The following is a 72,089-nucleotide window of genomic DNA, read 5'->3' on the forward strand; positions in this document are numbered from 1 at the left end:
TGGGTAGCGTATAGCGGTCTATTCCGTTGCCTACCAACACAGAGATCGCCGGTCCGAATCCCCATATTACCTCTGGCTTGGTCGGGCGTCCCTACAGACACAATTGGCCGTGTCTGCGGGTGGGAAGCCGGATGTGGGTATGTGTCCTGGTCGCTGCACTAGCGCCTCCTCTGGTCGGTCGGGGCGCCTGTTCGGGGCGGAGGGGGAACTAGGGGGAATAGCGTGATCCTCCCACGCACTACGTCCCCCTGGCGAAACTCCTCACTGTCAGGTGAAAAGACGCAGCTGGCGACTCTACATGTATCGGAGGAGGCATGTGGGAGTCTGCAGCCCTCCCCGGATTGGCAGAGGCGGGGGAGCAGCGACCGGGACGGCTCGGAAGAGTGGGGTCAGAAGAGTGGTGATGGCCGGATACAACTGAAAAGGATGTTAATTAGGGAATCAGATCTCGGGTCAGTGCTCTCAAATAGTGGTTTTCAAAGCCAGTCCTTGGGCACCACCAGTCCTGCTGGTTTTCTGGTCTGCCAGGTAGTTCATTACAGTCACCTGTTGTGTCAGGTCTGAAAACTCCCTGATCTAGAAGGCTGGAATACATGACAGAGTAAAAAACCTGCACAGTACCTCTAGTCTCCGAGGCCCGGGACTTTAGCACCATTGCTCTAACTTTGCGAAAGTATGGACTGGTGGTCTCAGCTCTCCGGGGCGTCTGTCTCCAACCTTGCCGAAGCAAAATATTCTCGTTTTAACAATGAATTGATTCGACTATAGGTGGCTAAACTATTTAATGTGCAGCAAGTGGGCTTAGCGCTAATCGCAACCTCCCCAGGTTGGAATTTGTCATGTGTTGCATGGCACCCCCTGTTTTGCCACTCTATCTTTCCTATGTAAGAAAAGAGGGGAAGTAAAATGCCTATGAAAAATTACACCCTCCACTGCTTTCATTCCTTTCCGGTGAAATGTAGGTGTACATTTGTCTCACTGGGATTTTCAAAGAAATCCTCATCGTACGATGTGTAATACGACAATACGACATGTAACGTGGGGTTTTGCATCGCTGCATGTGATTGGCTCACCGCTGACCTCCGCTCACAGCATCGGCATTTTGATTGGCAGGATTGCTTCCGCATCACCATTGGCTGCATGGTAGCACATTGCTGCCAGTAGTAACCCTCCCGTAAAAGCATGGTGTGCCGTGTGCATTGTTCCATTTGTTATTTTTTTTTACAAGTGAACTCTTGACCTTTCGAACCCCTCAAACTGAGCGTTGACCCCCTTACAGGTCATTTTGGATCTCCGAGTGTCACGGTGCAGCCCACATCAGCAGCCAAAACCTGCACAGAACTGAGGACATGTGAGTGTGACACGTAAGACAGGTTGACAGACGGATAAGGTGGGCAGGTGGGAAGACGGACAAGCAGGGTGGCAGACAAACAAGTCGGACAGCTAGCTAGATACCGGCTGTCTCGGGAGGATTTCGAGTGTGGGTACTAGCGTGCATGCATGTGTGTGTGTGTGTGTGTGCGATCTTTGCTTGGGCTCGCCAATAGGGTTTACCCAGGCTCCATTCTCTGTGACAGAACAACAGCCTCCCCCGTGCATCACTTCTCCCTGCTCAGTGCTGTCCTGCGCAGTCATGTAAGGTTCAGAGAGGCGAGCTTTCCTTTGTACCCACTGGGAGGCTTGCCATGTATGTTGTCCATTATTCATACAGGGCAAAACATGACTCAGGATACAGCTGTCCTCCTCGTGCTGCTTTTCCTCTTTCTGCCCGTGTCAAACTGTCCAGTGCGCTCATGATGTCTTTGTCTTTCAGGTCCAATGTCAACTACATCCCTCCTCCCCAAGAAGTGAGTGTGTTTTCTCATCCTCTGATTCTTACTCTACCCCCCCCCCCCACCGCCCTCTCTGGGTCTCTTCCTTGATGGACACCGAGCGGTGACACAATGAAAGCGCTGACATAAGCACGAGCGGCTCGCACATTACCAAATGAATATCGCCGCGTGCCTGATTGATATTGTAACATTTGTATTCATCTGCAAGATGTGGAATGAAAAATTCAATGCCACAAGTAAAATTTTCTCTCTCTCTCTCTCTCTCTGTCTCTCTGTCTCTGTCTCTCTCTCTCTCTCTCTCTCTCTCTCTCTGTCTCTCTCTCTGTCTCTGTCTCTCTCTCTCTCTCTCTCTGCCTCCCCTTTAGCACCAAGATTTCAAACACACTCAGTCATTTATGCTCTGAGAAGCTGGCCTTCTGTTGAAAACAGGCTACCACCCTTGTGTTAAAGGTGCCAACCCTGGATACTTTATTTTTTTTGGGGGGGGGGGGTTGAGGTAAGACTCATAGGAAGAGAGCTCTTCGTTTCCCAGCTCAGATACAGCACTGTTTTAAATGTTTTACTACTCTTTGGATGGGTCGTCACAAGGGACAAACAACTTCCCAAGGCTTCCTGTCTTCTTGCTTTGCTGTGTGGGGTGGCTCGTGCCACCGAAGTGGTCCAGTCATACAGGATTAAGTACATTATATGGCACTATGCTTCCCCCTGGTGGTGTAATATTGAACATCCATTTTATAGTTACGCGCTTTGACCCTCCCGTTTGCAGGCCAAAATTACTATCTGTGTTTTTTTTTTTTTTTTTTTTTTATCAGAGACTGACTGTTTTATTTAGGGAATTTTGAACATACAGTTTGATTAGATCAACCTATGAGTTTCATAACTTTAAAGCCATATGGAAAAGCATCTCAACTGTGCAATGGTTTTCCTAACGACTATAGTGAGCAAATGCTGTTTTACCTCAGTATGAGCCACCTGCTAATGTATTGTCTCATCCTTACGGGGGGGGGGGGTCATCCTCCGCCTCATCCACATTGCCACTAAGGTCCCGTGGCCACAACAGAGCAAAGGTGGTCTTGATACCAACATGCAAATTAAAGCCACTTTAGCCAAGTGAGACCAACCCCATTCCGCCCTAACGTGCCTGCATGGTCTTCTTATATACCTTGTGCCTTTTTAATTTCATATTATGTCATATTTATCTATGGATCACTGTTTTTGTAAAGAATTTGCCTTACTTTTTTCTGTCTTTATATTTTTGTGCCACAGTGTTTTATCAAATGGAGTGTCTGTTTTTAGACTGCGTGTGAATGCTGAAATTTTATTTGGATGACGTATCAGTAATAAAAGGTTGGGGTTTTTTTTGTATCGAAAATGTCTCCGTACATTGTAGAGCATTGCATGTGTGGAGCCATACTAATCCTTGACGGTCGACGTTTCTTCCGTATCCTTTATTCTCATTTTACAGTATAGGATAGCGGTTTAGCGCGGGCGAATCCGTCAAGGGCGGCGAATTATCGAACTGGATCACCGACAGCCGTGTCACAAGTGATTTGGCTGTTTTCAAGCGCAGTCAGCTTAACACTCAGTCCTGCTGAAGAGCCGTCCCAGATGTTTTGCAAGAGTCCGCGTATAGACTTTATGTTTCATGTGCACATCACTTAGATTTACAGCTGCGGAATACCCTCAAGCACCGCCACGTGGTGAGGACCCCCCTCTGATCCTCTGCTGTTTAATGAAGGCAACGGGGGGAAGCACTGTTCGTGTTAGAAAGTGTCCACGAGATTTGCAAACGTTTGCATGAAAGTAAGCGATGGCCTATCTTGCTGCATTTATTTCTTCATGCCTAAGTTTGCCCTTTTTGCTTTAACTAGGCTGAGCAAGGCTTTACTTGCAGTTAAGTCAATATGCCAGTTTTCCCTAAATTATAACAAACGTTAAAAGAAAAAGGAAAGTAGTAAAATAGCTGCAAAATCGTCCCCCAACGAAAGGCTTCACAAAAAAATTCTGCAGTGTCCTTGTTTCAGGACCACTCACTGTGTTCATCAGGAACAGAATATATAGCCTGTTGGTTCAAAACTATTTACAAAAGTTTCCTGTTGTGTAAGTCAGATTCTGATGAGCACTTTTAACCTTCCTTTGTGGGAAAACACAGCGTGGGGTTGTGTTGTTGTTTTTTCAGAGGCTGTTGTGAGCTGACAAGAAAGGTCTTCATATTCCTCCCAGATCAAGGAGGATCTTCTGCAGTAGGCCACATAGTGACCCAGGGCGTCCCTCGATGGCCCTGATATGAATGCAACAACCCCTCATAGTGTCAATGACTCTTTGCTTAGTTGCAAGTTGACTGGAAATTCAGACGGAGGATTATTAGGGTCCATGTAACAGAGTGGAAAAATACACTTTAATAATTTTTATTTCCACTTAGTTTTTGTGAATTTTATCTTATTGGGTAATTTTTATTTACCGTTATTTTTAATGATTCCTGTGGAAATCGCCTTACTGCACATCGCCTTCCTGTACCTCCTGAGTTTCCGTAGCCCCCCCCCCTCCTCCTCACATTGTCGTTTTGCATTGCTGAGGGAGTGGATGTCCAGAAGGGGACCAGAAGGCAACTCGTGTGTGTTGTGTTTGTCTTCTGCGGAAGCAAATAAATGCTGGGAAACAACCCCTTGCATAGTCACTTTTCATGCCCTACCCACGTCCGCTACATCCGCGCCTGTTTCTGTGCACAATATAGTTGTCCAGTAGTGTAGCTGTGTGTGACTGAGCTGTGGCAGAGCAATCTCAATGATGAAGGGTCACATTTCAAGCTATCTGGGCCCTCGTTGGGTAACTCCAGTGGCCTCAAACATGTGGATGGATTGAGTCGTATCCCATCTTCCAGTGCAGCTTGTAGCTGAGCCATTCCTCCTGCTTGTAAAAGGTTAACGTTGACAGGGAGCAGAGGGATTTCCCTTGAATGCCCTGTGCTTCGGCAACAGTGTGGGGAGGAGCACTGACTCTTACTTGTCACCCTAGCAACTTGCTTCATAGTTGTGGTGATGATGTGAGCTGTGGTACATTCTGCATTCACTTGATCAACAGCCGACTTCAGCTGGATAGACTCAAACGTATCAGACAGTATTTTTGCCCTCTGTGCATAAACCTCACGTTGCACTCCCTTTGTGGCAATGGTTTTCACCAAGTGAAGCATTTCAATCATTTTCTCTTCTTTGCTGGCATCACTGCAAAATGCCTGACTGTCACAGCATGCACAGCAGAGACACCGGCAAAGGGAATCGAACAGGCTGTTTGGCCATGTCGTTGCCATTTCTTAGTAGACAAACTTCGGTTTTGTTTTCTTTTCAAGTTTAGGATCTACATGCGACCACGCAGGGCAAGGATTAAGGTAGGAAGAACTCCTCCTTTTAGGTGGAAGAGCAAGGCCTCTCTAGTTTTCAACAAGTTCGTCCCTTGGTAGATTGCCCTCTGCTGTCATTGGATGTTCATCTTCTGATATTGCAAGGACCTCCTGATGATGCTTGCCATGAACTGATGTGGATTTCTCTCCACCTCTCCTTTTTTTTTTAATTCAAATTTTCTCAAGAAACATACATACAGAACATAATGTTACAGGACTGGTCCATAAAAGAAGAAGAAAAATGAATAAATAAATAAACGAGGCACAGTGCTCACATAGGAGAAACAATATAATGAAATCAAATGATAATTATTGTATACATGGCTCTGATTCATGCCCAGTGTCCCCAATTCAATCATTTGCCCACAGTTGTTACCCACTTAAGTCCAAATCAGATTCAACTCCCAGAGAGTCCAACGGTTTCTTCCATTTCTGCAGAAAAAGATGAGTCCTTCCATCAATATAGTGCCCTATTTTTTCCAGAGTCACAACCTCGGAGATCAGAGATTTCCACATGGAAGTAGAAGGAGGGTCATCCCCGACCCACTTCGCCATGATGGCTTTCCTCGCCAGCACCACAAGCGACTGAACCACGTCCTCGTATTGTTTAAGAGAGTCAGGGACATTTCCAAGCAGACGTAAGAGTGGATTTGCTGACACCCGTTGACCTATTGCTGTACTGATGTGGGCACATATTGCCCTCCTCCAGGCTGAATTTTGTTGCATCCCCACAGGCAATGCAGCCTAGTACCTACACGAGTCTTACATTTGGGACGATTTGGTGAAATTCCTGCTTTATACTTACTTATACGGTGCTATAGGGATATTATGTAGGATGTTATATTGTAATTCTTTATATCTATTGCAGATTGAACTTCTGGAAGGCAACCGCAGGATCTCATCCCACACATCATTATCCATCACACATTTGAGCAATGTACGCCAAGATGTTCTTAAACATGCAAGTTTGTCCAAGTTCAAATTTATAATCTCAGGTTAAAATTGAGATATAAAGTGTTTTTGCTCTTTGTGGTCCAGACAAAAAAAAAACATCTCTAGCAGGCGAGAGTCCTTTGAAAATTCCAGCGCGTTGGCTTTCTTGTACACATGATGTCTGACCTGTAAGTATTTGTAGAAATCCTTGTGTGATACATGGTACTGAGCTTTCAGTGATTCAAAGGTTTCAAATCTCCCATTCTGGACTCCTCCACCTTTAAGATCCTTTTTTTTTCAGTGTGTAATGAAATCTTCACAGGTGCAGAGGACAGCTTCATCCTGCTTCAATATGCCATAGGTGATGGACAATCACCTATGGCATAATGGTGCCGCACTTTTAAAGCGAGGCACCATTATGCCTGTCCAAATAGGCAGGTAGCCAGTTTCCAATGGCATTAACGTGAGTGAACTTTTCCTGTAACTCTCTAAATGACCTACAGAGGGCGCTCCTACGTCGATGCCGAGCCCTCGTTCCTCACGAGACGGTGTAGTTTTGACTCTCGTGCTGCTGAGAGTTAGAGGAGGACCGCTGCACAGAAACGTGTCATACACTTTATTCCCAAGTTCATTAAGGTTTGTTCTGTAGTTTGGATCAGCAGCTTTACTGAGTGGAGATCAGCAGAGTCCCTTTTTTGGTGGATTTTTTGTCCTTTTTTTTGAGTCAGTTATAAATAGAAGCAAAATTCGAGATTAGCTTAGCTAATTGAAAGGGGTATGCTAGTTTAATTGAGGAATTAAAGGGGCCCTGTGGCTGCTGGGATAGGCTCCAGCATCCCCGCCACCCTGCGTAAGGAGAAGCGGTTTGGATAATGGATGGATGGATGGATTGATGGATAATGGATGGATGGATGTATGTATTTTATTAAATAGGTTTGGTAATGCGCAGACTCACTGATACACATGCCGCAGTGTCACGGCGCCGCCGAGCCGATCAGCGACCCTCGAGGTAGCGTAGGACCATTGTGGCCAGCAGAGGGCGCCAAAGACGGGAGAGTCGCAAAAAATAGAATGAAATAAAAAGAATTACAGCTCTCTGTTATTAAGCGTCACAATAAAGATAGCGGTTATTAAATGAGTTGTTTATTGTGGCAAATCAGCTGCCCTGGCGGCTGAAGGTCAGGGGTCAGGCGACCCTGAGCCGACGTGTATGTGTGTCAGTGACAGGGGTGACAGGGGCAGCATCCTTTTTTTTTTGTTTTATTGAAGAGTGCAAATGGTACAAGAACACTGTACATATATGTCATCAGACCAAGCAACTCTAAACAACCTTACACCTTCACATTCGATGGTCATAAGAAAAGTAAATAAAGAAAATAAATAGATAAAAAATAAACAATTTTGTTAGCAATAATAATGATAATAATGAACAAAAATAAAGCACTTTGGCCGGGGGGTAAATTTAGTGCACATTAAGTGAAAATGTGATAATGTAAGCAAGCATTCTCAGGCACTGATTCGTTGGGTGAAACCTGTGTAATAATGTAAAGGAAACCTCGTTTATTTTCTTATTTATCCAAAAAACATTATGTGGTAGTATCCAAACCTCTTCCCAACAGATATTAGTAATACATTTACTGCACTGAAAAATGACATACAGATACTACATCTTGTTGGAGCAAAGGACGAATTAGCTGTATTATTATTATTATGAGATGCAGCAAAACAGATTTTGCCAACTGGAGTGTTTGCTGCGTTCAACAATGGGCAGCCATCTAAATCCACAGAGGAAGAATTTTTAAAGAGCATGCAAACTTCAGCAGAAACAGCATCGCAAACGACAGCGTTTTCTTTAGGTTAAATTTCATGTTGAACTCGTCATATTCCAGTAAAAGACCCCCCTTGTTGAAGAGCTGACCCACCAGCATTATTTTGTTGTACCAGTTCTGCAAAAACAAGAGATTTATTTTCATAAAGTACATATTTGGTGTTCTAAAGGAAATGTGTGTGTGTGTGGGGGGGGTGTGTTTGTAGATTAATGCCCATGAGAGAAGTGTTTGCTGAAAGTTTCACGGGTATTTTATCAACATTATAAGAATAAAATGAAGACCACCAAGTTTTGAAAATCTATAACGAGGAAAGATGTTCCAAATAGAGGTAGGATGTTTTTTAAATAGGACTTGGTCCTGTTTATTTTGAACGTGTGATTTAGGGTTGTAAAATCTAAGAAATGTGAGCCTTCCGTTTCATAAGAATTCATCACTACTGGTTTCCTTAGGTAGTGAGTTCGATTCCTCCAAACAAAGTCAGATAACAGCTGGTGAGCGGATTTGAGTGTCCGGCTATCTAAATACAAAGATAGGGCAGTATATGTTAGTCGACATATTCCTTCTGCCTGATGGCGCAACTCCACCCTTCAAGCCAATGTGACCGGTTATTTTCTTGCCCGGTGCGGGATTCGATACGGGATGTACTGCACCACAAGGCGAGGTCACTAACCGCTCGGCTGAAGGGTTAGACCCGTTAGCTAGGGGCTAACGGGTCTTATTAGTAGTTTACACTAAGGTCCCATCGGAGCCACTGACTGACACGTGTTCTAGTTTTGTCAATTATGGGGTCAAGGTTCAGTGGACATCTTGCTATTTAATCTTTTGCAATAATCACGCCTAAACATGTCACTGTGGCGTTAGAAAACAACGAGACAGGAGACGTGAGAGTAGACGTAGTCGAGGTAGTTTACTAGCTCCAACTTTGCATGTCATACGTTCGACAACGACACTGAACTGTGTACCGGAAGCGGAAGTGCATTATCTGACCCCTCGCCTCTTCCCTTAAAGGTACACTGACCTCTTAGGTGAATGTCTCTAGTTATATAGATGTGGGTCACCACATCACACTGCTTTTGACAGGAAGGTCACAAATAGATACCACTGAACAATGTTTGACAGGTAGGACTTCATATTTCTTAATATTAAGGCAATGGCGGTGTTCTGCCCCTGCAAAGGTAGCTTAATGTGTTTAAATTGTTTATCTTGTGTAGTAGCGCCACCCTGCGGTAGTTCATGTACAAGGTCGTTTCTTGCTTGGTGAATTCCTGCGTGGGACAGACTTTAACACCCAGGCTTCCGGAAGTAAACGCTTGGTTCGCGACACGCGCCGCCGTCGGTCACCAGCTCTTCAGTTTAAACGCCGTTTTTCTATATTCTGCTAGCTAAAGCGGCGTCTGTAAGTACAGTTCATACGACCATATATGTTAATATAACCAGCAGGAGCAAATCAAAATCAAATCAATGTTATTTGTATAGCCCAATATCACAAGTTACACATTTGCCTCAGTGGGCTTAACAGCAACACAACATCCTGTCCTTAGACCCTCGCATCGGATGAGGAACAACTCCCTAAAAACCCCTTTAACAGGGAGAAAACACAGGAAGAAACCTCAGGGGAGCAGCAGAGGAGGGATCTCTCTCCCGAGACGGACAGCGTGCAATGGATGTTGTGTTCACGCAATTTACATAATACACCATTGAAAGAGGACAACAGAATTATAATGGACATAGAATTTATGAAGAACATGATGCACAGGATGTCAAGCAGTGTCCACGTGCCAACGGAGCAGTCCAGGACCCAAGCCACGTGACCAGCATCATCATGTAAAAAAAAGAAAAACTTATGTGAGGAGTGGAAGGGCAGGCAGCATCCAAATGGCGACCACCATCACCACGGAGACCTGGGAGGAGAACCGACTGCACGCGCACGCAAGAAAGACTCACATGACACCATTCAACCACAGAAAAAGAGAAAGGAGAAGACGTCATTCAGAGAGAGAGAGAAAAGGCATGTTAGAGAAGAGAACAGTTTGCAATAGCCATAATCAATTAAGTCATCAATTAGTAATAATCTATACTCTGTAATCTATACTCGATAATCTCGTCGGCAGAACAGTGGTTGGTAAATTCATTGAGACAGAAAACCAACCCTCCACCATGCAGTACAGGTTGTGAAGCACTCAACATAAAGGCAACTAATTGTAAGCGAAGGCAAAGAGATGAGTTTTAAGTTTGGATGTAAAGGACTCAACAGACTCTGATTGTCTGATGGCAGCAGGCAGATTATTCCACAACAATGGAGCCCGATAGGAAAAGGCCCTGCTGCCACCAGCTGACTTCTTTTTAACTTAGGGTACACATAAGAGCCCTGTATTTTGAGAACGAAGAGCTCGAGATGGCATGTAAGGTTTAAGGAGATCAGACAGGTAGGATGGGGCAAGCCCATTTAGGATTTTATAAGTCAGCAGAAGCACCTTGTATTCTGATCTAACTTGGATAGGAAGCCAATGAAGGGAGGCAAGAATTGGTGTAATATGGTCAAATGTCCTAGATTTAGTTAGGATTCTAGCAGCAGCATTCTGAACCATCTGAAGACTTTTAGTACTGGAATGTGGAAGACCTGAGAACAGAACATTATAGTAATCAAGTCTGGATGAAACAAATGCATGTATTAGAGTCTCTGCGTCAGCCATGGAGAGAAAAGACCAAATTTTAGCTATGTTACGTAAGTGAAAAAAGGCAGTCTTGGTGATTTCTTTAATGTGCTTATCAAAGGAAAGGCCGAGATCAAACCTAACACCAAGATGTTTGGCTGCCACACTTTGTGAAACCACAGAGTTGTCGATCGTTATCGTTACTTGATCAAATTGGTGTCTGTGTCTAGCAGGGCCAATGACTAGCATCTCTGTTTTATCTGGATTTAAAAACAGAAAGTTAAGTGACATCCAGTTTTTCACAGTAGCCAAGCAGACCTCTAAGTTAGTGATTTGAGTATGATCATCAGGCCTTATAGGCACATCCAAGCAGTCATTGGGCGGCAGACGGGGAGACCCCTTGGACAGGCTGCCGGGCCATCACAGGGCCAACACATACACATTCACACTTAGGGACAGTTTAGTATGGCTGACCTACATGTCTTTGGACTGTGGGAGGAAATCGGAGCCCCTGGAGGAAACCCACGCAGACATGGGGAGAACATGCAAACTCCACACAGAGGACGATTCAGGACGACCCCCAAGGTTGGACTACCCTGGGGCTCGAACCCAGGACCTTCTTGCTGTGAGGCGACCGTGCTAACCACTGCGCCACTGTGCCACCCTAACTCACAATATCTTCTTGGAAAATATATTCAACCTAACTAAGCCTGATTGAGACCACTCGGTTGAAGTGTGTTATACCAAACAAACCACCAGGGGGCAGAGTGGTTTAACTCTCTTTAAAACAAACGGTTAATTTTTCACAATTCATCGTAGTAAACACCATATATGCTAGTTTCATTTAATTATGGTGTTATTAAATTCTTTATTTATTTGTTTTTTTCCCCTGTAGTTAAATATGACTGCGTGAAAATTATACTCAGTCCATTCAAACAAAGCTGACATGTCATCTTGCTTTCTGACTCAATACAAATAGACGGAAGCCAACTTCCTTAGGGTTCGCAGACATACTGTTTTCTGGCTCTGGTGCCTGAAAAGCTCCATGAGTCCAATGCTGAGGATCCGGGTGATGATGATAAAATGGGGGTTCCTGCTTATAAGCCCGCTAGCAGAACTGAATGAAAACTCTTCTTCTGAGTCTTTGGATGAGACAGATGACGCCCCACCAAGCACATCTTCACCACCTCCTGACAAGGAAAAGAAAGGTGGGGGAACCCCCCCCCCCCGAAAACCATCTCAGTAGAACAGCCAGAGGACATCCCTCTTTCCCAGTCAGGCCAAAAAAAACAAACAAATGAAGGTACAGATTTTGGAGGGGTGAGGATACTGAATCATCCCTTGCTCCAGCTTCAGTGCGTTTGAAGCCCTAGAAGTTGCAAAGATTCCTTCTCAATATTGAAAGGCACTCCTCACAGACCGGATTATTAACCATATCAATCTGTATTCTGCCCAGGAGTCAGGAGATCCAGTCAAAACAAGACTGAAGACTTCTTGGTGATACTCTTGTACATGGTTGTGTTCTACTTCCCAGCCATTGATGACTAATGGAAACCAGGGACACCCTTCAGCTTGATTACAGATACGCCATTGAAGGTGTTTTGACTGTTGTGTTGGTTCATACTTTCTGATGATAATAACCAATATGGTGGCAGCAATGACGGATTTTACAAAGTCCGTCCCCTTTCTGAGATGCTCCATCAGCCGTGTCGTCTGATCGCTCCTATACAAGCAGACGGTGGATGGGTCATGGTAACATATAAAGGAAGGAAGGGCAGGCTCTCTGTGACCGTACATTGCAAACAAACCTTACAAGTTGGGAGTCAGATTGTCTTGCAGGGCCAGTTCCTCTGGCATCATCCCTGACTGACTTCTGTATCAAGGGGCCTTCACATTAGTAAGTGCTACCCTGAGTGCGGAGGAACAGGCAGTAAACCTTGGGGCCAAAGTGGTGATGGGCTTTTGCAAAACCCTTCAAGAGCCAAATCCTACAATTATCTTCTGTGAAAATTACTTCACTGACTTTGATTTGGTCCAGAGACTTGATCCGGGCCTGGGTATAAAGTATATTGGCACTGTGACTTCAGCCCTCACAGGTGGAGCTCCTCAGATGTCTGATGAGGAGCTTGTCCAGAAGGGACATGGAGCTTTCGATCACTGCTCATCTGAAGGAGTCATTGCAGTGAAATGGTTTGACAGACAACAAGTGTGTCACCATTCTTAGCATCGCCTGTTTAGTTGAGCCTCCTTCCTCTCTGACGTGGTGGAGCAAAGAAGCCAGTAGACAGGAACGGCATCTTAGGATCAGTGTTTCCCAACCCAGTCCTCAAGGAACACCTATCCTGCAGATTTTCTTTGCAACCCTGAATAGGTACCTGTTTGTAGTTATTCAACCAATCAGCAATCAGTTATGTCAGCTGTTGCACACCTTGCATAACTAAGTGCTGTGAGATGATTGGTTGAGTAAGTACAAGCAGGGCTACCTATGCAGGGTTACAATGAAAATCTGCAGGATAGGTGTTCCTTGAGGACTGGGTTGGGAAACACTGGTCCTAAGATGCCGTTCCTGTCTACAGTGAGCACATGGGAGGGACTTACCTCTCAATATGCTGCTTAAACCTGTACAAAACACAGACATGTTGCAGGTTCTTGTTCTAAATATAATCTGACTCACATTGTTGGCTGGTGAGGAAGAGAAACCGATGTCTCTAAAGTGTTTTTGCAGTTGCACACAGATTGAAAACAGACAAAACAGCTGCACCCCAAGACCATCCTCCTCCTCCTCCTCCTCACCACCACCAGCAGCAGCAGCACAACACCACCTGATGTAGAAATGTGTTTCTAATGCAACACTGCCACATTAGAAGTTTCGTTTTTCTTTTGTCCATGAAGGCTTCCTATGATTTTATGTTTTCTTATTTATTTTGATGCATTTTAATCATAAATTCGTTTCATTTCATACATTTAGAATTTAATTAGTATTTATGTTGACATTTATTATTCAGTTGCCAGTTATTGTTTTTTTAAGATTTGAGGGTTCACCATTTAATAATGGTCTAGTCTAGTATTAAATAAAGGGTCAGTGCCGCCCTCGTCTCATAACCTGCAGCATCCTGCATCACTTTGTGTCCTGAATTAAAGGAATAGAAAGGATCATATCCAATGCAAAACTTAATTTGCTTTTCTTATTAATCTGTAGGCCTGCTCATGTCTGTAGCAGTGACTACTACTGAACAATATAAAAAAAATATTACCTAATTACCTGGATGATGAACAAGTTATTACCGGAATATTTGTGACACTGATAGCCTGTTGAGCGCAGGATTGATCCTTAGATCGTACTATAAACTATAGCCACACACATGTAACTTGCTTTTAGGCCAGAGACTCTTTTTCATAGGACTAAACTGTTGTATTGAACTATGTACTGTATGTATGTGTGTGTGTATATATATATGTGTGTATTACACAGGCTGAGTTACATTCTAATAAGCTTTCTATTGGCAGATCAGTGGTGATTATGAACATAAGCAACATGTCACATTAAAGTAAGTGTAAAAAACACTACAACTATCTGCTGTTTCCATCAGATGGACTGGGCAGACCAGCATTTTAAACATTGGAAAACGTCAAAGTGTGTGTAAGGTAGTTCAGGTTGTATTTCTGGTTTGGTGTTGTGCCAGCAACAGACTGTTGACAGCACAACGCAAAGCTGTCAAACCAGCTCTGAGAGTTTGGGATCATTTCAAAGTGAAAGTCATGCTTGTCTTTTATTCGGCCTCTGCTCAGTGTGGTGGTAAAGACAGTTGAATGAGTGCTGTAGACGTTGTCTAGTTTTGTTATATATACATATATATATATATGTGTGTGTGTGTGTGTGTGTGTGTGTGTGTGTGTATATATATATATGTGTGTATATATTTATATATATATTTATAGGACAGTTCTCGCCCAACCATAAGACATGTACTAATTAGATAAGTAATTAAATTCAGTAAAACTACAGTGGAAGGAATGAGAAAGATAACCTACATGTATGTCATACTGTGTTGTTGTACTGGGAGGACAAATGGAGAGAAGTCCAAATACAGTCCCTACTGTCCATCCCTCTACCCGACAGACTGAAATATTCCTGTTGAACCTTCATCATCAGCTTAAAGTCAGCCAGGACAGTTGTCAGTCATGGGACAGTGGATTTCTGTGAATGTGAAAGTGTCAAATCACATTTTAAAATGGTCCTTTTCATATACACTATAGTCATAGAGTCTGTGTACCTTTTGGATAACTCCTTGTCTTTTAAGGGTAATTTATTAAAAAACATAAATATAGTTGTTTTTTCTTAAGGTGAAATCACAACATTGGATGGGTAGAAACAAAGTAGACCTGTTGGCTTTTATTTATTAACTGATGTCCTTGTTCTACCAAAGTAATGGAGGATTATTAGAATATTAATCTGGGAGTTTCCTGGTGTAGGTGTGTTTTTCATATTGTGTGTACATGTTGTCAGCACTGGTTCATCTTTGGTCATAACTTCCCACATAGAACGAGGATCCTGTTCTGACACATTCCTGTGTGCAGGTCCTGACTGACTTAAGTTTCATCAGGGTCATCGAGATGGAGCCTGCAGCCCAACATCAGTACATCGTCTGAACGCCCCGTCCTGTATCCCACCGTCAACACAGACCTGTTTCTGGATGTTAATTCACCAGGTAAGGGTTTTACCAGGCAACATTATCCAGACACTACTAGATGACTACCTACTGTCAGTTCCTTTGTATTTTACTACTCAGTGACTATGGTGTACTTGTAAAGGACAACTGTGATGAAGTGTTTTAAAATGTGAATTTGATGCCTTTAAATTTCATGCCAACCCACCGATCCACCATTACATGTCAAATTGTGTCCATGCTGTGAAAATTTGCATACACAACTTTGACTACCATATTATTAATGCAATGGATTTATAGTCCATTGCATTACTTAAATTCTTCAGTATGTGTCACTGTTAAATCCCGCCCACCATTCATGATTCCTCCACAGCAGCAGCGGCGTGCTCAGCGGTTCTGCACAGACTCCATAGACATGTTGACTATGTTCATATATCAGACAAAACAATATATGAAACAGGAAACCATTTATCAAACCCAATCTGTTGATACAGAAACATGAGAGTTTACTATTCCTCTAGTTTCCCCTCAGTAATAGACTTTATTATTATTTATTATTATTATATGTTATTATATTCTATATACTTTATTATTATTTATTATTTATTATTACATATTATTATATTCTTTACTGTAGCTGTGATTTTGTGTCATTTCAGATAGATTTTCATAACCATTGACTTTCTACGTCATCTACTAAATTTTGAATTGATAAAAGTTTCTCCACCTGAATTTCATTTCTGAGTTTTAAGGCTTTTCTTCAGTCCACTGTCCAAGATGTGATTCTTATCCTCTATGTAGTGGACACAGATAAACTAAACCACCTGATATGTGATTTGTTGACACGGACTAGACCTGACCACTGGTTAGACTGATTTGGTGTCATTCTGACATTTCTAGACTTTGACATTGAAGTTATGAGGATGTGATCAAAAGTCCACAGACATCCAGGACCGACCAAAGAGAATAAGAAGCATCTTCTCTTGTGTGTCCAGGAAACATATGAAATGTATGATGACTCGGGTCTCCGGGTTGCATGGCGATCTATTCCGTTTCCTGCCAGCACAAGGATTGCTGGTTCGAATCCCCGTGCTACCTCCGGCTTGGTCGGGTGACCCTGCGGACACAATTGGCCGTGTCTGCAGGTGGGAAGCCGGAGGTGGGTATGTGTTCTGGTCGCTGCACTAGCGCCTCCTCTAGTCGGTCAGGGCGCCTGTTCGGGGGGGAGGGGGAACTGTGGGGAATGGTGTGATCCTCCCACACGCTACGTCCCCCTGGCGAAACTCCTCACTCCACATGTATGGGAGGAGGCATGTGGTAGTCTGCAGCCCCCCCCCTCCCCCGGATCGGCAGAGGGGGTGGAGCAGCAACCGGGACAGCTCAGAAGAGCGGAGTAATTGGACGGGTACAATTGAGGAGGGAAAAAAAGAGGGAAAATCCAACAAAAAATGTTTATCTGTTACTTTCACATCTGAATATTCATTGGAATTCATTGTGTCATGATTTCCAGCATTTCTGTCTAACTTTGGTGTTGAGATGAACATTCCATGAGAATGTTTTATGTGTTTTCCTTTCAGTGGTACCCAGACAGAACCAACAGCAGCCAACAGGTTATAGTGTGTTGTCTCTCCTCATTCTGTTGGTGAGTTAAGCAGAGAGTCTCAGAACTGCTCCGACAGCTTGGAGAAGTTTGACTGAAATACATTTTATCTACTGTTCATCTACTGAGTGTAAAAAATACTACCGCCTTCCAACAGGGAGATCCATTTTCTTTAACACAACCACCTGTTAAAACAGTCCAGGTCTCGATGGTCCACAAGGCTTCAGATCCTTCTTTCTGGATGTTTCTGGTCAGGCTGTTAGATGCAAACAGCAGGTGGTTCTAGTATCTTATACACTCAGTGTGTATGTGACATGTTACTAATATGAATGATAACAAGCCTACAAATAACTGATCCTCTAATGAAAATCGTATGATAATGAATGTGTCCAACTAACACAGCATGTTGTGTGTGTTTGTGTGAAGGTCTACACTCTGCTATGAATGTGTCTGAGGAGAGAGAGGAGGGAGGTCATACCTCTAAAACCACTCTGTCTGGGGAACATGACACCCAGACCAAAGCTGAGAGGTAAGATGAGGATCTCTAACTGTCCATGACTGGTCTCCATCTCAGAGCTCAGCAGTGACGTCATCATGACATCATCAGTCAGAGTCAAAGGTCTGTTTGTGTTGTGTTGAAGCCCAGTCAGTCAGGAGAGACCAGACTCCCCTGTACCCAGCTGTGTGTCCATCAAGAGCGACCAGTCTATGGGAATACCTATTACATTCAAAGATGGTCATCACTCTACTGAACAGAGGTGAGGTCTATGGTCACATCTATAGTGACTATCAGTTAAAACCAAAGTTCTTATTACTCTCCTGCATATAGTCGACTATTCTGACCCATACCTACTTAATGCATCTTCAAAACAAGACTTATTAAATAGTCTTCCTCTGTTTTTAGCAGGATCCATCAGGAGAGACCAGACTCCCCGGTACCCAGCTGTGGGTCCATGAACAGTGACCAGTCTATGGGAATAACTATTACATTCAAAGATGGACACCACTCTACTGAACAGAGGTGAGGTCTATGGTCACATCTATAGTGACTATCAGTTAAAACCAAAGTTCTTATTACTCTCCTGCATATAGTCGACTATTCTGACCCATACCTACTTAATACATCTTCAAAACAAGACTTATTAAATAGTCTTCCTCTGTTTTTAGCAGGATCCATCAGGAGAGACCAGACTCCCCGGTACCCAGCTGTGGGTCCATGAACAGTGACCAGTCTATGGGAATACCTATTACATTCAAAGATGGACACCACTCTACTGAACAGAGGTGAGGTCTATGGTCACATCTATAGTGACTATCAGTTAAAACCAAAGTTCTTATTACTCTCCTGCATATAGTCGACTATTCTGACCCATACCTACTTAATACATCTTCAAAACAAGACTTATTAAATAGTCTTCCTCTGTTTTTAGCAGGATCCATCAGGAGAGACCAGACTCCCCGGTACCCAGCTGTGGGTCCATGAACAGTGACCAGTCTATGGGAATAACTATTACATTCAAAGATGGACACCACTCTACTGAACAGAGGTGAGGTCTATGGTCACATCTATAGTGACTATCAGTTAAAACCAAAGTTCTTATTACTCTCCTGCATATAGTCGACTATTCTGACCCATACCTACTTAATACATCTTCAAAACAAGACTTATTAAATAGTCTTCCTCTGTTTTTAGCAGGATCCATCAGGAGAGACCAGACTCCCCGGTACCCAGCTGTGGGTCCATGAACAGTGACCAGTCTATGGGAATAACTATTACATTCAAAGATGGACACCACTCTACTGAACAGAGGTGAGGTCTATGGTCACATCTATAGTGACTATCAGTTAAAACCAAAGTTCTTATTACTCTCCTGCATATAGTCGACTATTCTGACCCATACCTACTTAATACATCTTCAAAACAAGACTTATTAAATAGTCTTCCTCTGTTTTTAGCAGGATCCATCAGGAGAGACCAGACTCCCCGGTACCCAGCTGTGGGTCCATGAACAGTGACCAGTCTATGGGAATAACTATTACATTCAAAGATGGACACCACTCTACTGAACAGAGGTGAGGTCTATGGTCACATCTATAGTGACTATCAGTTAAAACCAAAGTTCTTATTACTCTCCTGCATATAGTCGACTATTCTGACCCATACCTACTTAATACATCTTCAAAACAAGACTTATTAAATAGTCTTCCTCTGTTTTTAGCAGGATCCATCAGGAGAGACCAGACTCCCCTGTACCCAGCTGTGGGTCCATCAAGAGTGACCAGTCTATGGAACCACCTATTTATTTCCAAGATGGACACCACTCTACTGAACAGAGGTCAGAATTAAACTGCTGATATTAACAGATGGTTTGGTTGTCATCCGACTCTACTGAACAGACAGAGGTAACAAGTCATGACTAGGGCCGGGAACCGAAACTCGGTTCCAAATTAGAACCGAGTAAAAATGCCGGGTACCGGGTACCCATTAAAAAAAAGTTGAATTTCGGTTCTGCTTATCGGTTCCTGAAGGAGATATAAATCTGTACTTACTACAAGATGGCGTCTCGGTGGGGAGTGGGCAGGGAAATTTTGACTGCTTACGATATGGATTTTTTTTCACCACAGACACATTAGACGAGGTAATTAACAACTTGTAACCAGTCGTATTGTTAAGATTAATACGCAGCTTTTGTTCCTAGAAAATCAGGCAGTTGTGAATGATATAGTTGTAAAGTCACAGGATGTTAAATATTGTAACGTTCACGGAAAAATAGACTGGCTAGCCCTTGGCTAACGGGTCGGACCCTTTAGTCGACTGGTTAACTTAGTCGCCCGTGGTGTGGGAGACCCGGGTTCGCGTCCTGGCTGCGGCGGTTCCCAGCTGCACCCCCCCCCCCCCCGAATTCGCTACAATATCAGGTTAGGCCAAAAGTAACGTTGATGGACGCAAGAGCTGGTTGACAAAACTGCTGCAATAACGGCTCACTAGTCAGCAACGTCATCCATTCGTCAGTCTGTTTGACTTGTTGAGTGACAACCGATGTTTATGCACGTTGTTAGCCTGGCATGCGCTGAAATGAAATCTTTCGGAACAGTTACGATGGAGACCCCTTCGGCTGTGTTGATATGCAAAGCCCGTGTGCTGTTCAGAGGCTCTGGTTCATTCCCGCGTGGTAATAATGGAAATGGTCATGTTAGGTGCAGGAAATAACTGTTGTTCCTGGTGACCATTCCACTACTGTTGACAATCTATCATCTGCATACCGACTAAGGTCTGTCACTGGTCTGCTTAATGTCAATAGTCTCCAACGGCCCAGGCCCACGTCAAATCTTTTCTTAATACACGTGTGAATAAGTTAATTGTTGTAAACCACATTTCAGTGGCCTTACGCATACGAAATAGGTGGCGGTTGTACAGAAAACGGCTTGTGTTCTATTATAACAGGGGTCTGAAATTCAGATTTGACCAGAAATGCAAAGTGTTTTGAGTGGCTGTTGCAGCTAGAGAAGCGCTATATAAAATGCAACTTGATTGATTGATTGTTGCAAACGAGAGCTACATATGTCTGCAAGGACATGGCGGCTTCTTTTTTTAAAATATGTATCTGCCAGGACTTCTCTACCTTGGACACCTCGGGAGAGGCTACGGGAGTAAACCCCTACAGAAAATCCACGTCTACAGTGCTGTTGTTTTTTGTTTTTCCTGCCCTTCTGTGTGTGTTTATCCACCTTCCCATCCATTGTGCTGTGTTTATCTGTTGTCTTGTTTCACCCCGTTTATTGTAAAGCGACTTTGAGTGTTAGAAAACATTGATATGTATATAAGATTGATTTATTATTATTATTATTATTATTATTATTATTATTATTATTACCTTATGCACCTGCGCATCCGTTGTCCATTTGTTATGATGCGAGCTTGCGGTTAGCATGTTTACTAGCATCACAGCAGCAGTTTGAAAGATGGGCCGCGGTGAACGGTCCAAAGTGTGGGTGTACTTCGCCAAAGAAAGTGACAGTAAAGCTAAGTGCAGTAAATGTGGGAAGTTTATTAGCTGCAAGGCAGGTTGCACCTCAAATCTGACCAAATACTGAAGGCAGCACGGCATCGATCTGAAAAAAAAATGTAGATACTGTAACGTGCATGGGTAAGTAGACACGTTGGTCCTTGACTAACGGGCCGGACCCTTTAGTCGACTGGTTAACGTTGTCGCTTGCGGAGCGGGCGACACGGGTTCGCGTCCTGGCTGTGGTGACGGTCTCTCAGACGACCCCCCGAATTCGCTACAATACAGTGTTTGACGTCCTGCGGTCCCCGACTGCGAGTGTGTCAGACTCAGACAGCGCCAGCATGTCGCAGGCACCTCCAGTAGAGCCCCGGAAGACAGCAAGCCACGAAACACCGTTCTCTTTGGCAATAAAAGGAAGTATGACCAAAGAGAAAACTGAGGAGTGCCGCAGAGCGGTAACGGCTTTTGTGGTGAAAGGGCTACTACACCTGTTCTCAGTTGTCGAATCCCCTTCATCTAGGTGGGAAAGGTTAAAAAAAAAAGTTTGATGACAGTAGGTTACTTGTGAAGTAACCGTTACTGCCATGCTGAATTTTTATTTGCAGGGAGATGACCAGGGGCCTCATGTATCAATCGTTACTATGGGCAAATGTGTTCTTACACACCCATGGAATTTTCTAGCCCTCAAGATTGTCTGATAGACAGTAGCAAAGCATGATGGTTATCTGTAATTCCTTCCTCCTAACATCTATTGTCTACCTCTAGCAACGAGCAATCACCCAGGCCTGCAAAGACATCAGTGTTAGCCAATCGGTGTCTAAATTCAGGGGTTACCCAGGTTCTACACTGGCCTCTGAGACAAATGTCAGGGCTAAAAAAAATCCCATGGGTGTGTACGAACAAATTTGCCCATAGTAACGATTGATACATGAGGCCCCAAGGCCCTAAATTCAAAATACACTCCTTCCTCCAGAGATAGTGTGAGCAATCAACTGATTCCTGCATGGCACAAGGTGGAGAAGTCTAACATTATATCTGAGCTCGGTGATGTTAAAGTTGTCTTAACCAGCGACGGCTGGACAAGCATTTCCCAAGATCATTATCTTACAGTGACAGCACACTATTTCACTGAGGGAAAGATGAGACAAAAAGTGCTCAAAACAAAGGCAGTCTATACATCACAAACAGAACCAGTGGTGGCTGAAGAAATTAGTGACATCTTGTAAGAATTTGGCATATTGGATAAAATAGTCGGCCCTGTGTGATGGACTGGCGGTCTGTCCACGGTGTCTCCCCCCCTGCCGCCCAATGACTGCTGGGATAGGCTCCAGCATCCCTGCGACCCTGAGAGCAGGATAAGCGTTTCGGATAATGGATGGATAGATAAGATAGTGGCTGTCACTGTTGGCAATGCCAAAAACATGGATGTGGCAACAGAAAGGCTACAACTCATAAAGCTAGACTGTTTTGCCCACAAACTAAATCTCGCGGCATGAAGTGCTTACTCTCAAGGCATCAGTGGCAAAATGGACCACCAAGATCAGGGATGTTGTCGTCTGGATGAAGCGGACATCCATGGCAAAGCCTGTGCTCCGGGAGAAGCAACAAGTCCTAAGTAAGGGTACCTCAGTTCACTTCATTTGACCTTTTTACATGACAGCTCATTTAAACTGAACTGTTGTGTACATTTTACAGGAAAAAAATACATTTGTTAACACAACGCAAGTAACATAACATACATCTCATGTCTTGCTATATAACTAACTACACCAAATAAAAACTGGATCTCATATTGATAAGACAACTTTATCGTCTGTCACAAAGCAAAGGCAATTCACTTAATTCATCTTAATTCGTTTAAAACACATTTAAACACACACATAAAACTGGATCTCATATTGATAAGATAACTATTGTCTGTCACTAAGCACCAAAGTTTATTTTATTTAAAACACACTTAAATACACACACAGAGAATAGGACAACAACTGTTAAAATAAAAATAAAAATCTAATTTCCTATGCATTATCAATTTTTAGTCCATGTGGGATTTTCTTTGTTTCATAGATCTGCCTCAGCACTCCCTAATCCTGGATGTTCAAACTCGTTGGAATTCCCTCTACATGATGCTGGAATGATTCCTTGAGCAGTATCCTGCAGTCCAAGCAGCCAGCTTAGACCAGCGTCTGAGAAAGCCCATGGAGAGGGACCGACTTGCTCGACTCGCAGATGAAGATTTCTGAAACGCAGAGGAGTTCATCCAGCTGATGAGAGTGTTATTCACATCCACACTCTGTTTCATCCGAAAAGAGCCCCACATGCAGCCAGGTCCTTCCAGTTCTTCAGAAGCTGGAGAAGCACTTCACTGTAGAAGAGAGAGACACAGTGTTTGTGTCCAGCTTGAAGCAGGCTGTCTGGCAAAACCTCTCCAAGTGGTACCAGGGTGATGACATCGGGCACTTCCTTGAAGAGGCCACTGCACTAGACCCACGTTTCAAGCACAAAGTAGAGGACAGCACTGTCTGGGACCCAGTCAAGGAAAAGTTGATGACAGGAAAGCTGACTGAGTCTGAGCAGCCAACAGAGCATGCCCATGGAGAAGATGGTGTAACAGTGCAGTCAGGGGAGAAAAGACAACAAAGACAAATTGAGGAGAGTGAGGAAGAGGAGTCGCACCCACCTCCCTGCAAGAGGGCTATAATGTCTCCGTTGGAGGAGCTTTTTGCTGCTGAAGACGATCTGAAGATGAAAATATCATTATCAAACAGCACCACGTCCATCCAGCACCAGACTGTCAGAGAGCTGCAGATGCCACCAACAGTGACATCTCATGACGCTGCTGCCCAGTGGTGGAACAACAGAACCACATATCCATTACTATCAGAGGTGGTATTTTCGTATTTGTGCGTACAGGCCTCCACAGCCCCAAGTGAGAGGGTTTTCTCCACTGCTGGAGACACTATTTGTCCAGAAAGATTCTACGTACTACCCAAAAAGGCTGATATGCTGATCTTTCTGAAGAAAAACTGTTGAGTTATTTGTTGCATAGTCATACATATACGTATATCTTACAAGCAACAAGAAGCTCAAAATGTTATTATCCACAAATGGTTCAACCATTACTGCTTTCCACTGTGTTGTTGTCAGGTGAAATATATGAGAGATTAGAGCATTTTCCACTACCAATTATCTACAAATATGACTGTGTTGTTTGGACACCAGTATTTTCCTTGGATGATGTGTTTATTTATGTGTATTTACATTGTTAATGTTCAGTTAATGCTTTAAAAAAAGATATTTTTGTTATCTCAACATGTGACCTCTTTTTTTTTTACCATATTGGAATTGAAACTCAGAATTGATAAGAACCAAATCATTAAGCAGAATCGGAATTGATAAAATTCCTGACACATAGAATTGGTCTGAACCTTCTGTTGATTTAGTTTCTTCTCTCAAAACATCCCATCTAATAATCAGATCAGTATTTACAGTGGTATTCACCTTGTGTTTCTACCTGAATCCATCAGGACACAACGCCTTCAACTTCGTGTGTGTGTGTGTGGGGGGGGGGGGGTATCTAGAGACCTAACATGTCATATGTTCTCCACAGAGGCCACCAGGAGAGTTCAGATGTTCTCAGTAGTCAGTCTTTGCAGGAGCATCAAACAGACCTGGACTATATATTTATGGTGTGTAAATGTACATCAACACCTTTTACTTCACCTACAACTGAAATGAGAAACAACCATTCTGGTCATAATGGTCTCCATGTTCCACTTTTTACACCAGTGGTTTTTAACCAATCACAGATGGGTTTGATGTTTTGTTCCATGACTTCAACATGAAAGTTTAATTCATTTCCAGCTGCTTGAGGAGAAGGTTGTCACTTTTGTAAAGAAGGAGCTGAAGAGGTTCCAGAAGGTTCTCAGTCAAGATTACCCAGAGTGCATAGAGAGACAGAGGGAGGAGGAGGAGGAGCAGAGGAGGCGTGCCAGAGAGGCACTTCTGAAGATCACACTGCACTTCCTGAGGAGTATGAAGCAGGAGGAGCTGGCTGACACTCTGGAGAGCAGTAAGAGGCTCTTTATTCAAAACCCTGCTGAAAATGTAGATTTATCACAGGAGATTCAGACAGTTTCCATTTGGATGGTAAATGAAAAGAAATCTAATGGATAATCTGATCAAACTATTGATTGGTTAATGTGGGTGTAAAATGCGGATTACATTGGGTCGCATCAGAACAATAATACCAGAGAGAACCTCTTTAAGACATCATCACCGTCCCCATAATCCCAGTAAAGATCTCCTAACTAATACAAGAGGGGGAATAGCAACCATCAAAATATTATTAGAGTAGGGCTGAATTATTATTAATGAACATGTTGTTTGTGGAAATGTACTTGGATAAATCTATCCTTTATATAAATTATGTACATGTCTTCATTGTCTTAAATCAGACGTGTTTTTCCATCCACCAGCGATGAGTTGAATTTACACTATGGTGTTTGGTAAAGTTTCTGTTTCTCAGATTTACAGTAACATCCACTCAGTGATTCCCTTATTTATTTGTTTATTCAGAAACCCTTGTTCCCTTGTGCCAGAGTAAACTCAAAGCAGCTCTGAAGAAGAAGTTTCAGTGTTTGTTTGAGGGTGTTGCTAAACCAGGAGAGTCAACACTTCTGAATCAGGTCTACACAGAGCTCTACATCACAGAGGGAGGGAGTGGAGAGATCAATAATGAACATGAGCTCAGACAGATTGAAGCAGCATCCAGGAAACCAGCGAGACCAGAAACACAAATCAAATGTGAAGACATCTTTAAACCCTTACCTGGACAAGATAAACCAATCAGAACATTGATGACAAGGGGAGTGGCTGGCATCGGGAAAACAGTCTTAACACAGAAGTTCACTCTGGACTGGGCTGAAGACAAAACCAACCACAATATGCACTTCATGTTTCCATTCACATTCAGAGAGCTGAATGTGCTGAAAGATAAAAAGTTCAGCTTGGTGGGACTTCTTCATCACTTCTTTATTGAAACCAAAGAAGCAGGAATCTGCAGCTTTGATGAGTTCCAAGTTGTGTTCATCTTTGATGGTCTGGATGAGTGTCGACTTCCTCTGGACTTCCAGAACAATGAGATCTCGACTGATGTCACAAAATCCACCTCAGTGGATGTGCTGCTGACAAACCTCATCAAAGGGAATCTGCTTCCCTCCGCTCACCTCTGGATAACCACACGGTCCGCAGCAGCCAACCAGATCCCTCCTAAGTGGGTTGACTTGGTGACGGAGGTGAGAGGGTTCACTGATCCACAGAAGGAGGAGTACTTCAAGAAGAGATTCAGAGATAAGAAGCAGGCCAGAAGAATCATCTCACACATCAAGACATCACGAAGCCTCCACATCATGTGTCACATCCCAGTCTTCTGTTGGATCACTACTACAGTTCTGGATCACGTGTTGAGAACAGATGAGAGAGGAGAGATGCCCAAGACCCTGACTGAGATGTACATCCACTTCCTGGTGGTTCAGTCCATCCAGGAGAATGTGAAGTATCATGGGAGAGCTGAGACAGAGCCACACTGGAATACAAAGAGCAGGGAGATGATTATGTCTCTGGGAAAACTGGCATTTGAACAGCTGGAGAAAGGCAACCTGATCTTCTATGAAGCAGACCTGACAGAGTGTGGCATTGATATTAAAGCAGCCTCAGTGTATTCAGGAGTGCTCACACAGATCTTTAAAGAAGAGTGTGGGCTGTACCAGGACAAGATCTTCTGCTTTGTCCATCTGAGCATTCAGGAGTTTCTGGCTGCTCTTTATGTCTTTGTCTCATTCATCAACACTGGAGTAAACGTACTGTCAGAAACACAGTCAACCTCCTACTGGTTTAATCTATTTACACTATTTAGATATAAACCTATACTACCAGACCACTACCAGACAGCAGTGGACAAGGCCTTAGAGAGTCCAAACGGACATCTGGACTTGTTCCTGCGCTTCCTCCTGGGCCTCTCACTGGAACCCAATCAGAATCTCCTACGAGGCCTGCTGGGAAAGACAGGAAGAAAGTCACAGACCAATCAGAAAACAGTCCTGTACATCCAGGAGAAGATCAGGGGGGATCTCTCTCCAGAGAGAAGCATCAATCTGTTCCACTGTCTGAATGAACTGAATGACCATTCTCTAGTGGAGGAGATCCAACAGTACCTGACATCAGGAAGACTCTCCACAGATCAACTCTCTCCTGCTCAGTGGTCATCTCTGGTCTTCATCTTACTGTCTTCAGAAAAGGAGCTGGACGTGTTTGACCTGAAGAAATACTCTGCTTCGGAGGAGGGTCTTCTGAGGCTGCTGCCAGTGGTCAAAGCCTCCAATGCAGCTCTGTAAGTACATGGATTAGGACTTTTAAGGGATTAAATATGTCATGTTATATTTTTTTTCCATTGGTGAGAAAATATTGTTTCATTACACTGATTATCGAAACTGTTGTTGGGGTTACAGGTTCTACAATCAAAGGTATTAAAGACATTAAAATTAGAATAATTACAACTATTAGAACAGTAGTTGTAATAGTTGTAAGTAGCAGTAATCATAAAAGAAGCAGGTAGTAGTGAAATTAGCAGCTGTAGTAAAAGCAGTAATAGAGGTAGTAGCAGTAGTCTAGTAGTCACAGTAGTCGTAGTAGTACAAATTGTATTATAACAAGGAGCCGTCGCAGTTATAGCAGGACTAGTAGTAAAGGTAGCATTAGTAAGAGTACTCTAGTAGTCGTAATGTTTTGTTATTTCCGTGTTTCGATGAGTCCTATAATAAAGTGCTATTATCCAAACTGTTGTAATGATGAAAACAGGCAGTAAAATCAAAAGTATTATAGACATTAGAAAATGATAGGATGATATATTTATGTGTGTGTGTGTGTGTGTGTGTGTGTGTGTGTGTGTGTGTGTGTGTGTGTGTGTCCATTCAGGTTGAGTTCCTGTAATCTGTCAGACAGCAGCTGTGAAGTTGTTTCCTCAGTTCTCAGCTCAGACTCCTCTAGTGTGAGAGAGCTGGACCTGAGTAACAATGATCTGCAGGATTCAGGAGTGAAGCTGCTCTCTGCTGGACTGGGGAGTCCACAATGTAGACTGGAAACTCTCAGGTCAGTATTCCTAAACCTCTTCAACACAGGACCACTTCCATTCTCATTTACATCCACTTTAATGGCAGTCAATACATCTTAATTTACACACCAGTTGTAGATGTTCCAGTAGTTATTGAAGTTTTTATAAGTACAATATTTTTGTAAGTACAATAGTTGACATTCTTTGTATGAGACGATAAATGAGGTCCTGACTCACTGTGGTGGTAAAAGATTATAGGATGTGTTTTTTTTCTTTCACTTCCTCTGCTGCTCTGCCATCTTTGTTTTAATCTAATAATGAACAAACCGCTTGTAAACATATAGTAAATACATAAACAGACAACGCCAGGGGATCTGAACACTAACAGAAATCATAAATCAGCTCACAGAAATACACAGGGTACATACATTTATGATTTTAATAGCTTTCCTGTGTTTAGAATATAGGGTTGATGTATTGTATTGTTTGATTTCAATTTTCAAAAAGTAAAGATGGTTTATGATTGGAAAAAATATATCTGTGAATATGTGATTTTGCAAGTAATAGAATCACATTGATGATATAGTATTGATTTGCTTTAGTAGAAGTGTAAATAAACAAGCCAGACGAAACATTTTCATTGGAAAGAGAAAATTTAGAATTGATATATTGGGGAATAGATATACACACATCTTGTCAAAAACAAAAATACGGTCCGCAGTGGTGTAGCGGTCTAAGCATCGGCTTTGTGTCGATGCTTAGACCGCATCGACACAAAGCCGGGGTTCGCACCTCGGTCTCGTCAGATCCGACTATGGCCGGACTCGATGAAGCAGCAATAATTGGCAACGCTGTCTTCGGGAGGGGGACGGAGTCGGCTTGTGTTCGTCACATGAATGCGTCTCTGTGTGTGTCGGAAAAAGCAGTGGTTCGGCCTGGATTCACCTTGTCACGAAAGTGGGGAGGCGTCTCCTTCGAGACGGCTGGCCGGAGAGATGCAGTTGGCGAATGCATGCAGTACGAGGGTGGGTGTTTGAATTAGAATAGGGAGCGATTGGCCACTAAATTGGGAGAAAAACGGGAAAAAAAATTAAAAAATACATTTAAAAAAAATACAAGTGTGGACCAGACCAAAACAAATGACATAAATCTTCTGGAACCAGCTGACAAACTGAGCAGTCCACATCAATGTCCTTTTTATATCTTTGTAGAAATACCTTGGAGGGATGAAAAGGATGAATCATTTTAAAAGTTTCTTCCTTAACCTTATTTATAATGAGATACTGGGCACGGTGGCCCAGTGGTTAGCGCTGTTGCCTCACAGCAAGAAGGTCCTTGGTTTGAACTCCAGGCCGTCCCAGGTCTGGGGTTCGAACCCGTGTGTGGAGTTTGCATGTTCTCCCCGTGTCTGTGTGGGTTTCTTCTGGGTGCTCCAGTTTCCTCCCACCATCAAAAAGACCTGCATGTTAGGGTTGATACTCCTGTCTGTGCCCCTGAGCAAGGCAATAGGAAGAAATAACTGGAGTTGGTCCCCAGGTGCTGCACGGCGGCTACCCACTGCTCCCAGCTACACAGCTAGGATGGTTAAATGTAGAGAGTGATAAATAGTGTATTCTATTCTATTCTATTCTATTCTAGAAGGTAAGCACCAGATTTTCTTCTAGTTCAGGTTGGGAGTAAAGTTATTCCAGTAAGAAACTACATTTTGGAACAGAGACTATTGCTCTTTGAAATAAAACACGTATATCACAGTTATTATTGCTGTTTTTAGAGGAGGAACAGATGTGACCAACAGCAGTAACAACAGGGTCCAGTGGTAGTAAAGTCAGTTCAGCTGCTACTGAGTGTCTAAGAAGCATTACGACACCAGAAGGGATTGTATTAAAAGCTAAAGCATGTTCCCTTGCTGGTGTACGAATACCATACTTGTCCAGAAGTTCAGAGTATGGCATTAATATGCCACTAGAATTGAGGAGCTGATTAACTTCAGGACATCTTTCATAATGAGCAGGGGATTGACAGACAATGCCGGTTAAATATCCAATCAGGTCATTACCCTCAAGACCACCTGAACATCCCTCCTACCTGATTGGCTGGATTAAACCTTTGTGTCCTGCTCTTAATATGCAATGTGTGGTGAGTGTTCTGCTTCACATTGGCAGCCGTCTCATCATACACATGTACTCTAAATATTGGTGGGTTTAACTGTAGTAGTAGTAGTAGCAGTAGTACTTGTAGTAGCAGTAATCATAGTATTCACAGTATCAGTATCAGTTTATTAGTAGTACTAGTAGTAGTAGTAGTAGTTCTAGTCGTAATAGTAGTGGTAGCAGTAGTATAAGCCGGGATAGCATTAGTAGCAGAAGTAATGGTAGATTTTGTATGAATAGTAGTAGTAATTGGATTTGTAAAAGTAGTGGAGTTGTAGTAGTAGTAGTAATAGTATTGGAAGTAGTAGTAGTAGTAGTAGTAGTAATGTTACCAATCCTAGTACAAAGTAATAGGAGTCTTTTCTAAAAATCTCAGTGGTAATTTATACTGGACTCAAACTGGGTATATGATCTTATACACATCCATCCAATATCCAAGCCGCCTACCCCAATCGGGGTCGTGGGATGCTGAAGCATATTCCAGCAGTCATTGGGTGGCAGGCAGGGCGATACCTTGGACAGGCCGCCATGCCATCACAGGGTCGACACAGTCACACCTCGGGACAATTTAGTATGGCCAGTTCACCTGACCTACATGTCTTTGGACTGTGGGAGGAAACCGGAGCACCCGGAGGAAATCCACGCAGACACGGGGAGAACACGCAAACTCCACACAGAGGACAACCCGGGACGACCCCCAAGATTTGACAACCCCTGGGTTCGAACCCAAGATCTTCTTGCTGTGAGGCGACCTTGCTAACCACTGAGCCAACGTGCCACCGTGATCTTATACAATTCAAGTCAAAAGTTTGGACACACTTACTCAGTCTCATAGTAGGGTGTTTCTTTATTTTTACCAAATTTAACTTAAGAACTAATTAAAAAAAAACTTGTTTGGCTGGAGGGCATAGAAAAATGTCTGTTTTAAATCCAAAAAAAAATTGGAAAGAAATTTAGAAATAAGTAATGAATTCAAGATTATGAAAAACATGAATTCAATCAGGTGTGTCCAAACTTTTGACTGGTACTGTATATGAAGTGACTGGTACTGTGTATGAAGTAACTTGACACACAAAATGAAAACATCTGGCCAAACAGATGTTCTCAGTTTGTGTGTCTATTTTCTTTTTTGTTATGACCTTCTCTTTATCTCTGTGCTTTCACTTCATCTAAAGCACACAAAAAGTAGTAACAGTAGTTGTAGTAGTCGTAGTACGTAGCAGTAATCATTGTACTAGTAGCAGCAGTCACAATGGAAGTAGAAGCAGGAGTTAAAGTAGTTGTAGTAGTAGTAGTAGTAGTAACAGTACTCTTCGCAGTTGTAGTGGGATGAGAAATACAAGTGGCAGCAATCATAGTACTCTTGTAGTCGTAACCATTTGTAATCTCTTGTGTTCAGACGAGTGCTGTGATAAAGTGCTATTATCCAAACTGTTGTACTGATGACAACAGGTTGCAAAATCAAAAGTATTAAAGCCATTGAAATATTATAGAATAATACATTTGTGTGTGTGTGTGTGTGTGTGTGTGTGTGTGTGTGTGTGTGTGTCCATTCAGGTTGAGTTCCTGTAATCTGTCAGACAGTAGCTGTGAAGTTGTGTCCTCAGTTCTCAGCTCAGACTCCTCTAGTGTGAGAGAGCTGGACCTGAGTAACAATGATCTGCAGGATTCAGGAGTGAAGCTGCTCTCTGCTGGACTGGGGAGTCCACAATGTAGATTGGAAACTCTCAGGTCAGCATTCCTAAACCTCTATAACACAGAACCACTTCAGTCCTCATTTACATCCACTTTAATGGCAGTCATTACATCCTAATTTACACACTGGTTGTAGATGTTCCAGTACTTGTTGAAGTTTTTATAAGTACAATATTTTTGTAAGTATTTTTGTAAGTTGACATTCTTCATATGAGACGATAAATGAGGTCCCGACTCACTGTGATGGTAAAAGATTGCAGGACATGTTTTTTTCCCGTCCTCTTCTGTTCTGCCGTCTTTGTTTTAATTTAATAGTGAACAAACAGCTGGTAAACACAGTAAATACATAAACAGATAATGCCAGGGGATCAGAACACTAACAGAAACCATAAATCAACTCACAAAAATGTTATACAGGGCACATAAATGTATGGTTTTAACAGATTTCCTGTGTTTAGAATATAGGGTTGATGTATTGTTTGATTTCAATTTTCAAAAAGTAAAGATGGTTTTTGAGTGTAAAAATTATATTTATGAATACGTGATTTTGCAAGTGGTAAAATCAAATCGATGATATAGTATTGATTTGCTTTGGTAGAAGTGTAAGTAAAAAAGCCAAACCAAACATTTTCATAGGAAGGGGACAATTCAGGATCAATATATTGGGAAATAGATATACACACATCTTGCCAAAAACAAAAATACAAGAGTGGAGACCAGACCAAAATAAATGACATAATCAATCAATCAATTTTATATAGCGCTTTTCGCAACAGGCAGTCAAAGCGCTTTCCAGTTAATTAATTCACACACACACACACACACACACACACACACACACACACACACACACACACACACACACACACAGTATTCCGTCCCTGCCTCCTCAGACACACATCTGCCACATCCGCAGCTTTATTTAAGCGGATCCAATACTCCATCGGGCTTTCTCCAGCCAGGGGAAGAGTATTATAACTCTTCTGGAACCAGCTGACAAACTGAGCAGTCCACATCAATGTCCTTTTTATATCTTTGTAGAAATACCTTGGAGGGATAAAAAGGATGAATCATTTTAAAAGTCTCTTCCTTAACCTTATTTATAATCAGATACCGGGCGCGGTGACCCAGTGGTTGGCACTGTTGGCTCACAGCAAGAAGGTCCTGGGTTTCGAATCCCCGGCCGTCCCAGGTCCTTTCTGTGCGGAGTTTTCATGTTCTCCTCGTGTCTTTGAGGGTTTCCTCCGGGCCCTCCGGTTTCCTCCCACCATCAAAAAGAGGTTAGGGTTAATAATCTGACAAAGGCAGTAGGAAGAAATAACTGGAGTTGGTCCGCGGGTGCTGCACGGCGGCTGCCCACTGCTCCTAGCCACACAGCTAGGATGGTTAAATGTAGAGAGTGAATTTCATTGTATGTATGTACAAATGACAAAGTGTATTCTATTCTATTCTATTCTATTCTAGAAGGTAAGCACCAGATTTTCTTCTAGTTCAGGTTGGGAGTAAAGTTATTCCAGTAAGAAACTACATTTTGGAACAGAGACTATTGCTCTTTGAAATAAAACACGTATATCACAGTTATTATTGCTGTTTTTAGAGGAGGAACAGATGTGACCAACAGCAGCAACAACAGGGTCCAGTGGTAGTAAAGTCAGTTCAGGTGCTACTGAGTGTCTAAGAAGCATTACGACACCAGAAGGGATTGTATTAAAAACTAAAGCATGTTCCCTTGCTGGTGTACGAATACCATACTTGTCCAGAAGTTCAGAGTATGGCATTAATGTGCCAGTAGAATTGAGGAGCTAATTAACTTCAGGACATCTTTCATAATGAGCAGTGGATTGACAGACAATGCCGGTTAAATATCCAATCAGGTCATTACCCTCAAGACCACCTGAACATCCCTCCTACCTGATTGGCTGGATTAAACCTTTGTGTCTTGCTCTTTATAACCAGTGTGTGGTGAGTGTTCTGCTTCACATTGGCAGCCGTCCCATCATACACATGTACTCTAAATATTGGTGGGTTTAACTGTAGTAGTAGTAGCAGTAGTACTTGTAGTAGCAGTAATCACAGCGGAAGTAACAACAGTAGTAGTAGTAGTAGTAGTAGTAGTAGTAGTAGTAGTAGTAGTGGTGGTGGTAGTAGTAGTGCTAGCAGTATTCCCAGTTGTAGTGGGATGAGTAATAAAAGTGGCAGCAATCATAGTACTCTTGTAGTAGTAACCATTTGTAATCTCTGTGTTCAGATGAGTGCAGTCATAAAGTATTATTATCCAAACTGTTGTACTGATGACCACAGGTAGTAAAATCAAAAATATTTAAAAAATCAAAATATTATAGAATAATATATTTGTGTGTGCGTGTGTGTGTGTGTGTGTTTGTGTGTGTGTGTGTGTGTGTCCATTCAGGTTGAGTTTCTGTAATCTGTCAGACAGAAGCTGTGAAGTTGTGTCCTCAGTTCTCAGCTCCGACTCCTCTACTGTGAGAGAGCTGGACCTGAGTAACAATGATCTGCAGGATTCAGGAGTGAAGCTGCTCTCTGCTGGACTGGGGAGTCCACAATGTAGACTGGAAACTCTCAGGTCAGTATTCCTAAACCTCTTCAACACAGGACCCCTTCCATTCTCATTTACATCCACTTTAATGGCAGTCAATACATCCTAACCTGGGTGGTCTTTTCTCTGATTGGAGGAATTACAGACCAGTTGTACTAACAAGCTCCGGTTCTACTTTCTACTTCCTGTCAACTGCTTTCCATGAGTACATACAACAGCAAGGAGGTCATGTCAATGCATTACACATCAATATAGTTTTGTTTTCAGAGAAAAAAGTGAAATAGTCTAATAGGCATAGCAAGGCCTTCCTTCTTACCATATTCCAACTATATATTTATAATTCATATTTCTTGTTTCAGTTTGTAGTGTAACTCTGTTTTCACCTGAAAAAATAATGTACTGGTTAATATTATATTGTAGTGTATCAAACACCCCTTAAATATAAATGTGTTGTATAAACACATGAATGTGTGGTGGTAACCCTGTGTAGAGGTTCATGTTTTAGTGTTTTTACCTGTCTTAGAGGCCTATGGCGGTATTTTTGTGCCTATATTTTGAGCGCACAAATAAATGTTTTGTACGTGCATAAACTTAATTTCGAAGAGAAATGTATCATTGCACAAATAATCATTAATTTTGAGCAAAGGAAAATCTATTTTGTACTCAGTAAACGCCTGACCTGCTCGCTCCACATCCTTGTGCTGTGCGCGCTCGAAATGGTGCCTCTTCGCTCGCTGGCAGGAATTGTGGCACAAATATAACGCCACAACGTTAGAAATGTGCCAACATTTTTGATTGGCTGGCCTGATCTCCAATCACAACATTTCCAATGGCGTTTAACTATTAATATTATGACTGTTGTTTTTGACCATGTATTTAGCCAGTTATTTATTTATTGATTTATTTATTTTTACCGAGTCGGGTAACGTTATCGTTAATAGCAAAAAATAACACCATAGAGGCTACAGGTTCAGGGGGTGAAGCGCGACTTCATCTTCCTATTACAGACATACTGTAGGGAGGCATCACTTCCTCTGGCAGTGTGTTCACACTCACATCTCTACTATGACAACACAAAAGGATGCATTTACCTCTGCAGCTCTCTGAGCACACAGTGTCTCCACATCACTGTGCCCCCCTAAGAACAAAACATGACAGTGCATTAATGACATCACCTATGTGATGTGTATTCATCACATGATCTATAAAGCTATGTGATTCTTGTTCACTGTTGGGTTTGATCTGTGGGGCTTCATGACTGTGTGTGTTGGCTCCATTAATATCAGAATTTCCCTCAAAACTGCAGATGGCCAGTACACTCAGCCACATGTGCTCACATCACAGCTGTAAAGCATAAACTCTCATTTACGTATACTATCTGCTGTCAAAACAGTTTGCTTGGAGCTGCCAGCAGCGGGGCCAGAACACACACCTCTCTGGAACCCCACCAGGTTAGACCACCCGTCATTATTAGAGATGGGCAACTTCTTTACTGGAGGATCTTCTGGCAGAGATGGACGCCCTCCTATCCTTTTTAGTTCACTTTTTTATTTTTGTTCAGTTTGCTGCAAATCCTATAAATTCTTAATGTGTTTTACAGTATGAATACATTAAAACACTGAAAGAACAAGGACAGGGAATACTGACCACTTTGGATAATGTTTTATATTTAGTCTTGATTTGTATCCAAGATCTCTTCATACCACTAGGGTTGCAGCTACTGTAAAGAATAACAATGAAAAGTTTGCACACCAACATGTACCCTAGTCTCATGTAACCTGCGTTAACAGAGAAAGTTGTTGACCACCGTCCTGATACCAGTCAAGTCAGATTGGGTTGGTTTGCTGGCAGCCATACCAACATGTACCCTGGCTCTGCAGAATGACGGAAGCTAAGCAGGTGTGGGCTTGGCTAGGACTTGGATGGGAGATCTCCTGAGAAAATAAGTTGCAGTCTTCCCTCTGGTCATAATAATAATAATAATTTTTAAAAAAAGCGGAGCCCCAGTGCAGTGATGGAGACACAGTGCTGTAGGAGATGCCGTCCTTCTGATGAGATGTTACAACAGAGGTCCTGATTCACTGTGGTCATTAAAGATCTTATAGCAAAGAGCAGGGGGGTCCCCGGTGTCTTGGAAATTTTCTCAACCTGGCTCTCTCCATCTGGCCACCTAACCCCCCCCCCCCAGTATAATTGGCTCAATGAGTCTTCCATCTCCACCTCAAACTGATGTGTGGTGAGTGTTCTGGTGCAAAATGGCTGCCATGCATCATCCAGGTGGGTGCTACACATTGGTGGTGGTTGAGGTGAGTTTCCCCCCTTCTCTGTGAAGTGCTTTGGGTGTCTAGATAAAGCTCTACATAAATATAATCCATTATTATTGTTTGGTTTAATGAAGCTGAAACGTATTCAGGAACCCTGATTATGTTGAACGTGTTTCATGAGACACTCTTAGACATCAACAGCTGAAAGAAACTAATGTGTGTGTGTGTGTGTGTGTGTGTGTGTGTGTGTGTGTGTGTGTGTGTGTGTGTGTGTGTGTGTGTGTGTGTGTGTGTGTGTGTGTGTGTGTGTGTGTTCAGGCTGTCGGGCTGTCTGGTCACAGAGGAAGGTTGTTCTTCTCTGCTCTCAGCTCTGAGCTCCAACCCCTCCCATCTGAGAGAGCTGGACCTGAGCTACAACCAGCCAGGAGACTCAGGAGGGGAGCTGCTCTCTGCTGGACTGGAGGAGCCACACTGGAGACTGGACACTCTCAGGTATGGACAGGCCGGATGACACTCCCTCATCATGTCTTCTACCAGGATCCCCCCCCCCCTACTCTGATGCTGGATCAGACTGGGTCATCTGTAACAGTGGACAGGACTGATATTGGATGGCGGTTTATTAAATGGAGAATGTGTGACTGTGTCTCTCCTCCAACCCCAGACTGGACCATGCTGGAGTGTGCAGGTTGACACCAGGTGTGAGGAAGTGTAAGTGTGTGTTTAGTTTATTCATGAAAACAAAGCAGACCACATTCAACTGTTTATAGATGGAAAGTGCATCCACACAGCAGTGTGGGACATCCATTCATTCACATCCTACTGGGAAAGAAGATGATGGTTGACATGATGTGTCTTCATCACACTGCTGAGAAATTAAGTCATTAGGTCTCATTTATCAAGGAGCTTCAAAACTAATGTTTGTGTGATTCCTTCATACTGATGTTTATACATGAAAAGTGGATTTATCAACTTTTTCACACATCTGACAGAAATGTATGAAAACCTGAGACCACACGTAAGGTGTGTCAACTCCACACTGCTTTTATGCAGAAACTTCCACTTTTATTCATTAAATAGTCTTATTTGAACAGACTTTGTCCTCTAATGTGGAAACATCAAGAAAGATGAACAAAAGACTTGAGAATTTTTTTTTTACAAACAATATTGAAGTGAGATAAAATGTTTAGAATGATTAATAGACTACTGGAAAGACTTCCTGTGATTGTTCCCCTATGTAATATTCATTTACTTTTTGAAAAAGAAAATTTAAAGGGACAAAATACTGTAAAGTCCAAATGTGAAATGGGAGCGTCTTCTCAAGGACAGGACGGATTTTTTATTTTTTCGCTTAGAATGACGAGCGACTTTTGAGTTGATGCTGATTCACCAGAGCCCTGCTGTTAAAGTATATTAAGACCACTATTAGGACTAATATTAAGACGATATTAATACAGTCCATTATGTCAGAGGTGGACTGAACAAGGAGCAGTTACTTTAATTCATGATAAATAAGGTCACGTGACTGTGCTTCCAGTTGTGAATGATTGGTATTCATCATAATACAAGAGTACAATGGAAACGTCATACCTCAGAACATTTGATAAATAAAGCGGCAGTATAATTCATAAAATTATACTTACAGAAACGTACAGATTTATGGACAAATTGATAGATGAGGTCCAATCTGTGACTAAATCAACAGAAACTAAACGAGAGGAAAATTAGATCAACAACCACTGCTGTATTGTGTCTTGCTGTCTCCATCAGATGCCTGTGAACTCACACTGGACCCAAACACTGCACACAGAGACCTCCTTCTGTCTGAGGACAACAGAAAGGTGACGCGGTTGAGGGAGGAGCAGTCGTATCCTGATCATCCAGACAGATTTGACTTGTCGAGACAGGTTCTATGTAGAGAGAGTCTGACTGACCGCTGTTACATGGAGGTAAAGTGGGAAGGAGGGGTTTCTATAGGAGTGACTTACAGAGGAATCAGAAGGAGAGGAAGAAGTGATGACTGTGTTCTTGGATGGAATGAAAAGTCCTGGGGTCTGTTCTGTTGTAGTGATAGGTACGCTGCCTGGCATAATAAAAGAGTATCAGAGATACGTATCTCCCCCTCCTCCTCTGACAGAGTAGGAGTGTATCTGGACTGGTCTGCTGGAACTCTGTCCTTCTACAGAGTCTCCTCTGACACCCTGACACACCTCCACACCTTCACCTCCACATTCAATGAACCTCTCCATGGTGGATTTGGGTTTGAATTACGCGGCTCCTCAGTGTGTCTGTGTTAGATAGAGGAGGTAGAGACGCCTCCTGTGTTCTGGAGGAACACTCACACATCTGCCCAAAGACACCTGCTGACATGATAGATCACTCTGTACGGGATCAGACACACGCACACACACACACACACACACACACACACACACACACACACACACACACACACACACAGGTGTAATGGGAACAGACCCATTTGTGTTATTTGGAAAATGAAATCAATGAGTTATTTAAGCAGGTAGAACCGAGTTATTAAAGTTAAACAAGTCACTTTTATTCCTGTAGCTTTTTAAATGGTTCTTATAATAGAATAAAGTAGAATAGAATAGAATCACGTTATTTTTCTAAAGGGAGCTTCATCATAATAAATAGCTGATAATACTTTTCATTTGGTGTGTTATTAATCTCATTACTGCAACATAAACATCTATTCATTTCTACTGTTGCAGATGAAAAGTTTTAAAGATTATAAAATGAGCATTATATTTTTCTAGTTAGTTTCACACAGTTCTTTTTTAAAAACGGAGTCCTTGCCTTTCATGGCCAGTGTGTAGCTATCCTCCTGTAATGAACTATTATTTGACCTGGTCCGTCATTTGTCCTTTTAAAAGTTTTAAATCGTGTTACACAATGTGTGTATTGTGTTCTAGCTGTTTTTAAGTTGATTCTCAGTTATATCTGAGGATACTTTGAGTCTGTCACATACATAAAACTATGAGAGAAATCTGTCAATCATTATTTACACAAAACATTTACATGAGGGGATTTGTTGATTTATTTTCCCCTTCAAACCTAATGTGACTATTATTTTTAAATCCGTGAAAAGTGTTAAGATTATGAACAAAAGAACAAGAAAATATATGAATGCATGTTTCAACGCCTTTTCATTGGTTTGACTGCAGTCAGCCAAACTACCATTCTTACTCCACATATATTATTATTCCTCCACTTTTTGTTCTTATTCCACCTGTTTTTTCTAGCACTAACTCCATCCACACGATACAAGTTCACATGATAAATCACAGTAATACCTATGCAGCTATGACAGATTAAACATGTTTATAGTCATTAGTGGAATTAAAGTTTAAAAACTTAAAAAAGGCCCATGTATTTCAATGGGGGCATTACATCAGCTTCATCCAAATCCAACATACAATATACCAGACTGAGCAGCACGACCAGCTGATCAGTGACACCCCTGTATATATATATATATATATATATATATATATACACACACACGCATATACACCTTACACTTCTTACAGTTTAATATTTCATCATATGCAAATGAGATAACATGCATATGCATGAGCTGTAACAGACAGGACACCATAGAGCATACCTACTCAAGCAAACACACACACACACTTTTGTATATATAGTGTATGTTGAGTGTCTGCTTCATTGATTCAGTTTCTGCATTTTACTCATGCTTATATTCTTATATTTACATTGTTTTACGTTACCTAAGTTTGTGTGTGGTTTATGCTTATGTTTTATATTTTATCTTCTAATGTAAAGCACATTGAGCTTACTTGTAATAAAATGTGCTCTATAAATAAAATTGTCATCATAGTGATGGAGTAGTAAAATACAAAGGAGTCCACAGTAGTTTATTCATCTGGTAGTCTCTGGATAATGTTGTCTGGTAAAATCCTTGCCTGGTGAAGTAGCATCCAGATGAAGGTAAGGAGATGGTGTACCTTCAGCTTTGGTGGAAACACCGGTTCTCTGGTCATGTTTTAGGTGTAGATGCTCTGTCCTGCTCCTGCTTCTCCTGTCATGGATTAATTTTTGTGATTAAAGGCCCAGAGATTTGATTGGCTCTCTTAACAGGAAGTGCCAGGTTGTAGTCAGCGCCAATCCAAGCGTGGTATTTTTTCTGTGTGTGTGTGTGTGTGTGTGTGTGTGTGTGTGTGTGTGTGTGTGTAAACTAATATTAACATAAATACATTTAACTTTTTTTCTATGGTCTGGCACTGTAGCATGTCAATAAATGTTTAATGATAGCAGTTGTGAAGTATTCTGCTTCTACTAAATACTAATACTAATTACTATCAACTGCTAATATTTTTAACATCTTAATTAATTAATTAATTTGGACAGTAAACAAAAGTTTTTGAGATACACATTTCAGTTTTTCAATGATTAAGACATGTACTGTGAATGTAAATAAGGCGCCAGAGTACATAAAAGGCATCAAAATAGAGCTTCTTCATCAAAAAAAGTGTCTGGGGGAAGTTCCCCCCCCTGACCCCCCCGGACCTCCCCCCCTGTCCTCACATCCTGGACACGCCCCTGGGTATCAGGGAGCCGTTTTATCAAGGCCACGTGCTGCCGACAGAAATAAAGATTACAAGGTAAATCTAGACTTGGTGTGTTCAGTTCTCCGGTAGGTCCGGGGGAACAAACGTTTACCTGTAGTCCAAACTTAAAATAATAAACAAATCAGGCACTAGTCACGTGATTAGCAAGACTGATTGCACTGAAAACGAAATTTTCCCTTGCTTTTCTGTGTCTATGCTGAATGGCTAATGAGTTAACCAGAATTGTTGAATGAATGGCACCAGCGCCTCCTCTGGTCGGTCGGGGCACCTGTTCGGGGGGAGGGGGGACTGGGGAGAAATAGCGTGATCCTCTCACACGCTACGTCCCCCTGGCGAAACTCCTCACTGTCAGGTGAAAAGAAGCGGCTGGCGACTCCACATGTGTCAGAGGAGGCACGCGGTAGTCTGCAGCCCTCCCCGGATCGGCAGAGGGGGCGGAGCAGCGACCGGGACGGCTCGGAAGAGTGGGGTAATTGGCCGGATACAATTGGGGAGAAAGGGGGGGGAGTCAAAGAACCTTCCCTGCCAGGACAGGACAACACAGGACATGCAGCATCCATTTAAGCGCACGCCTAGCTTTGCGGTTAGCATGCTCTGCGTGCAGGAGGTTCAGACTCGTCACATTAAGTAAGTAATTAACAAATTATCCTTATTTTGATCAGATGCCAAGGAAGCCAGCTTCTCATACAGGTGATATTGTGAAAATCATCTTATCTGTTAGGGAAGACGATGTTGTGTCCCTCAGAAAAAGAGTGGACCCACCTGAGTCAGCTACTCCACAACACAGCCTTGCCAGAGGCTGACATACATTTGTTTAAGTGAACAGCCACGATACATGGCAAGTGCCGGGCTACGATGAGGATGAACAGACCAACGGTGTGCATGGAGAGAGTGACAGCCCTGTCAGTCACAGCCCAGATGAGACCCATGGTCATCCCTCAGTGCAGTGCAGGCAGAATAATTATGACCTGAACTCTGAACTAGCACTTTCTTTCAAAAGATGGACAGAAATCTGGAATGAGGAAATCCTTTACAGTGATAAATATTCAAAGTCCCGTGAAAGACAGTAGACTATATTAACACGTTGCACATTGACTCGTGTCCTGAGTGAGGAGATATGGGAAAAGGCGATATCGCAATGAACGTTAAGCTTTCGGAGGGCGAAGGTGCGTCCACGTGGTGCCTCAAAACTATATTGGCCTCATAGGTAACTGCAGCGAGTGCAATGCAACACTGTCCATTACTACAGATAAGATGCCAGAGATCGATCAATCGATCAATCAATTGACCAATCGATCAATCACTTCATCAGTTCGTGCCTTAAAGGCACAAAGTGAGGAAGCCTCTTGGATGAGAGGCGAAACGTCTTCACGGATATTTACCAAGTCCAGCTGCACTTGATTCAACTCCTTTGGATAACCATGACCTGGATGAATGAGAACACTCACACACATGCCTAATAGATAAAACTTACAAACACTAACATGGAAATAAGACTTATTAAAGTCAGTCTTTAACTCTGTTACAGACTCAGAGGAGGTCTGTCCCCTAGACGTCCGGTACGCAGGCCCACCGGTGGGTGGATATTTCCTGATGCCCACGAACCAGCCCCCCCCCCCCAGCTATGGGTTAAATAGTGCCACAGCCTAGTGGACACCTCGGGAGAGGCCACGGGAGTAACCCCCTGCAGAAAGTCAACGTCTACAGTGTTGCTGTTGTTTTTTGTATTTCTTGCCCTTTGGTATCTAAGTGGGGGAGTACTGCTGGCGTCGTGTGTGGCTGCCGCTTCTCCCTCTCGTAGCCCCCCTTCCCACCCACCCCTGTATGTCTGTGTTATGTTTATCTGTTGTCTTGTTTCACCCCGTTTATTGTAAAGCGACTTTGAGTGTTAGAAAAGCGCTTTAAACGCTTGAGTTATTATTATTATTATTATTATTATTATTGTAACCGGTTATTTTCTTGCCCGGTGCGGGATTCGATACGGGGTGTACTGCACCACAAGGCGACGTCACTAACCGCTCGGCTAAAGGGTCAGACCGGTTAGCTAGGGGCTAACGGGTCTTATTAGTAGTTTACATTATTATTATTAATCATCCTCTGTCTGAATTTCCATTATTAAGTCTAATTCGGTGATCTTAATACACAACAATGGCGACGAGGGTAACAGGTGGTTAAATCTGTGAGCACTGGCGTAACATATTTATTATGGGCCCTGGTGCAAGCAACCCTCGTAGACCCCCCCACCCCGCGTCTCTCTCTCACTCGCTCACACACGCACACCACCACCACCATAGGTGGGTTCAGTAAGTAATTTTAGTAATTTATTTGTATAGCACCTTTCACAGATATACAATCGCAAAGCGCTTCACAGCATAAAATATAACATATAAAGTAGAAATATCAAAGTAACAAAGTTGGCACAGATGAGTTATTGTAAAGGTCAGTACGTCAAAGATGGGCTACCCTTCAGGACCACGGAGAGCGGACGCACCACGGACAGAGTTGGGAAACCTAAACAGACGGTCTGTAAATCACATCAGTCGACAAGGCGATGAAACACGTCAACAAGGCAACTAGGCTGTAATATAGCTGATAGCCTCGTCACACTCAAAACCTGCTAGATTGCATGGTTTGACAGCACCAGTGTTGTAGTCGAGTCACTAAACCTCGAGTCCGAGTCGAGTCTCGAGTCCCCAGTGTTCGAGTCCGAGTCCAAGTCCGAGTCACCAAGGGAAAGTCGAGTCGAGTCCGAGTCGAGTCCCCATTACCTGAGTCCGAGTCGAGTCCCTATTACCCTAGTCAGAGTCCGAGTCATCAAGGTTGAGTCTGAGTCGAGTTCCAAGATGGCTCCAGTGATCCCCTTGGGCACAGTCAAAGATCTGACATACAAATAAAAAAGGTCTACATTAAACAAAAATGACACAGCTGTCACCATTTCAAAGGGAGTTTATTTACTTTGTGACACGATAGCCAAACAAATGCACACCCACACACTCGCACACATGCATGCGCGCACACACATTTTTAGAACAGTCTGAATTTCTTTGACATTCTGAACATTGGATGTGCTTCAAAACACATTGATAGCTGTGAATAGCATGATATTAGCAAATGGTGGAAACAGTATACAGAAGTAAGTTCCACAGCATACAATGCAGTCATAAAAACTAGTCAAAAGACATTGTCTCTCAGGAATAGTTAGGAACAAAAGGCTGGTGGCACTAGTTTTAAGCATACACGTTGCATTTCAAAAACATAAGATCTGACAGCATGGAACTACTCAACCTTGCACGGTGAGGCCTCATCAAAATGCCTCCATGACTAAATACCCTTTCAATGGGCGCACTGGAGGCAGGGATAGAGAATACCTGTGTGGCAATCTGATAGAGGGTAGGGAATTTGGATTTGTTTTGCTGCCAAAACCAGAGGCACGGGACTGAGTCAGAGTCCTGCTCAGCGATCAAGTCGAGGTATGCAGTCAACTGAGCCTGGCCAGACGGCTTCTTCTTGGTGGAGGAGGGAGTCCTCCTATAGTAGGAGAACATTCTCAACTGCTTCTCAGGAGGAGACTCTGAAAGTTCACCTTCCCCTGGTCCTGTTGCTTCCGCTGCATCTGCTGTTGATACCGCTTGCTTGTCACCCTCTGCCTTTATATACTCTGAAATGAGAGGGGGGCATGGGGGACTCATTACAAATATGTTATTGACTAGGCCTACATGACAAATGACATGTCTATGTGCTTTATTGTAACACCTTCAATGATATAAACATCACAACAATCAAATAGTTAATCACTTAACTAACGTTAATCAAAACATTTCTCACCTTTGATCTCAGTCTTCAGCACATCTTTGATGTCACTGTCCAGCTGCACATCATGTTCTAGCCGCTGGAAGCCAAATGCTGGGTCCAACACAGATGCTATGAAGTAGGCATTGGTGAAAGGAAATTTGGTGGGGCCTCTTCCTTCAGCTGGCTCACAGCCTGGTATCTTGACTGCACTGAAAACCTCTGCAAACCTTGTTTTCAAGGAGCTCTCCAGAGCTCTCACCAGAGGCCCACAGTATCTGGCTTTTCCTCTTATTTCCTGCAGGTGACAGCGCAGAGTGAGGACACAGGGCACAATCACACTGACGGTGACAGTAGTCTCACCCTGAGTTAGGTTGGTTGCCTCTAAGAACGGATCAAGAACTTCGATCAGTTCTTTAAGCTGAGCATACTCTCGCGGGGATAAGATAAGGCTTTTGTGCCCCTCTGATTCCAACACACTGGACAGCTTTTGCATGTCTAAATGCACATAAGCCTTCACCTGCTTCAGAGTGGAATTCCACCGTGTGGCATTCGCTGTTGGAATTGTTTCATCACCAGAACACGCTTCAAAGCAGTCTTTAAACGAGATGCCACTGTGGAGGAGGTTGGCTGCACGGGATAGCTTTGCTAGGGTGCTTGACAGCCCACTGGTGTCTTTCAGACCATCTTTTATGACCAACTGCAGTGAATGTGTGAAGCATGATACAGTTCTTAGCCAAAGTGTCATTGACTGTCTGTTGATCTTCTGGCATCAGGTCTTGCCATATTTCATCATCCTCCTCAAATGAGCTGGGATCATGAGCTTCAGCATCACAAGGATCCTCTAGGGGAAAGCTGGCCTGGAAAGCTTTTCTCATGTTGGATGCATTGTCAGTTATGACAAAGTTGATCTTGTCCTTAATCAGGTATTCTTCAGCACAGCATTCAAACATCATTGCAATCTTCTCTCCTGAGTGTTTCCCATGCACTCTTTTGCAGGAAAGAAGATATGACTGAAGGCTGAGTTCCTGTTTTTTTTATCCATTGCCACTGTGTGTGTTGTCACTCCAAGGAATGACCGCATATTTCGATCACGCCAAATGTCTGTGGTAACAGCAACACTCGATGCTTCTGCCAGCTGGCTCTTTATCTGTTCTTTCTTGACTTCCACCATTCCTGGAATGGTCACAGAGGAAATTGTGGATCTTGCTATGGGCCGGTACTGAGGATCCAGGACATGCAGCAAGTGCTTGAAGTCCTCATTGTCAACGATGGAGAGTGGCAAGCAGCACTTAATGATTTGATCTTTTACAAAGGCATCACTTATAGCCTTCTGACGTGGATGTTTGAGGTTGTACATCCTTTGCTGTCCATCATTTAAAAGTGATGTGATAGTCTTCTGAGCTGAAGCAGCTGGCATCACATCTGAAGCAGTGGAGGCACGGTATTCTTGGAACCTAGGGGAAGATAGGATACACTCTTTAGCTTGCTGATGCCAAACTGTTTCAAGTAATCTTTCTCACAGCAAAAAATGTGTAACGTTATAGCTATAACAATATGCAATAACAATACAAATGTTACACATTATACACATAGTGGTTTGAACCATAACCAGTTAAGTTACATATTTAGTTATCTATATAACTAACATTACCATATTAGTAGATTAACTAATGTAAACTAGCTGGATAAATGAAAAGTATGAGAAAAGATACATAATTTATGAGACTAACAGGACAGGGATTAATTAGCAAAACCCAGTCATTTAATTATTGATTTAAGTATGTTACATGCTACCTAGCTGAGCTTTAACTCTCCATCCTCCGTGAGTCTGTATGTTTATTCTGTATGGGTCAGGGAGGGTGTGATTTTGTTAGAAGATAGAGCCAGTTCATAGTACTGTTCAAAAGCTACGTCGCGCGTGTCTATTTTTAGAATTTGGCACACCCAATGCTGCATATATGCAAAGAAAAATATCCCCATATTTACAGTAGCCTATGCGGTGTCACCAATCACGATACGGTTCGCTAGTTTTCGGTACATCGGGGGGGGGGGGGAATGCCACATCCGTCAAATCTTGTACCGTCTCCAGCTCTCAAGAAAACCAGTGGCGGCATCCACATTAGCTTTCTTCAATTAGTCCCATTTAGCGAGTAATAGCCTACAATTATTTTTATTTGCATTGTAAAGTTGTGCACATTTTATCAACATTATTTGTGGATGCATATAGGCTAGACTTCTTCCTTCTCCGCACTTGGAGAATATTCATGGCGGAGACCTGCCATGTGCGGATTTGTTATTGCTAGTTAAGATTAATGCTAACACGGTAGTTCAGAGTGGTGTGTTTTTCTGTTAAGTGTATGCTACTTGGTAATTAGCTAAATGATAAATAAGAAAAATCAGTTTTAATCTCCCTATAACACGAAGACGCTGCGTGTTACTTACCAACTCATCATTAGTGAGATGGATGGCACGCTCGTACCGAAAGCGAACCGTACTGTGACTTTTCTGTGCAATGCTGCATTAGCACTCTAACAGTAACGTTACTTAACCTACCTATACAATCTCACTTGGTTCTAGTGATATGATATACCGCCACACCACCGAACCCAACGGTTCTAGTGACATGATATACCCGCCACACGACCTGACCCAACATCTTGGACCAGTGGTTGAGTTACTTCAGAGGCTATTGTTACTGTAGCTAGATAGCTAGCTAGCTAACGTTAACTGATCACCAACCATATCATCAACTGACTGCATATCACTTACTTTTCTGGGTGCATCCTTGACAGATGTCTGTTGAAGTTTGAGGTTGTCCCGGTCTTCTCCTCAATAGTTCGTTTACATATCGAACATCTAGCAGTGATCTTGCTGGAATTTGTTGTAAAATCTGTGTAAGCAAAGAGCACAATTCAGGTTGTCTCTTTAGGCATCTTCGCGCTACTGAACATGACGGTATGCACGCCACGTGAATCCGCATGTAGGTGGAACACACGTGCCTGCCCTTACACGAAATTGAATAATGTTACAGTATTAATATAGCTATCAATATATTTTAATAGGGCCTATTATTTAAAAAAAATCTAACAAAAACAGTCTTTATCAATTAAAAAGTCAGAGTCCGGGTCTCCAACTTCCGAGTCCGAATGCAGTAAATTCGCGAGTCCGAGTCCAAGTCCGAGTCATGAGTGCTCAAGTCCAAGTCGAGTCACGAGTCATGAAAATCAGGACTCGAGTCGGACTCGAGTCCGAGTCCTGGACTCGAGTACTACAACACTGGACAGCACACATTGCAGCTTTCCTGGTTTCCCTCGCTCTCCTTCCTCTTTTTACATCCACTGTTATGTGTGCAACTCGTACTTGATTTTATTCTTCTAACGTTACTCAGGTAGGCTAGATAGGTAAACAAGCTATCATCACATGCTCAAAACAGACACGCAACATTGGACCAGGATAATGCCTGCAGAAATATTGACGCCCCCCCCCCCTAGCGACGGGCCCTGGTGCCACTGCACCGGCTGCACCGCCTATATTTACGCCAGCGTGTGTGAGGGAGTTGGTGTACAGGTCGGAAAACGGGAGAATAATTCGGGGATCGCGAAGTTTGACTGCTGCTCCAGTGATCCCGGGACGGTAGGTCCACGCTGGTCAAGACGGCTGACAGCATTCGAGGTGTTCGCAGAGGGGAAGGGTCGGATCATAAACGGAGACGCAACAAACGCGGCGAGACAAAGGAGAAGAGCGACGCTTCCACGCCCTGCTGGGACGGACGTCCATGACGTCATCTACACGCTGGCCGACGCGGGTTATGGTGAAGCGAGAGAAGCGCTGCACCCAATACTTCTTCCCACAAGCCCACGCGGCATTTGCGAGGCAGACGCTCTACAAGTTGACGCAGAGGACCGGTGAGACAGCGCAGCAGTCAGCCACGAGGCTCAGGCGTGCAGCTAAGGGCTGGTTGTGCTGGCGATAGAGACGATCGGATGAGAGGCGCCATTTTGCGCAAGCGCGCGTCCGATTATGGACGTAGAAAACTCCTTGAGGAGGGAGACGAGCCGACATTGCTTAAGACGATGGAGATGGCAGCTAAATGTGAGAGAATCGAAACGCAAATGTCCGCCATGAGTGTGAGTGCGAATCCCAAAGAGAGTGAGACAGTGAACCGTGTTTCGGGAAAAAGGGAGAAAATCCCGTCAGAAAGGGGGAAATCCAAGGGGAGATAGAGACAGCAAATCTGACGAGGTGTGCTGTAGACGTGGTCACGGAGACCGTTTTGCAAATCTGTCCTGCACGGGGTCAGACCTGCAGAAAGTGTGATGGGAAGGATCACTTTCACAAAATATGCAAAAGCGAAGGGTGTTATGGATGTTGATATTGAGCACTTAGCGACATCTAGTGGTCTGTTGCGCTGTTCTTGTGAGTCATTCTAATAAAGATTCATGAACAGAAACGAAGGGCAGCGAAAACAAACAGTGAAATGTGTGGAAGAGGAAGAACAGCGAGACTATGCTTTCACAATAAACAATGACAGTAACGCAGAGAGAATCACATTCTCAGTAGGAAATGGCAGCCTGGACGTGCTCATAGATTCAGGGGCATCTAGCAGCATTATAGATGAGAAGACCTGGGAAAATACTTAAAGCAGAGAAAATAGAGTGAGAGTCAAGAGTACCACAAGTTAATCGCAAGCTGTATTCTTATTCTTATCCAGTGGACCCTTACCGGTAAAGGGGGTTTTCACGTGTCAGGTAGAAACATGTGAACGCAGCATGCAGGCCGAGCTCACAGTGATTAAGGGCCAGGGTTGAGCCGCTGTTAGGGAGAGAAACTGCAGTGAAACGAGGGGTGTGGAAATCAGGGACAAACATAACTACAGTCAGGGCCATGAAGACTACGATACAGGAGCAATTCCCAAGGCTGTTCGAGGGAGTAGGTAAACTGAACAGGAAGCAGATCAGCCTGTACATCGATGAGACCGTCAAACCCATCGCCCAGCCCCTGAGGTGTGTGCCGTTCAATCTGAGAGGACCTGTGGAGAAAATGACCAAGGACCTTCTGGACATGGACATTGTCAAGCGTGTGGACGGTGCCACACCGTGGGCCAACCCAGTAGTCATAGTACCAAAAGCAAAGAAAGAGATCAGACTGTGCCTAGACATGAGGCTAGCAAACACAGCAATAGTTCGTGGCAGGTATCTGATCCCCACTGTCGACGAGCTGCTGCAAGGAATGAACGGGTCAGTAGTATACAGTAAACTAGATCTGAACGGGTCAGTAGTATACAGTAAACTAGATCTTAAATGGGGGTACCACCACCTAGAGTTAGAACCAAAATCACAAGACATAACCACGTTAAAAGGAGCTCATCTTTGGAGTTTCTTCTGTTAGTGAGCAGTATCAACACAAGATCGCTACAGCGTTGACAGGCATCGAAGGCGTTGAGAATATCTCGGATGATATCATCATACATGCCACGGACCAGGAGACTTACAACAAAAGACTACATGCTGTAATTTCAAAGGCTACATGATTGTGGTCTCACCCTCAACGCAGAGAAGTGCCAGTTCAATATGGACCAGATGGTGTTCATGGGGATTCTGCTGTCGCAGAAGGGTGTAGGCCCAACAGCTGAAAGGGTGAGATATGACCAGTAGCATAACAATATGACCAGTAGCCATAATAATATGACCAGTAGCATAACAATTTGACCAGTAGCCATAATAATATGACCAGTGGCCATAACAATATGACCAGTAGCCTTAATAATATGACCAGCACCCATAACAATATGACCGGTAGCCATAACAATATGACCAGTAGCATAACAATATGACCAGTAGCCATAACAATATTACCAGTAGCCATAATAATATGACCAGTAGCCATAACAATATGGCCAATAGCATAATAATATGACCAGTACCCACAACAATATGACCAGTAGCCATAACAATATGACCAGTAGCCATAATAATATGACCAATAACCATAACAATATGAACAGTAGCCATAATGATATGAACAGGAGCCATAATGATGTGACCAGTAGCCTTAATAATATGACCGGTAGCATAACAATATGACCGGTAGCCTTAATAATATGACTGGTAGTATAACAATATGACCGGTAGCCATAACAATATGACCAGTAGCCATAATAATATGACCGGTAGCATAACAATATGACCGGTAGCCATAACAATATGACCACTAGCAGAACAATATGACCAGTAGCCATAATAATATGACCAGTAGCAAAACAATATGAGCAGTAGCCATATCAATATGACCAGTAGCCTTTCTAATATGACCGGTAGCATAACAAAATGACTGGTAGCCATAATAATATGACTTCATTGATTGGTTGATAGATAGATAGATAAATTGATTGATTGATTGATCGATAGATCGGTCGGTTGATTGATTTTATTAGCCACACTACGACGGCCGTGGATTTTTTTTTTTGGTTCACTTTACACTCTGCAGCACAATACATACATGGACAACAACAGACACTCCACAAATTATCAGGAATTATGACAGACTTTAGACATAATAAAAGCATTTAGTTCCTTCCACAGTTTTCTGGAAAAGCTGCAGTCCCAAAATAAATGTGTGAGGGTCTCAACCTGAGTTCTGCACAGAGAACAACTGGGGTTCATTGTTTTGACAAATCTTCTCAAGTCCTGACTCGTTAGGCTCAAACCTGTGTAATAATGTAAAGGAAACTTCTTTCATTTGCTTAGTTTAGTTATCCTAACAAAGATCCGTCAAGCTGCATTTTACGTGGCGCTTTTCAACTCAACAAGTCAAACAGACTTGAGTGACAACTCCCAACACAATGGATGACGTTGCTGACTAGTGAGCCGCTATTGCAGCAGCGTCGTCATCCAGCACCTGCTGCCATCACCGTTACTGTTGGCCTGACACGATATTTAACATCCGGGGACTTTACAACTGATAGATAGATAGATAGATAGATAGATAGATAGATAGATAGATAGATAGATAGATAGATAGATAGATAGATAGATAGATAGATAGATAGATAGATAGATAGATAGATAGATAGATAGATAGATGGTTGATTGGTTGGTTGATTGGTTGATTGATTGATTGATTGATTGATTGTTTGATTTTATTAGCCACACTACGACGGCCGTGGAGTTTGTTTTTGGTCCACTTTACACTCTGCAGCACAATACATACATGGACAACAACAGACACTCCACAAATTATCAGGAATTATTACAGACTTTAGACATAATAAAAGCATTTAGTTCCTTCCAAAGTTTTCTGGAAAAGCTGCAGTGCCAAAATAAATGTGTGAGGGTATCAGTCTGAGTTTGAGCCACTCTTATCTATGGCTCTGTTAGCTTCGGGCGTTGGTTAACATCGGGACAAAAAGAGCCATGGACATCTATACCTCTGACAACGACTCCAAGAGGATCAATTCTGAGTCTCATCGCCAGCCAGTCAGACTAGCTTGGTCTCGTCAGGAAGGCACGAACTGAGGAAGCCTCTTGGATGAGATGCGAAACGTCTTCACGGATATTTACCAAGTCCAGTTGCACTTGATTCAACTCCTTTGGATAACCATGACCTGGATGAATGAGAACACTCACACACATGCCTAACATGATATTTACCATCCTGTGACTTTACAACTCACAGATAGATAGATTGAATGATTGGTTGATTGGTTGGTTAATTGGCTGATTGATGGATTAATTGGTTGATTGGTTGGTTGATTGGTTGATGGATTTTATATATATATACCAAGTCCAGTTGCACTTGATTCAACTCCTTTGGATAACCATGACCTGGATGAATGAGAACACTCACACACATGCCTAACATGATATTTACCATCCTGTGACTTTACAACTCATAGATAGATTGAATGATTGGTTGATTGATTGTTTGATTGGTTGATGGATGGATTGATTGTTTGATTGGTTGGTTGATGGATTTTATATATATATACCAAGTCCAGTTGCACTTGATTCAACTCCTTTGGATAACCATGACCTGGATGAATGAGAACACTCACACACATGCCTAACATGATATTTACCATCCTGTGACTTTACAACTCATAGATAGATAGATTGAATGATTGGTTGGTTGATTGGCTGATTGATGGATTAATTGGTTGATTGGTTGGTTGATTGGTTGATGGATTTTATATCTATATACCAAGTCCAGTTGCACTTGATTCAACTCCTTTGGATAACCATGACCTGGATGAATGAGAACACTCACACACATGCCTAACATGATATTTACCATCCTGTGACGTTACAACTCATAGATAGATAGATTGAATGATTGGTTGGTTGATTGGCTGATTGATGGATTAATTGGTTGATTGGTTGATTGGTTGGTTGATGGATTTTATATATATATACCAAGTCCAGTTGCACTTGATTCAACTCCTTTGGATAACCATGACCTGGATGAATGAGAACACTCACACACATGCCTAACATGATATTTACCATCCTATGACTTTAAAACTCATAGATAGATAGATTGAATGATTGGTTGGTTGATTGGCTGATTGATGGATTAATTGGTTGATTGGTTGATTGGTTGGTTGATAGATTTTATATATATATACCAAGTCCAGTTGCACTTGATTCAACCCCTTTGGATAACCATGACCTGGATGAATGAGAACACTCACACACATGCCTAACATGATATTTACCATCCTGTGACTTTACAACTCATAGATAGACTGAATGATTGGTTGATTGGTTGGTTGATTGGCTGATTGATGGATTAATTGGTTAATTGATTGGTTGATTGGTTGGTTGATGGATTTTATATATATATACCAAGTCCAGTTGCACTTGATTCAACTCCTTTCGATAACCATGATCTGGATGAATGAGAACACTCACACACATGCCTAACATGATATTTACCATCCTGTGACTTTACAACTCATAGATAGATTGAATGATTGGTTGGTTGATTGGCTGATTGATGGATTAATTGGTTGATTGGTTGGTTGATGGATTTTATATATATATACCAAGTCCAGTTGCACTTGATTCAACTCCTTTGGATAACCATGACCTGGATGAATGAGAACACTCACACACATGCCTAACATGATATTTACCATCCTGTGACTTTACAACTCATAGATAGATAGATTGAATGATTGGTTGGTTGATTGGCTGATTGATGGATTAATTGGTTAATTGATTGGTTGATTGGTTGGGTGATTGGTTGATGGATTTTATATATATATACCAAGTCCAGTTGCACTTGATTCAACTCCTTTGGATAACCATGACCTGGATGAATGAGAACACTCACACACATGCCTAACATGATATTTACCATCCTGTGACTTTACAACTCATAGATAGATAGATTGAATGATTGGTTGATTGGCTGGTTGATTGGCTGATTGATGGATTAATTGGTTAATTGATTGGTTGATTGGTTGATGGATTTTATATATATATACCAAGTCCAGTTGCACTTGATTCAACTCCTTTGGATAACCATGACCTGGATGAATGAGAACACTCACACACATGCCTAACATGATATTTACCATCCTGTGACTTTACAACTCACAGATAGATAGATTGAATGATTGGTTGATTGGTTGGTTGATTGGCTGATTGATGGATTAATTGGTTAATTGGTTAATTGATTGGTTGATTGGTTGGTTGATGGATTTTATATATATATACCAAGTCCAGTTGCACTTGATTCAACTCCTTTGGATAACCATGACCTGGATGAATGAGAACACTCACACACATGCCTAACATGATATTTACCATCCTGTGACTTTACAACTCATAGATAGATTGAATGATTGGTTGGTTGATTGGCTGATTGATGGATTAATTGGTTGATTGGCTGATTGGTTGGTTGATGGATTTTATATATAGTATATACCAAGTCCAGTTGCACTTGTTTCAACTCCTTTGGATAACCATGACCTGGATGAATGAGAACACTCACACACATGCCTAACATGATATTTACCATCCTGTGACTTTACAACTCATAGATAGATAGATTGAATGATTGGTTGATTGGTTGGTTGATTGGCTGATTGATGGATTAATTGGTTAATTGATTGGTTGATTGGTTGGTTGATGGATTTTATATATATATACCAAGTCCAGTTGCACTTGATTCAACTCCTTTCGATAACCATGACCTGGATGAATGAGAACACTCACACACATGCCTAACATGATATTTACCATCCTGTGACTTTACAACTCATAGATAGATAGATTGAATGATTGGTTGGTTGATTGGCTGATTGATGGATTAATTGGTTGATTGGTTGATTGGTTGGTTGATGGATTTTATATATATATACCAAGTCCAGTTGCACTTGATTCAACTCCTTTGGATAACCATGACCTGGATGAATGAGAACACTCACACACATGCCTAACATGATATTTACCATCCTGTGACTTTACAACTCATAGATAGATTGAATGATTGGTTGGTTGATTGGCTGATTGATGGATTAATTGGTTAATTGATTGGTTGATTGGTTGGTTGATGGATTTTATATATATATACCAAGTCCAGTTGCACTTGATTCAACTCCTTTGGATAACCATGACCTGGATGAATGAGAACACTCACACACATGCCTAACATGATATTTACCATCCTGTGACTTTACAACTCATAGATAGATAGATTGAATGATTGGTTGATTGGTTGGCTGATTGATGGATTAATTGGTTAATTGATTGGTTGATTGGTTGGTTGATTGGTTGATGGATTTTATATATATATACCAAGTCCAGTTGCACTTGATTCAACTCCTTTGGATAACCATGACCTGGATGAATGAGAACACTCACACACATGCCTAACATGATATTTACCATCCTGTGACTTTACAACTCATAGATAGATTGAATGATTGGTTGATTGGCTGATTGATGGATTAATTGGTTAATTGATTGGTTGATTGGTTGATGGATTTTAGATATATATACCAAGTCCAGTTGCACTTGATTCAACTCCTTTGGATAACCATGACCTGGACGAATGAGAACACTCACACACATGCCTAACATGATATTTACCATCCTGTGTCTTTACAACTCATAGATAGATAGATTGAATGATTGGTTGATTGATTGGTTGATTGGCTGATTGGTTGATGCATGGATTAATTGGTTGATTGGTTGATGGATGGATTAATTGGTTAATTGATTGGTTGGTTGATGATGGATTAATTTGTTAATTGAGTGGTTGATTGATTGATTGTTTGATTTTATTAGCCACACTACGACGGCCGTGGAATTTGTTTGTGGTACACTTTACACTCTGCAGGACAATACACACATGGACAACAACAGACACTCCACAAATTATCAGGAATTATTACAGACTTTAGACATAATAAAAGCATTTAGTTCCTTCCAAAGTTTTCTGGAAAAGCTGCAGTCCCATAATAAATGTGTGAGGGTCTCAACCTGAGTTTGAGCCACTCATATCTATGGCTCTGTTAGCGACGGGCGTTGGTAAACATCGGGACACAAAGAGCCGTGGACATCTATAGCTCTGACAACGACTCCAAGAGGATCAATTCTGAGTCTCATCACCAGCCAGTCAGACTAGCTTGGTCTCGTCAGGAAGGCACGAACTGAGGAAGCCTCTTGGATGAGAGGCGAAACGTCTTCACGGATATTTACCAAGTCCAGTTGCACTTGATTCAACTCCTTTGGATAACCATGACCTGGATGAATGAGAACACTCACACACATGCCTAACATGATATTTACCATCCTGTGACTTTACAACTCATAGATAGATAGATAGATAGATTGATTGATTGATTGATTGATTTTATTAGCCACACAACGACGGCCATGGAATTTGTTTTTGGTCCACTTTACACTGCAGCACAATACATACATGGACAACAACAGACACTCCACAAATCATCACGAACAATACAGTTACACAATAACAGAAATAAACATATCAGGCATAACAAATGAATGAATGGTGGTGTTTATGCCAGTGGGGTGTGTGTGTGTGTGTGTGTGTGTGTGTGTGTGTGTGTGTGTGTGTGTGTGTGTGTGTGTGTGTGTGTGTGTGTGTGTGTGTGTGTGTTGGGGTAAAACTGTTTGCTAAGCGTTTAGTCTTAGTTGACAGTGACCTGTAGTACCTACAGTGACCTGTAGCGACCTGTAGCGCCTCCCTGTCCTTCGTAACTGCTGGATTGTCTAGAAACAAAAGATGTGGGATGAGTTTCACAGTTTAACAACACGCCTGGTTATTTCTCCCAAATCTGCTGGTTTACACCGCGTCCGTATCCACGTGCCACTTCCTTCTTCCGTGGTGGCTGGGCAGCTCGCTCACAACGCCAAACACATAACGCCTCAATACCGCATCAGCCAATATTGTATAGAAGTTGTTAATTACTAATTAAAGATTTAAAAAAAAGGTAGGGGATTGTCAACAAATACTGTCTGAAGACATTAAGACGTGAGGAGAAAGCGACGACTCGGTGAGACTGTGAAGAGTTCGTGTCCGCAGCGGGACGCAAGTGTTCATGGGAGATCTGTTAAATAACCACGTTGGGCGTTTGGGGCGTGACGTCACCCAGAGACGTTAAGCGGAACAAGGTTTTTATTTAACTCCTAGACTGCTGACATGGCAAGCGACCAAACCTGTCCGGGGTTTCCTTTTTTCTTTCTTTGCGTAAAAATGTCCACTTTATTACAAAGGTTAGAAAGAGATTTACTTTGCTTTCGCCAGCAGAGGGCGACACTAACCAGCGCCACTAAGTCGCAGAAGATAGTGCAATCTCTGTCTCTCTCTCCCTCAAGGATTCAAATACACGATGGTTCATTATGTTCGCCAGAGAACTTAATTCACCGGGGGTACCATATTTTTCACGACACCGTCTGAAGCAGCGAAAGGCAACAAAACATGTTCCTCTGTGCCGGACGTCCCGATGACGGGTTGAAGAGCCCCCCGACCGCGTCTTTTGTTATTATTATTATTATTATTACTATTATTATTAACAAGAATACAAACGATAGAGGAACATTGTACATGTATGTCATCAGACCAGTCAGCTACACTTAAGCACAAAAAGTCAGGAAATGTGTGTTTGGTAGATTCTCTCCTTGTTGTAACGACGCTTCTCGGCAGTAAATCTTCTACCAGGCAGCTGATTGGCAGCAGCTCGTGCACCGGAAGCTCAGAACAAGAGTCAACAGCAGCAGCAGCAAAACAAGCTGTTTGGCGTTGGCAGAGAAGATTTGGGTGCAGCCCACATACTCAGCTCTGCTGCTCATCCCACAAACGCGTGTTCCTTACACACGTGGCGCCATTTAAAAGGGAGATAAACAAGCTTTCCAACGGTGTAAGATTTATTGCCCAGAAGCATTGTTACAACAAAGAAATCATCTACCAAGCACACACAAGTACATAAACAACCTTCACATTCCATGGTCATCACAAAAGTAAATAAAGAAAATGAGTAAGCTGTAGTATCCACAATAATAATAATAATAATGCTGAACAGAAACAAAGCACTTTTGCCCAGGGGGGTAAATTTAAAGTGCACATTAGGTGAAAATGTTATGTAAGCAAACATATGTTTTGACTGCTTTTCTGTTTGTGCTTCTGGATATGGTAGATAGATATATCTCCATTTCTATATTAAAGCAGGAAAGAATGACTTATTTAAATTTGTACGTTTATGGATGTGGAATTTTCCAAAAAAAAAAAAAAAAGATTTGTGTAAAACTTGTCACTTTCACTATTTGTGTCATGGAAACCAAACAATACATATTCCCCTTTAAGGGAAAGTTTATTACAGACTTTAGACATAATAAAAGCATTTAGTTCCCTCCACAGTTTTCTGGAAAAGCTGCAGTCCCAAAATAAATGTGTGAGGGTCTCAACCTGAGTTCTGCACAGAGACCAACTGGGGTTCATTGTTTTCACAAACCTTCTCAGGTCCTGACTCGTTAGGCTCAAACCTGTGTAATAATGTAAAGGAAACTTCTTTCATTTGCTTAGTTTAGTTATCCTAACAAAGATCGGTCAAGCTGCATTTTACGTGGCGCTTTTCAACTCAACAAGTCAAACAGACTTGAGTGACAACGCCAACACAATGGATGACGTTGCTGACTAGTGAGCCGCTATTGCAGCAGCGTCGTCATCCAGCACCTGCTGCCATCCCCGTTACTGTTGGCCTGACACGATATTTAACATCCGGGGACTTTACAACTGATTGCTTGGTTAACTTTATTAGCCACACAACGACGGCCGTGGAATTTGTTTGTGGTCCACTTTACACTCTGCAGCACAATACATCCATGGACAACAACAGACACTCCACAAATTATTACAGACTTTAGACATCATAAAAGCATTTAGTTCCCTCCCAAGTTTTCTGGAGAAGCTGCAGTCCCAAAATAAATGTGTGAGGGTCTCAGTCTGAGCCACTCATATCTATGGCTGTTAGCGACGGGCGTTGGTAAACATCTGGACACAAAGAGCCAAGGACTTTGTTACGACCCTCGGTCTGGAGAGGGTGCAACAGTTAGTGTACCGAGGTGAGGGTGCAACACAGTGAGACATAAACGCTTAAATGTAACAAAATAAATACATTTGACACAATGACAGGACAAGAGAACCGAACGGTTGCCAAAACAATAAACTACTAACAAAAGCAAGCCACCCTCGACGGTGCTGAAAAGCACCAAAGCTAAAGACAAAAGATGGCCGCCGCTGCTAACCTGGTGTGTCTAACAGAGGTGAGCTACGTGATGGGGTGTTTGCCCATGGGCCTCTCACCTTGATCCCTTTGCCCAAAAGAGCTAAACAACTAAACATAACCCAAAATGCAAACTTTACCAAAAAACGGGCCAGACATTACAAACACAAAGTAGCTACAACACACAAACTAGCTGGCCCGTGAACTGAAGACATGTGGGGGTTTAAATGGGAGACTGCACAGCTGGTGAAGACGGATTCGTTGAGCGGTTGATTAGGTGACGAGGAGCACCTGGTGGATACCTGAATGTAGAGTCAGAGTTACATACAGGAGGCAGCACAAAACAACTATACGGACACACTCGTGGCCGTAACAGATGTCTATAGCTCTGACAACGACTCCTAGAGGATAAATTCTGAGTCTCATCAGCAGCCAGTCAGACTAGCTTGGTCTCGTCAGGAAGGCACGAACTGAGGAAGCCTCTTGGATGAGAGGCGAAACGTCTTCACGGATATTTACCAAGTCCAGTTGCACTTGATTCAACTCCTTTGGATAACCATGACCTGGATGAATGAGAACACTCACACACATGCCTAACATGATATTTACCATCCTGTGACTTTACAACTCAGATAGATAGATGGGCTGATGGATGGATTAATTGGTTAATTGATTGGTTGGTTGATTTTATTTGCCACACTACGACGGCCGTGGAATGTGTTTTTGGTCCACTTTACACTCTGCAGCACAATACATACATGGACAACAACAGATGTCAAGTGTCCTGGCTTATAGGCAATTGTGTGAATATAAGTTGTGGGTATTATTATTGTAATGTGACTCTTAAGAGTGTGTTTTATATGTTGCGGGGCGGGGGGGTCTATCTGTGCTTATGGACTGTGTGGATGCGCTGTGAGAGACTTTCTTGTGGCCTGGAGTGAACACTGGACCGGGATGGGTCGCTTCCCTTCGTGGGGGGAGCGGTATGACGAACGAGGGGGGAGGAGCTTACCGGCGGGGAGCTGTGATGCGGAAGCCGGACGCACGACAGTGGCGGGACCGGCGCCGAGAGAGCGGTTGCCACGCGAGCTACGTGTTTAGTTCAGGAGCGTTGGCGCTGCATTGCCGTCTACTTAATGTTGTCGTCGCTGCTCTAAAAGCGGCCGATTGTCGTCCGGACCGCTGGGTGTGGACCGCGGCCTGCTGCCGAGGAGACCGGTGTTCATCAGACGTGCGCTACATCCGGGAAGTGGCGCGAGGAGACGAGCGACGGGTGACCATTCTGCGCACGACGCTCTCGACTCGTCCCGATGAAGGGAAGTTGTGTTTCCATTCTGTTGGCGTTGTCCCATTGCTGGTTCTCGTCCTCGGCTCGGCGAGGCCGTGAAGCTGAGCCCTGTTGTTGCGCTTCCTCTGTAGCTGGGGGCGGAGCCTCGAGCGGCTACACTCGCGCTGAAGTGCCAGCTGGGGGCGTTCGGCCTGACCGAGACGGCGCCGTTCCATTTACGCCCTGGAACGTGACGTCACCAGCCTAGATTGGGTGACTGTGGACTCTGTGGCTGCTATTAAGTCCTCTGGACAGTGGGTTGACTCTCCTCCTTTTTGTTGTGACCAGTACATTGGGCTGATTACTTCCCCCACCCCCCCTTGTGGTGTGGAGTAGATGCACTGCTGTATAAGTGGGATGAATTTGCGGTTTCCAGATTGATGTGTTTTAACTTAAGATGTGCCCTGTGTTATTTGTGCCTTGTATGAATAAACTCTTTGTAATGATTTATTAGTGTTCTTGCGTGTTGCCTGTGTATTGGGTGGATCTGGTTATTGTGGTGTGGGAAGTAGCCCTCGGTCGCGACACAGACACTCCACAAATTATCAGGAATTATTACAGACTTTAGACATAATAAAAGCATTTAGTTCCTTCCAAAGTTTTCTGGAAAAGCTGCAGTGCCAAAATAAATGTGTGAGGGTCTGAGTTTGAGCCACTCTTATCTATGGCTCTGTTAGCGACGGGCGTTGGTAAACATCGGGACACAAAGAGCCATGGACCTCTATAGCTCTGACAACGACTCCAAGAGGATCAATTCTGAGTCTCATCACCAGCCAGTCAGACTAGCTTGGTCTAGTCAGGAAGGCACAAACTGAGGAAGCCTCTTGGATGAGAGGCGAAACGTCTTCACGGATATTTACCAAGTCCAGTTGCACTTGATTCAACTCCTTTGGATAACCATGACCTGGATGAATGAGAACACTCACACACATGCCTAACATGATATTTACCATCCTGTGACTTTACAACTCATAGATAGATAGATTGAATGATTGGTTGGTTGATTGGCTGATTGATGGATTAATTGGTTAATTGATTGGTTGATTGGTTGATGGATTTTGCACTTGATTAAACTCCTTTGAATAACCATGACCTGGATGAATGATAACACTCACACACATGCCTAACATGATATTTACCATCCTGTGACTTTACAACTCATAGATAGATAGATTGAATGATTGGTTGATTGGTTGGTTGATTGGCCGATTGATGGATTAATTGGTTAATTGGTTGGTTGATTGGTTGATGGATTTTATATATATATACCAAGTCCAGTTGCACTTGATTCAACTCCTTTGGATAACCATGACCTGGATGAATGAGAACACTCACACACATGCCTAACATGATATTTACCATCCTGTGACTTTACAACTCATAGATAGATAGATTGAATGATTGGTTGGTTGATTGGCTGATTGATGGATTAATTGGTTGATTGGTTGGTTGATTGGTTGATGGATTTTATTTCTATATAACAAGTCCAGTTGCACTTGATTCAACTCCTTCGGATAACCATGACCTGGATGAATGAGAACACTCACACACATGCCTAACATGATATTTACCATCCTGTGACTTTACAACTCATAGATAGATAGATTGAATGATTGGTTGATTGGTTGATTGATTGGCTTATTGATGGATTAATTGGTTAATTGATTGGTCGATTGGTTGATGGATTTTATATATATATACCAAGTCCAGTTGCACTTGATTCAACTCCTTTGGATAACCATGACCTGGATGAATGAGAACACTCACACACATGCCTAACATGATATTTACCATCCTGTGACTTTACAACTCATAGATAGATAGATTGAATGATTGGTTGGTTGATTGGCTGATTGATGGATTAATTGGTTGATTGGTTGGTTGATTGGTTGATGGATTTTATATCTATATACCAAGTCCAGTTGCACTTGATTCAACTCCTTTGGATAACCATGACCTGGATGAATGAGAACACTCACACACATGCCTAACATGATATTTACCATCCTGTGACTTTACAACTCATAGATAGATAGATTGAATGGTTGGTTGATTGGCTGATTGATGGATTAATTGGTTGATTGGTTGGTTGATTGGTTGGTTGATTGGTTGATGGATTTTATATATATATACCAAGTCCAGTTGCACTTGATTCAACTCCTTTGGATAACCATGACCTGGATGAATGAGAACACTCACACACATGCCTAACATGATATTTACCATCCTGTGACTTTACAACTCATAGATAGATAGATTGAATGATTGGTTGGTTGATTGGCTGATTGATGGATTAATTGGTTGATTGGTTGGTTGATTGGTTGATGGATTTTATATCTATATACCAAGTCCAGTTGCACTTGATTCAACTCCTTTGGATAACCATGACCTGGATGAATGAGAACACTCACACACATGCCTAACATGATATTTACCATCCTGTGACTTTACAACTCATAGATAGATAGATTGAATGATTGGTTGATTGGTTGGTTGATTGGCTGATTGATGTATTAATTGGTTAATTGATTGGTTGATTGGTTGATGGATTTTATATATATATACCAAGTCCAGTTGCACTTGATTCAACTCCTTTGGATAACCATGACCTGGATGAATGAGAACACTCACACACATGCCTAACATGATATTTACCATCCTGTGACTTTACAACTCATAGATAGATAGATTGAATGATTGGTTGGTTGATTGGCTGATTGATGGATTAATTGGTTGATTGGTTGGTTGATTGGTTGGTTGATTGGTTGATGGATTTTATATATATATATACCAAATCCAGTTGCACTTGATTCAACTCCTTTGGATAACCATGACCTGGATGAATGAGAACACTCACACACATGCCTAACATGATATTTACCATCCTGTGACTTTACAACTCATAGATAGATAGATTGAATGATTGGTTGGTTGATTGGCTGATTGATGGATTAATTGGTTGATTGGTTGGTTGATTGGTTGATGGATTTTATATATATATACCAAGTCCAGTTGCACTTGATTCAACTCCTTTGGATAACCATGACCTGGATGAATGAGAACACTCACACACATGCCTAACATGACATTTACCATCCTGTGACTTTACAACTCATAGATAGATAGATTGAATGATTGGTTGGTTGATTGGCTGATTGATGGATTAATTGGTTGATTGGTTGGTTGATTGGTTGATGGATTTTATATCTATATACCAAGTCCAGTTGCACTTGATTCAACTCCTTTGGATAACCATGACCTGGATGAATGAGAACACTCACACACATGCCTAACATGATATTTACCATCCTGTGACTTTACAACTCATAGATAGATAGATTGAATGATTGGTTGGTTGATTGGTTGATGGATTTTATATATATATACCAAGTCCAGTTGCACTTGATTCAACTCCTTTGGATAACCATGACCTGGATGAATGAGAACACTCACACACATGCCTAACATGATATTTACCATCCTGTGACTTTACAACTCATAGATAGATAGATTGAATGATTGGTTGGTTGATTGGTTGATGGATTTTATATATATATATACCAAGTCCAGTTGCACTTGATTCAACTCCTTTGGATAACCATGACCTGGATGAATGAGAACACTCACACACATGCCTAACATGATATTTACCATCCTGTGACTTTACAACTCATACATAGATAGATTGAATGATTGGTTGGTTGACTGGCTGATTGATGGATTAATTGGTTGATTGGTTGGTTGATTGGTTGATGGATTTTATATATATATACCAAGTCCAGTTGCACTTGATTCAACTCCTTTGGATAACCATGACCTGGATGAATGAGAACACTCACACACATGCCTAACATGATATTTACCATCCTGTGACTTTACAACTCATAGATAGATAGATTGAATGATTGGTTGGTTGATTGGCTGATTGATGGATTAATTGGTTAATTGATTGGCTGATTGATTGGTTGATGGATTTTATATATATATATATACCAAGTCCAGTTGCACTTGATTCAACTCCTTTGGATAACCATGACCTGGATGAATGAGAACACTCACACACATGCCTAACATGATATTTACCATCCTGTGACTTTACAACTCATAGATAGATAGATTGAATGATTGGTTGGTTGATTGGCTGATTGATGGATTAATTGGTTGATTGGTTGGTTGATTGGTTGGTTGATTGGTTGATGGATTTTATATATATATATACCAAGTCCAGTTGCACTTGATTCAACTCCTTTGGATAACCATGACCTGGATGAATGAGAACACTCACACACATGCCTAACATGATATTTACCATCCTGTGACTTTACAACTAATAGATAGATAGATTGAATGATTGGTTGGTTGATTGGCTGATTGATGGATTAATTGGTTGATTGGTTGGTTGATTGGTTGATGGATTTTATATATATATACCAAGTCCAGTTGCACTTGATTCAACTCCTTTGGATAACCATGACCTGGATGAATGAGAACACTCACACACATGCCTAACATGATATTTACCATCCTGTGACTTTACAACTCATAGATAGATAGATTGAATGATTGGTTGGTTGATTGGCTGATTGATGGATTAATTGGTTGATTGGTTGGTTGATTGGTTGATGGATTTTATATCTATATACCAAGTCCAGTTGCACTTGATTCAACTCCTTTGGATAACCATGACCTGGATGAATGAGAACACTCACACACATGCCTAACATGATATTTACCATCCTGTGACTTTACAAATCATAGATAGATAGATTGAATGATTGGTTGGTTGATTGGCTGATTGATGGATTAATTGGTTAATTGATTGGCTGATTGGTTGGTTGATTGGTTGATGGATTTTATATATATATATATATACCAAGTCCAGTTGCACTTGATTCAACTCCTTTGGATAACCATGACCTGGATGAATGAGAACACTCACACACATGCCTAACATGATATTTACCATCCTGTGACTTTACAACTCATAGATAGATAGATTGAATGATTGGTTGGTTGATTGGCTGATTGATGGATTAATTGGTTGATTGGTTGGTTGATTGGTTGATGGATTTTATATCTATATACCAAGTCCAGTTGCACTTGATTCAACTCCTTTGGATAACCATGACCTGGATGAATGAGAACACTCACACACATGCCTAACATGATATTTACCATCCTGTGACTTTACAACTCATAGATAGATAGATTGAATGATTGGTTGGTTGATTGGCTGATTGATGGATTAATTGGTTAATTGATTGGCTGATTGGTTGATGGATTTTATATATATATATACCAAGTCCAGTTGCACTTGATTCAACTCCTTTGGATAACCATGACCTGGATGAATGAGAACACTCACACACATGCCTAACATGATATTTACCATCCTGTGACTTTACAACTCATAGATAGATAGATTGAATGATTGGTTGGTTGATTGGCTGATTGATGGATTAATTGGTTGATTGGTTGGTTGATTGGTTGATGGATTTTATATATATATATACCAAGTCCAGTTGCACTTGATTCAACTCCTTTGGATAACCATGACCTGGATGAATGAGAACACTCACACACATGCCTAACATGATATTTACCATCCTGTGACTTTACAACTCATAGATAGATAGATTGAATGATTGGTTGGTTGATTGGCTGATTGATGGATTAATTGGTTGATTGGTTGGTTGATTGGTTGATGGATTTTATATCTATATACCAAGTCCAGTTGCACTTGATTCAACTCCTTTGGATAACCATGACCTGGATGAATGAGAACACTCACACACATGCCTAACATGATATTTACCATCCTGTGACTTTACAACTCATAGATAGATAGATTGAATGATTGGTTGGTTGATTGGCTGATTGATGGATTAATTGGTTAATTGATTGGCTGATTGGTTGGTTGATTGGTTGATGGATTTTATATATATATATACCAAGTCCAGTTGCACTTGATTCAACTCCTTTGGATAACCATGACCTGGATGAATGAGAACACTCACACACATGCCTAACATGATATTTACCATCCTGTGACTTTACAACTCATAGATAGATAGATTGAATGATTGGTTGGTTGATTGGCTGATTGATGGATTAATTGGTTGATTGGTTGGTTGATTGGTTGGTTGATTGGTTGATGGATTTTATATATATATATATACCAAGTCCAGTTGCACTTGATTCAACTCCTTTGGATAACCATGACCTGGATGAATGAGAACACTCACACACATGCCTAACATGATAATTACCATCCTGTGACTTTACAACTAATAGATAGATAGATTGAATGATTGGTTGGTTGATTGGCTGATTGATGGATTAATTGGTTGATTGGTTGGTTGATTGGTTGATGGATTTTATATCTATATACCAAGTCCAGTTGCACTTGATTCAACTCCTTTGGATAACCATGACCTGGATGAATGAGAACACTCACACACATGCCTAACATGATATTTACCATCCTGTGACTTTACAACTCATAGATAGATAGATTGAATGATTGGTTGGTTGATTGGCTGATTGATGGATTAATTGGTTAATTTATTGGCTGATTGGTTGGTTGATTGGTTGATGGATTTTATATATACATATACCAAGTCCAGTTGCACTTGATTCAACTCCTTTGGATAACCATGACCTGGATGAATGAGAACACTCACACACATGCCTAACATGATATTTACCATCCTGTGACTTTACAACTCATAGATAGATTGAATGATTGGTTGGTTGATTGGCTGATTGATGGATTAATTGGTTGATTGGTTGGTTGATTGGTTGATGGATTTTATATCTATATACCAAGTCCAGTTGCACTTGATTCAACTCCTTTGGATAACCATGACCTGGATGAATGAGAACACTCACACACATGCCTAACATGATATTTACCATCCTGTGACTTTACAACTCATAGATAGATAGATTGAATGATTGGTTGATTGGTTGGTTGATTGGCTGATTGATGGATTAATTGGTTAATTGATTGGTTGATTGGTTGATGGATTTTATATATATATACCAAGTCCAGTTGCACTTGATTCAACTCCTTTGGATAACCATGACCTGGATGAATGAGAACACTCACACACATGCGTAACATGATATTTACCATCCTGTGACTTTACAACTCATACATAGATAGATTGAATGATTGGTTGGTTGATTGGCTGATTGATGGATTAATTGGTTGATTGGTTGGTTGATTGGTTGATGGATTATATATATATATACCAAGTCCAGTTGCACTTGATTCAACTCCTTTGGATAACCATGACCTGGATGAATGAGAACACTCACACACATGCGTAACATGATATTTACCATCCTGTGACTTTACAACTCATAGATAGATAGATTGAATGATTGGTAGATTGATTGTTTGATTGGTTGATGGATGGATTGATTGTTTGATTGGTTGATAGATGGATGGATTAATTGGTTAATTGATTGATAGATGGATTAATTGGTTAATTGATTGGTTGATGGATGGATTAATTTGTTAATTGATTGGTTGATTGATTGATTGTTTGATTTTATTAGCCACACTACGACGGCCGTGGAATTTGTTTGTGGTACACTTTACACTCTGCAGGACAATACATACATGGACAACAACTGACACTCCACAAATTATCAGGAATTATTACAGACTTTAGACATAATAAAAGCATTTAGTTCCTTCCAAAGTTTTCTGGAAAAGCTGCAGTCCCATAATAAATGTGTGAGGGTCTCAACCTGAGTTTGAGCCACTCATCTCTATGGCTCTGTTAGCGACGGGCGTTGGTAAACATCGGGACACAAAGAGCCGTGGACATCTATAGCTCTGACAACGACTCCAAGAGGATCAATTCTGAGTCTCATCACCAGCCAGTCAGACTAGCTTGGTCTCGTCAGGAAGGCACGAACTGAGGAAGCCTCTTGGATGAGAGGCGAAACGTCTTCACGGATATTTACCAAGTCCAGTTGCACTTGATTCAACTCCTTTGGATAACCATGACCTGGATGAATGAGAACACTCACACACATGCCTAACATGATATTTACCATCCTGTGACTTTACAACTCAGATAGATAGATAGATGGGCTGATGGATGGATTAATTGGTTAATTGATTGGTTGGTTGATTTTATTTGCCACACTACGACGGCCGTGGAATGTGTTTTTGGTCCACTTTACACTCTGCAGCACAATACATACATGGACAACAACAGATGTCAAGTGTCCTGGCTTATAGGCAATTGTGTGAATATAAGTTGTGGGTATTATTATTGTAATGTGACTCTTAAGAGTGTGTTTTATATGTTGCGGGGCGGGGGGGTCTATCTGTGCTTATGGACTGTGTGTGGATGCGCTGTGAGAGACTTTCTTGTGGCCTGGAGTGAACACTGGACCGGGATGGGTCGCTTCCCTTCGTGGGGGGAGCGGTATGACGAACGAGGGGGGAAGAGCTTACCGGCGGGGAGCTGTGATGCGGAAGCCGGACGCACGACAGTGGCGGGACCGGCGCCGAGAGAGCGGTTGCCACGCGAGCTACGTGTTTAGTTCAGGAGCGTTGGCGCTGCATTGCCGTCTACTTAATGTTGTCGTCGCTGCTCTAAAAGCGGCCGATTGTCGTCCGGACCGCTGGGTGTGGACCGCGGCCTGCTGCCGAGGAGACCGGTGTTCATCAGACGTGCGCTACATCCGGGAAGTGGCGCGAGGAGACGAGCGACGGGTGACCATTCTGCGCACGACGCTCTCGACTCGTCCCGATGAAGGGAAGTTGTGTTTCCATTCTGTTGGCGTTGTCCCATTGCTGGTTCTCGTCCTCGGCTCGGCGAGGCCGTGAAGCTGAGCCCTGTTGTTGCGCTTCCTCTGTAGCTGGGGGCGGAGCCTCGAGCGGCTACACTCGCGCTGAAGTGCCAGCTGGGGGCGTTCGGCCTGACCGAGACGGCGCCGTTCCATTTACGCCCTGGAACGTGACGTCACCAGCCTAGATTGGGTGACTGTGGACTCTGTGGCTGCTATTAAGTCCTCTGGACAGTGGGTTGACTCTCCTCCTTTTTGTTGTGACCAGTACATTGGGCTGATTACTTCCCCCACCCCCCCTTGTGGTGTGGAGTAGATGCACTGCTGTATAAGTGGGATGAATTTGCGGTTTCCAGATTGATGTGTTTTAACTTAAGATGTGCCCTGTGTTATTTGTGCCTTGTATGAATAAACTCTTTGTAATGATTTATTAGTGTTCTTGCGTGTTGCCTGTGTATTGGGTGGATCTGGTTATTGTGGTGTGGGAAGTAGCCCTCGGTCGCGACACAGACACTCCACAAATTATCAGGAATTATTACAGACTTTAGACATAATAAAAGCATTTAGTTCCTTCCAAAGTTTTCTGGAAAAGCTGCAGTGCCAAAATAAATGTGTGAGGGTCTGAGTTTGAGCCACTCTTATCTATGGCTCTGTTAGCGACGGGCGTTGGTAAACATCGGGACACAAAGAGCCATGGACCTCTATAGCTCTGACAACGACTCCAAGAGGATCAATTCTGAGTCTCATCACCAGCCAGTCAGACTAGCTTGGTCTAGTCAGGAAGGCACAAACTGAGGAAGCCTCTTGGATGAGAGGCGAAACGTCTTCACGGATATTTACCAAGTCCAGTTGCACTTGATTCAACTCCTTTGGATAACCATGACCTGGATGAATGAGAACACTCACACACATGCCTAACATGATATTTACCATCCTGTGACTTTACAACTCATAGATAGATAGATTGAATGATTGGTTGGTTGATTGGCTGATTGATGGATTAATTGGTTAATTGATTGGTTGATTGGTTGATGGATTTTGCACTTGATTAAACTCCTTTGAATAACCATGACCTGGATGAATGATAACACTCACACACATGCCTAACATGATATTTACCATCCTGTGACTTTACAACTCATAGATAGATAGATTGAATGATTGGTTGATTGGTTGGTTGATTGGCCGATTGATGGATTAATTGGTTAATTGGTTGGTTGATTGGTTGATGGATTTTATATATATATACCAAGTCCAGTTGCACTTGATTCAACTCCTTTGGATAACCATGACCTGGATGAATGAGAACACTCACACACATGCCTAACATGATATTTACCATCCTGTGACTTTACAACTCATAGATAGATAGATTGAATGATTGGTTGTTTGATTGGCTGATTGATGGATTAATTGGTTGATTGGTTGGTTGATTGGTTGATGGATTTTATTTCTATATAACAAGTCCAGTTGCACTTGATTCAACTCCTTCGGATAACCATGACCTGGATGAATGAGAACACTCACACACATGCCTAACATGATATTTACCATCCTGTGACTTTACAACTCATAGATAGATAGATTGAATGATTGGTTGATTGGTTGATTGATTGGCTTATTGATGGATTAATTGGTTAATTGATTGGTCGATTGGTTGATGGATTTTATATATATATACCAAGTCCAGTTGCACTTGATTCAACTCCTTTGGATAACCATGACCTGGATGAATGAGAACACTCACACACATGCCTAACATGATATTTACCATCCTGTGACTTTACAACTCATAGATAGATAGATTGAATGATTGGTTGGTTGATTGGCTGATTGATGGATTAATTGGTTGATTGGTTGGTTGATTGGTTGATGGATTTTATATCTATATACCAAGTCCAGTTGCACTTGATTCAACTCCTTTGGATAACCATGACCTGGATGAATGAGAACACTCACACACATGCCTAACATGATATTTACCATCCTGTGACTTTACAACTCATAGATAGATAGATTGAATGGTTGGTTGATTGGCTGATTGATGGATTAATTGGTTGATTGGTTGGTTGATTGGTTGGTTGATTGG

General features: G+C 42.2%; 2 protein-coding genes across 5 annotated transcripts in view; both read left to right on the plus strand.

Moving 5' to 3' along the window:
* jam2a (junctional adhesion molecule 2a) overlaps positions 1 to 3,197 on the plus strand; it is a 21,380-nt gene extending 18,183 nt beyond the window's left edge. For 2 of the 4 annotated variants that reach the window (XM_056301216.1, XM_056301217.1), the window contains exons 9-11: positions 1,280 to 1,351; positions 1,814 to 1,847; positions 2,198 to 3,197. In XM_056301216.1, the coding sequence (XP_056157191.1) occupies positions 1,280 to 1,351; positions 1,814 to 1,847; positions 2,198 to 2,236 (145 nt within the window). In that variant the 3' untranslated portion in view covers positions 2,237 to 3,197. The remainder of the gene's footprint in view (positions 1 to 1,279; positions 1,352 to 1,813; positions 1,848 to 2,197) is intronic. The other 2 variants (XM_056301219.1, XM_056301220.1) reach the window with 1 other exon arrangement.
* A 14,668-nt stretch (positions 3,198 to 17,865) lies between these two features.
* On the plus strand, positions 17,866 to 38,993 carry LOC130131491 (protein NLRC3-like). Its single transcript, XM_056301189.1, has 12 exons — positions 17,866 to 17,933; positions 18,080 to 18,196; positions 19,132 to 19,248; positions 24,533 to 24,611; positions 24,787 to 24,994; positions 25,501 to 27,313; positions 27,898 to 28,071; positions 31,741 to 31,914; positions 34,289 to 34,462; positions 37,018 to 37,191; positions 37,361 to 37,407; positions 38,467 to 38,993. The coding sequence occupies exons 1-12, from the start codon at positions 17,866 to 17,868 to the stop codon at positions 38,991 to 38,993; spliced, it is 3,672 nt and encodes a 1,223-aa protein (XP_056157164.1).
* The last annotated feature ends 33,096 nt before the right edge of the window (positions 38,994 to 72,089 follow it).

Source organism: Lampris incognitus, chromosome 21 (assembly GCF_029633865.1).
Source record: "Lampris incognitus isolate fLamInc1 chromosome 21, fLamInc1.hap2, whole genome shotgun sequence".
Lineage (NCBI taxonomy): Eukaryota > Metazoa > Chordata > Actinopteri > Lampriformes > Lampridae > Lampris > Lampris incognitus.

Bases quoted from the DNA above. Each gene is read 5' to 3' on its own strand.
- LOC130131491 (XM_056301189.1), top strand. From the start codon at position 17,866: ATGAACAGTGACCAGTCTATGGGAATAACTATTACATTCAAAGATGGA. The intron at 24,995-25,500 runs GTAAGAGGCTCT...TTGTTTATTCAG, and splicing joins GGCTGACACTCTGGAGAGCA to AAACCCTTGTTCCCTTGTGC. The intron at 37,192-37,360 runs GTATGGACAGGC...CTCCAACCCCAG, and splicing joins TGGAGACTGGACACTCTCAG to ACTGGACCATGCTGGAGTGT.